Source organism: Pinus tabuliformis, chromosome 1_1, assembly GCF_031772625.1.
Source record: "Pinus tabuliformis cultivar Carrire ecotype Pingquan chromosome 1_1, CPIR1, whole genome shotgun sequence".
Taxonomy (NCBI): domain Eukaryota; kingdom Viridiplantae; phylum Streptophyta; class Pinopsida; order Pinales; family Pinaceae; genus Pinus; species Pinus tabuliformis.
This window is the reverse complement of record NC_142297.1, coordinates 484172502-484244590: the sequence shown is the minus strand read 5'-3', so window position 1 is coordinate 484244590 and position 72089 is coordinate 484172502. Positions and strand designations below refer to the sequence as shown.

Here is a 72089-nt window from a genome sequence, read left to right as displayed (position 1 = left end):
GGTGCTTCTGCGTTGTTCTGGTTGACAGTCAATCGACTCGAAAGTAGGGTGATGGTCCGGCTTTAAGTGAGGAGTCTGGTTGTCAGAACTTCAGCAAAAATGACTAAGTGTGTGAACAGTCGAAAGATGCATAGGTGATCGTATGAACTCACACTCACATGACTTGATGACGAAACGACCAAACCATATAGACACACATATTCAACATGACTGACCAACGGTGCAAGTTACAAGTGCGACACTCATTATTGATCGTTCATGATCGAGATGACGCTTGCATAATAGTGAATGTGACTCTGTGTGTGAGTGCGACAAATGCTTTCATGACAAACACAACAAACACATACGAAGCAAATACTTTGAGCATAACTGGAACATGGTCACAAGCATGATTTAGACATCAACATGCAGAGACTTGAATGCAATAAAAAAGCAAGACAAATGTAAAGACTCACCTGAGCTCATGGAGTGAACCCAACTCTGTGCAAGAATCAAGTGAAACTCTTCAAGGGAGGCTCCAAAATTAGTGCAGGGCAAAAATTTGGAGGGTGGTTGTAGCGGCTGCAATAGATACATTATTGATGAACGGGGGCTACATGTGGATCCAACCATGATCCAAGTCATTCGTGATTGGCTAGCCCCAACCACTCTGACAGAGCTCCGCAGCTTTATGGGTCTTGACAATTTCTACTGCAGGTTCGCGTTGGGATTCTCTCATATCACTTGGACCTTGATTCAAGTCACCAAGGGAGGAGCGAAAGAAAAATTCTTTTTGTCTGAATTTCAACATAAGGCATTCGTAAAGTTGAAACATCGCCTCTGCTTTGAACCAGTGCTCACATTACTAGACTTGAAACATCCATTTGAGATCGAGACAGATGCCTCTGACTATGCTATTGGGGTAGTCCTTTTTCAACAAGGGCATCCAGTGGCATATCACAGTGAGACACTTTCAGACATAGTCTGCAAGTGTCCCACTTATGACAAAGATATGTATTCCATTGTGCAGTCCTGTCGACAATGGAAGCATTACATTTTGGGGAAGGAAACAGTGATCCACACATACCACCAATCCCTACAGTTCATGCAGACGCAAGGGAAGTTGCAGAATGATAGCCATTAGAAGTGGTCCACATACCTGCAACTGTTCCATTTGAATATCAAGTATAAGAAGGGAGGCACCAATAATGTTGCAGAATGCCTCAGCCGACCATCGATTATCGCGTTAACCACCATGCTCAACTCTTATGGGCACGAGACTTCTGATTGGCCACTTCTCCACAAAAGTGACCCAAAATTCGGCCACACATACCAGACGCTCGAGGAGGGTTAGAAAGTTCCATATTTTCACCTCTAGGATGCCTTGTTATACCACCTAGTACACCTTTGTGTTCCTTCAAGCGAGTGTGCCAAGATGATTTTGGAAGCACACTATAGTTGGGTTGCTCGAAATTTCAGGGTCGAGAAAATGGTGGTAGTGCTGTAGAATTATTTCTATTAGTCAAATCTTTGACAGGATGTTGAGAAGTACATCAGATCATGCATTGCCTACGTCATTACCAAACTGACCATCTGGAAGCAAGGCCTCTATAGTCCGTTGCCTTCCCTTAGGCGACCTTGGGAATCCATCTCCATGGATTACATGTCGGGCCTTCCTTCTGCTAAGCATGGAAACGACTGTGTTTTTGTGGTCATTGAAAGATTCTCGAAGATGACCATTATGGCGGTCTGCGAGAAGAATATTACAGTAGAAGCCACTGCTAAAATCTTCTTTGAACGAGTGTGGGTACACTTTGGGATCCCATAATCTATCATTTCATATTGTGATAGTAGGTTCCTTAGTACATTTTGGTCTAGTCTCTAGTCGATGTTGGGCAACAAGCTCACTAGGTCCACAACTTTCCATCCCCAAATTGATGGCTAGACAGAGGTCGTCAACAAGATGATCGTACACATTATGTGCATGTACAACTCAAAGAATCCATGCACATGTGATGTTAGCCTCCCCTATGTCTAGCACAGCTATAACCGGGCTCTCCACAGCTTGACTGGCCACAACCCTTTTCAGGTGGGCTTGGGATTCCAGCCACTATGTCCCATTGATGTGGCCATACCATTTGCAGCTACTAAGGCAGATTCGCCTCATGTCCAAGCCGAAGTTGATAAGGCAAAAAACTTCATTGTGCACATCCAACATATCTGCCATTAGTTCTACGACATTATGGATAAATCAAATGCCAAGTACAAGCAACGACATGATCAACATCGGGTGCCACACAAGTTTCAAGTGGGCGACAAAGTTTGTTTTCATCTGCAGAAGAAACACCTTACCAAAGCCTATTAGAAACTTAGACCACTCAAATATGGTACTTACACCATCACCAAGGCTGTAGGAGATAATTCATTTGACCTCAGCATTCCCCCATTCCTTGGCCTGCACCCGGTGTTTAATGTGGACTTCCTTCGACCATACATCCCACCATTGCTAGACACATCAAGCATTATAGAACAACTCACACCTACATAGTTAAATCCAGATTGCAAGGAATAAGACACAACTAATCGGATCATGGACACATAGATCAAGAACACCCAACAACAAAGGATCCAACTATATCGAGTTGTTAAAGCAGGACAAACCCTTCAACAGGGACCAAGTTTAGCAAAAGTTTCCTCATCTCATGGAGGAACTCAATGCAATGGGGACCATTGCTTCCTAACGGGGGAGGAATGATATAGGTGGATATTGGTGGCCACCTACCTATTCCACTTGGACACCCACCATTGTTTCTTTCAGTTTTATAGTTTCCTTATTTGTAGCACAATTTACTATTTTTGGCAGTTTTTCAGGTCCTGAAATTCCGAAGCCGTTTTGAAGCACTAAATGGCGTTTTTTGGGAAAACTGGGACCAACATGGGTCATAAATCAATGTTTATCATTCAAAAGTTGTATTCCTTGGATATATCTTTCAAACGAGGTATTGTGCGTGTCAAACAGAGATTGTCTGCCAAAGTTACGACCCCAGGAAGTTGATGAACCAATTTACCCAAATGGGGGCCCATAATTTGGCGCTTCATCTCCTAGGGTTAGGTTTTTGGATGTTTAGGTTTTTCCATTGTTTCTCAATAATAAATAGGCCTTTGAGCCTCATTGTAACATAGCTCAGAGGCATGTAGTTGCTCCATCTCTTCTCAGAGATAAGCTACCATCACCCGAGCGAGCCTTATTTCCTTTCTATTTGTAAGCATATTTCAGTATTTGATATTAATGAAATGAAGTGGTATTTCTACTGTATCTTTGTATTTATGGTTATATCTGTAATTTATTGTGTTCCTATTTAAATATGGATCAAGGAGCCTCAGGATGAGCTTTAGGAGGTTGTGGAGTAGCCACATGCAAAGGAGTATACTAGTTGTAGAGTGGAGGCACCCACTCAACCAAAATCTTCCTAAGAGGGGAGAAAGAGAACCATAGAATATGATAGATTGTTGCAAGATGAAAGGGAGAATGTGGGAGGCCCCACATCATAGTGTAGGTAGAGGATTTCACATGACAGGTTCATTGGTTACATGACTCTCATGACAAAGATCATTGAGATAGAGCCTTACTCATTTGAGGAAGCAGTTTCTCAACCTATTTGGGTTGATGCCATGGTGGAAGAAATTGAATCCATCATGAAGAAAATTGTATGCGAGGTGGTGCTAAGACCAAAAGGGAAATAATTAGTTGGCTCCAGATGGATCTACAAAGTGAATAATGCAGATGATGGGAGCATCGAGAAGTACAAGGCCATATTTATGGCCAAAGGGTTCTCTCAGGTAAAGGGAGTGGACTATGAGGAAACTTTTGCACCAGTCGCAAGATATTCCTCAATCAAATCCATTCTAGCATTGGTTGCATAGATGGGGTAAAAAATTCGCCACATGGATGCGAAAACTACCTTTCTCGATGGTTTTGTTGACGACGAAATTTACATAGAGCATCCAAAAGGATTTGAGACATATGATCAAGAGTCACATGTGTGCAAACTCAAGACACAATTGCTATATGGTCTCAAATAAGCACCCTGAGCATGGATGCTCAAATCGATAATTATCTCAATGGATTTGGATTCACCAAAAGTGAAGCAGATGTGAACTTCTATCACATTGTGGTAGATGGAAAGTTTATTATTCTTGTTTTGTATGTTGATGATTTAATATTCACAGGTGTTGACCATCTGATCCACTCTTGCAAAGAGGATCTTGCAAAGGAATTTGAGATGAAAGACATGGGATTAATGCATTACTTCCTCGGGTTGGAAGTATGGAAAGGTGACGATGAATTGTTTGTGTCTCAGGAGAAGTATGCCTCTAAAATACTTCAAATATTTCACATGGATAATGGTAATCCCATGGACACACATCTAGTTACAAACTGGAGGAAGGAGAATGCCACTTCAGGTGAAGAGGTTGATGCTACCATTTATAAGCATCTTGTGGGGTCTTTGATGTATCTTGTGAACACAAGACCCGACATGTCCTATACAGTAAAATAGTTGAGTCAAGTTATTGTGAGCCCTACCAAGTTGTATTGGAAGGTCATAAAGCATATGTTATAGTGCCTCAAAGGCGCTACCGAGTAGGGATTATGATACGGGAGGACAAAGGGAATGAATCTTCAAGGCTTCACCAATGTTGATTGGGTAGGGAGTCCATCAAACAAGAGAGGTACTTCAAGTGCTATCTTCAGTGTTGGGTTCACAGTTATTTCCTGGTACACTAATAAGCAAAGGTCGGTGATGCTTAGCTCAGCAGAGGCTGAATACATGGCCACAAGTCAAGAAACATGTGAGGCCATATGGCTCACGAAAATACTTGTGGGTCTTTTCAGTTAGGAGATGGATCTGACAGTGATATATCAGACAACCAGAGTTTCATTAAGCTCTCTAATAATCTGGTATTTCATGACAAGTCCAAGAACATTGATATCTATATCATAATTTGCGAGATTGTGTGCAAAGGAGAAATATGTTTCTACAATACATTCCAACTGAGGAGCATGTTGAAAATGTAGGAAGAAAAATTTCAATTTCATTTACCTTGGTCAAAGTAGAGAAAATTCAAATTTTCATTTCAACAAACAACTTGGATGAGTTAACTTGAGTGACATGGATTGTGTCACCCAGTTAGATTAGATAATTCGAGTTGGAAGACTTGATTTCAATTAAGCATGAGTGATTTCTAATTTGTAGCAATATAATTCAGTTAAATTGAGTTATTTTTTGTTAAACTAGTTCTAATTGTTAAAGGAACTAGTGGAAGGTCAAGTTATGAAGTGTAACTTTAGTCAAACTCAGTTATCAACCATTTAACTTATAAATCAACCCAAAATAATTGTTGCATGCAGAGAATTCAAGTTACCCAGTTGAGTTGGAGGTTCCAAGGTAGTTTACTATCAGTTGTAGACTATTCAGAGGTGTACAGGTGGTGCATGAAATCAAAGGTCATCCTAAAGGAATTGTGTAACCCAAATGGAGGGAATTTCCTAATTAATAGGTTCCTAATTCCTCAAGGAAAAACGCAAGGAAATAGGAGCTTGGAGGGCTTGAAAATTGGCTAAGTGTTGGCTAGAGTTAGTCAGTCAGGCAGAGGGATAGGCTATACACTGGCAGGTTGTGCTCAGGCTTGAGAAATGATGTGTATTCATCTGTATTATTTGATTAATGCAATACAGATAGGAAGGGGTTTTGAGTAGCTTCATTCCCATAGATAAATCTTTGTGTATGTATGTTATTTCTTGATGCATGTTTATGATATGTGTTCTAGATTGTGAATTAAATTCCATAGAGAAGTAGAGTAAATTTGAGCCATATGATTTAGTAAATTTAATGAGAAAATTCATATCTACATATTAATTTATACATGGTATCAGAGTAGGATTCACAATAGAGTAGAAATTTCGAAGTTGTTATTGCAAGAGAATCAAATTTGCAGGATCAATTCAGAGCTAGAAGGATGGATTTCTATGGACTAAGACTTGAGTATTCCCTTGGGAGCAGCTCAAACTTTGTTGCTTTGAAGGACCGCATGGAGGCAGTGCTGGAAGACAATGGCTTGAAGGACTTTTTCGAGCATGACATTCCAAAACCGGGATTAGTGATGAGCCTAGGTATTGCAACAAGAATGCTGCAACTCCTAGGGCTACCAGCTTTACTTATCAACCCGGGGTTCGTAAGAACTTGGAGGTGACAGTGCTATATGCACAAGTAGAAGTGAAGGTACTGCATGTTATCATTGTTCATCTAGAAAGAGACCCTAGGGGTTCCAAGCCAGACTTCTATAGGGTCAGAAGATGATTGATTTTGATGGAAGAAGAGTAAATCTTATTCTAAGGGAGATATACTTTACTGTAGTAATGAAGAAAACAACATGCAATGTTAACTCACACCATAACCTAATTAACCAATTAAACAGATATGCTAAGAAGAATTGTTAAATCGATCACTAACTTAATGTTGCTATCTAAGTTACATAAGTAAAGGGCATCAAAATATACTAGTGTGTCGGCAGGGAAACTAACTAAGTTTGTTTTCAGGCAGAAGAGCAATCGGAGATCGAAATTGGTGAAAGGAGGACATAAAGAAGCAGCAGTGCATAGGAACCGTTGGATCAATCAACGAACATAAGGTGAACAGCGAAGATCTTATCGTGGGAGTTTAAGTGAATAGATGGATGAACAGGGTTAACAAACATGATGAACGGCAGAGATCTTATCGCGTTGAATTAAGTGAATAGACGGGCGAACATGATGAACAGGAGATGAGCAGTGGAGATCTTATTGTGGGATATGAAGTCAAGAGATGGACAGATAGGATCAATCGAAAGATGGACGACATAGATTGTATCGCGGGAAAAATAAACGTGCGGAAATGATGAAGTGGGTTTCGAAGGCAGTAAGTAGTTTCTCGCGCGCCCTCAATGCTGTAAGCTGTATTCTGAAATTTTACGCAATTAGCCTAAATGGGCGACACGTAGCATGAGAAAACCACTTTCTTGCACGCCCTTAGCCAAATAACGGCCATGCAAGAATCCGCACAATATTGCGCGAAAACCATTAGACCAGGTAGCATTGATCAACGATGGAGATTGGCCAAGCTAGTTGGCGAGTGGGTGGCACAATAGCTGTCGGATCAAACGAGGCAAATTGACGGTGGGGATTTAAAGTGCATGAAGTCAAGCATTGAAAATGAATCGGGGGGTGATTGGTCAGGGTTGCTGTGAAAGGCAATCTACGGGCATAAACTGATTAAAACGTGAATTATTAGCTTTTGGCTAAGCATTTCATGCTGAAGGAGAATGGGCATGTGAGTGAGATCTTGGAAAGAGATCGATGGAAGACGATAACAATGAAACAAACCAAGTACTAAATCCAGATAGAAAACTTCATGAGAAAACTAAAACTCTGTGTTTTTGGGGTTGTTGCAGGGTCTCTTCCTCAAATCATGGTCTCAGAGGGAGGAGGTGAGGCCGAGACACCTGTGGACAACCTTATGGATCTTTTTCTTTGCTAACCTGCTAATTGAATGAAAGCACAAATTAAGGAAAACCAAAACAGAACCGATTGACTCTACACTACTATAAATGGGAATGCAACTACTTAAGAAAATGATAATTAAACCATTAAGCAAATGAACGATTAAACCATGAATCTATGATGTATTGTTGTAATGGAAATGCATCTACTTAAGCAAATGGACAACAAACCAGAAATATATGCTAGCATAACAGTACAAATAAGGAGGAGCTTTGGCTGCTCAGGTTGGGCACTAACCCAAGAGCTTTAGCCCTCTGAGTTAAATCAGTGTTGGCTCAGAAAAAAACTCATCTTCATTATAAAAACCAGGAATTACATCAAAAACTTCCCCAAGTCTTGCAGCTCATAATTACTGTAGAGTTTTACAATCAACTAAATAAAAAAAACCCCGAATCCTCCTAAGGTCCTAAGCCTCTCTACTTATACATCTGAAGTCTCTAACAACTTCCTTAAAACTAGCGAGGCTCTGCTCCCAACTCAAGGTAAACTCGTGCCATTCATTTCACTAGCCCGGCTGCCTTCTAGTAGGGAGGTTCAGCTCCCAACTCAAGATAAACTATTTGTACTTTCACTTGCTTGGTTGCCTTCTAGTAGGGAGGCTCGGCTCCCAACTCAAGATAAATTGTTTGTACTCCGATTGATGGAGGAATATTCGAATAGAAGGGTAGTAAATGAGGAGGATTTACCTCCAATAATTCCTCTCCCTTGTCCCATTTGAGTTTTTACCAAGGTATTTTCCATAGTTCCTTTCTTTTATCCTTTACTCCTGCATTTTTCCTTGATTTTATCCTTTATTCCTACATTAAATGCACATTAGACACAAAGAAAAATATCCATCTCTAACTCATCTCATAAACAAAATATGATCAAAAGTATGCAATAAGTTGTGAGAATAGTTGGTTTGACTAAGATAAGAGGTGAATTCAAGCCCATATAATTACTCAATGATGAGGCTCATCAATTAGTTGATATCAATGATCTAGTAGAATGGAGGATGTGTGTATCCAAGGTGAGGAGAATAATATTAGAGGGCGTAAAGGACCACATTGTCTGAAATATCCATGGGAAAGAAAATATGTATGCAATGTGGAAAACAATGATAGATTTGTTCTAGAATAGTAGCGACCATGAGAAACTGGCCCTCGTGGATAAATTTTGAAATATCAAGATGTACAAGAATGACTCTATTCAACAGTACGTGAGCAGGTTCACACAATGTCGTGATGAAATTGGTGGATTTGGTGTTACTGTTGTAGAAGATGATTTGGTAATCCTAGCCCTTCTAGGCATTCCCAAGAGCTGCATAGCTACCAAGATTTGGTTAACTGGAGTTAGAAACTACCAAACTGGGAATGTTTATGGTCAGATTTGGTACAATATGAAATAAGGCAGAATACCAGATATGGAACTTTATCCAAGGGCAAGGATGAAGAAAATTTTTCCTTGGCTAGAAAGGAAAAGAAGGCGAAAGGGAAATCCCTATCTAAACTAGAGTCCAGTCAAGGGGGCAAGAAGAAAGACTTATCCAAAATTAAATTATTTAATTGTCATGAATTCGAGCATTATGCCATGAAATGTCCACACAAAAAGACAAGCAAGAAGACCTCAAGAAGAGTGGTAGGTGAAGCTTTGGCTTCACAATTCGAGCTTGACTTTACCCTTATCGTATACATGGTGAGAAAAGTGATGGAGAGTGGGTGGTACTTTGACAATGGTGCCTCGTTCCAAATTACAGGGAACAAATATTTTTTCAGTGACTTAGAGGAGAAATATCTCTAGATACACATCAATAAGGGAGATGATGGAAGGTATAACATGACCGTGATTGGTACAGTAACCTTTCAGAGGGATTCAGGCTCCCCTCTCAAACTCAAGGATTCCATGTTTGTTCTGGGCCTAAAGAAAAATTTCATCTTTGTTGCAATTTTGGAAGATCTTGGTTACGATGTGATCGTCAGCAAAGGGAAAGAATTCCTAGGACACATAGCCACGAGACAAGTGAAGCAGATGGGGGTTCATGTGAAGAACCTGTATAAGCTAAATGTGGAAGACTATGTTGCATTAAGCACGAAGGAAGAGAAGGTGCAGAGTCACAATGTCAGTGAACTATGGCATAAAATACTTAGCAATTTGTGTCATGGCACCCTGAATATTATGTAGCTGATAACCATAGTCCTCCCCAAAGGATCACTTTAGAAGCAAGATACATGCAAAGCATGTACTTTGGATAAGTACACAAAATCCTCATTCCATGATTGGGACATCAAAGCACATGTAGTACTTGAAAGGATCCACTATGATGTCTATGGACCTTTCTCAACAGCCTCCACTACCAAGCACATATATTATGTTATATTTATAGATGACTTCTCACGAAAGTGTTGGATATTCTTGATGCGAAAGAAGGATGAGACATTCTCCAAGTTCATAGAATTCAAAGAAATAGTAGAGAAGGAAACTAACAAGAAGGTGTAGTCTCTCAAGAGTGATAATGGAGGCGAGTACGTGCCGAATGATTTTAAAAATTTCTCTGCAAAAGAAGGAATTCGATAGGGGTTGACATCACCCTACAACCCACAACAGAATGGGGTGGTTGAAAGGAATAATTGTAGTTTTGTGGGAGCAGCAAGGGTGATGTTGCGTGACCAAGCCCTACCACTAAATTTATGGGAAAAGGCATGCAACACAACAATATAATTGCATAACCCCAGTCCTCATCAGATTCAAGGATTTACTACACTAGAGGAGGCTTTCTCAGGGAGAAAGTCAGATGTGTCTCACTTCGGGATTTTTTGAGCATCTATTTACTGCCATGTCTCCGAAGATTCTAGGAAGAAGATTGAGCCAACAGTTGAGTTGGGGATATCTGTGGGTTACACAGAAACTCATCACAACTACCGTGTGTACTTACCATCCCTCAGAATGACAGTTGTGAAAAGGGATGTAAAGTTTGATGAGGAGAAAGAAATGAGATTCTCACTTGAGAGGGAGCTTCATTTTCAACAAGATCATGAGATTTTAGCTCCAAAGGAGGAACTTCAGGAAGTTGTGGAGCAGCCACAGATTGAGGAACAAAGAGTGGAGAAAACCACTCAAGCAAAAACATCCAGAGAAGGAACAAAATGAACCAGAGAATTTGCAAGGCTATTGCATGATTCTAGAGAGACTGTGGGAGCACCAAATTCTCAATGCACAAAGAGAATGTCACCATATCGATACGCTGGCTACATGGCTCTAATGACTAAGCCAGTAGAGACTAAGCTATCCTCTTTCGAGGATGCAGTAGAGAAACTTGTATGGTTTGATGCAATGGTAGAGGAATATAATATCATTGTAAAGAACAGTGTTTTGGAAGTCATCCTAAGACTGGCAGATAAATCAGTGGTGGGTTCAACAAGGCTCTTCAAGGTAAAGCATGTGGTAGATGGAAGCATAGAGAAGTATAAGGCGATATTTGTGGCCAGGAGACTCTCTCAAGTTGATGGAATTGAGTATGAGGAAACCTTTGCTTCTGTAGCAAGTTATTCATCCATTAGATCTATACTTTCTTGATCTGCACAAATGGTGTGGAAGGTCCACTAGATGGATCTAAAGAAAGCATTCCTCAATGGAGTTATTGAGGAGGAGGTGTACATTGAGAAACTAGAAGGGTTTGATACCTTTGATCGATATTCACATGGGTGCAGACTCAAGCGAGTGTTGTATGGCCTCATGCAAGCACCTCGTGCTTGGTACACCAAGATCGACAACTATATCATTGGTTTGGGCTTCACCAAAATTGAAGTGGATGCAAACCTTTATCATATCTTGGTAGGAGGTAAATTGTTGATTATTGTCTTATATGTTGATGATTTCATTTTAACAGGTCTGAGGTGATGATAAGTTGATCAGATCTTGCAAGGAGGACCTTGCAAGAGAATTTTAAATGAAGGACATGGGACTCATGCACTACATCTTTGGATTGGAAGTACAGAAAGGAGATGAGGAACTATTTGTCTCTCAAGGAAGGTATGTAAATGATATATTGAAGGATTTCCACATGGAGAGTAGCAAACTCATGGAGAAAACTCTCACAATCAGTTGGAGGAAAGAATGCCACTTCAAGTGAAGTAGTGGAGGATACCATTTATTGGAAGCTAGTGGGTTGACTAATGTATCTCGTGAACACACAACCATATCTGTGCTATGCATTCAACCAACTTAATCAAGCTATATATAGGCCAAGCAAATTTTTTTCGAGGGAAACTAAGTATATTCTAAGGTACCGCAAAGTAACCACCTAGTTTGGACTATGATACACACAGATAGGGGGAGTGAAGATGTGTGGCTTCACATATGCAGATTTTTTGGGGTGTCCTTCAGACCAGAAAAGTTCATCAGGAGGAATTATTGGTGTTAGGTCCGCAATAGTTTCCTGGTACAACAAGAGGCAAAGATCAATGGCACTCAGCTCAGCAGAAGCATAATACGTGGCTGCAATTCAAGCAACATGTGAGGCGATCTGGAAGAGAAAGATTCTTGTGGGACTGTTTGGTCAAATTATGGATCCTACTCTGATATACTATGATAATCAGAGTGGCATCAAGCTCTCTGAAAATACAGTATTTGTTGGGAAGGGGTCCCTAGGGTCAATTTTGTTAATTTTTGAGTCAATTTTGCACTATCTTCTTGTAGTGAATGTAAAGTCTCCACGAAAGGTGGAAAGTGGAGCGTGAAGCTAAGTAGAGTCGAAGGGGATTTAGTCCCTTAGGTGGGTAGGTGATAGAGTTGTTTTGAGACCCACCCATGGTCCGCGGACCATGGTATTGTAAAGAAAATGCTATAAATAGTTGAGTCATAGCGAGTCTAGGGAATAACTTTTGTTGAAGATTCATTGTAAGGGCAAGGTGCTAAGGCAGTGAAGGTATGTTTCCTATACTTAGGCAAAATGGGAAGGCTCCTGCAGCTGAGTGCACAGAGAACTTGGTAAGTCCGATGAGTGCGAAAGGAGAAAGAGTCTATAATTGAACGCTTATTCATAATAAAGACAGTTTTGGGAAAAATATGATGCATCTGAGCCTTGTTATTTACTTCTGTTTAAGTTTATGTATCTTCACTCTGTAATCTGTTTTATGTGAATTAATGCTTACTTACTGCGTGAACTTGGTAGAACTATAATATTTATGCATGATAATTGAAATTAAGTACCTTCTCGAAGATCTTCAAGTTGTTTAGATAGATCTACATTAATTAGTTGTTCGGAAGGATTAGAGTTGTGTGAAGGCAGATCTATGCCTTAAGGGTTGGAAAGACACATCACACTACTCTATGGATGCAGAAACCTAGTTCTATCATCCCCCAATACTAGTTCGAGTGAGAATGTAGCCTGTGCTATGACGGTTGTTGCAAAAAGGGACAACAATGTAGGGTTTTGTTAGGTTGCGTAGATAACCCTGAACTTGGGTCAGGCCCCATCAAGCCAACAAATGGTTCTATTGTTGGGACCAAGATCTATCTTAGGAATGTGTGATGTCGAGTAAGTTGTTTCCTACTAAGAAGGAAATCGAAAAGGGGATCAATCGGAAGTTGCATGCATTCGTAGCTTAGGAGAGTAGAAATCCACGAGTATCCAAGGAACTGTGGTTGGAAAGATACCTGTACACAGACGAGACCGAAGCCTTTTTATTTTTCTTCCCCTGCGAATCGCATGAGTAGCTGTCTAGATTAGTGGATATTCAGGGCACATGGATACTTATGGTCCTATTGTGTGGACTCTAGAGATGGTGAGGCACCTGGAAGCTTCAGAAAATAACATCGTGTGGGTCGTTGATCACATCATAGGAGGATTTGTTACTGAGCTCGTAATTGATACAACCACCAGCTATAGTGAAGCAGAGCGCAGGTTCCTCAAGGGACCTCATGATAAGTACTTAAAATCCCTGAAAACTTGGATTAAGATGTTATTGTGTGAAAAACGGGTTATGCCATTACCTTCATGTTGGGAACTACTTGAAGTGGAAAACCCTTCAGAAGAAACGAAGAATCAGACTCAGAATACAGTTCGTCAAGGTCTTCTGAGGATACCTCTTCCATCCAGTCCGCCTCCACCTCCACCTCCACTGCATACACCTACACCTTCACCTCCACCTCCACACCAACCATTCAACATGGCAAACAAAATGAAGATGTTGATCTTTAGAGGGGTAAGGAGCGAAGACCCCGATTAATTATGGTTCGTTGTAGATGTTGTGTGGACAGCACAACAAATTAGGGATGATAATCTAAATAAATATCAGCTGGTCATAGTGCTGTAGGATAGGGCGTTGACATGGTATATCAAGTTCTGTCAAGATAGACCCGGTGCGACGTTGGAAGAGACTCGGCAGGCGTTGAACAGTGAGTTTAAGAAGCCTAAGTCTTAGGTGCAATCCATAACAGAGTTGAAGGAGATACGGTAATTAGTTGATGAGTCCACGTGGGACTTTGATCAAAGGTTGAAGTGCCTGATCTGACAGGCTAACATGAAGATCATGGATTTGTAGCATAGGGATTGGGACATCGCGTCCCTCCTTCCACATCTAATATTTCCTTTATCGCAGTAGAAGATAGGAATGTAGGCGGAATCTCTAGAGATCATGATGAGGTTGGAGGCTTCACTGGTATAGGATATGAATATGGGAGTACAACAGATTCAGTCACAGTTGAAAAGCCTACATATGGAGTTGCAGAGTTTGAAGACAGGAAAGGATGCTCAAGATGAGGTGCACGTTGAAGAATGGTGTATAAAATGTAAAGGTAAGGGACATGATAAGGATCATTGCCCTGTCTAGCATAATTACCTGATTGGAGGAGGTCATGTGCCTCTGAAACATGAAAACATTGTGGGACCAAGTGCAGGAGTACCATTATGGTGCGTTATCTGCCAGATAATGGGAAAGCATGCTACTGATAATTGTCACCTATTGCAGAGGTTTGTCCAAACACCGCAACAATTGTTTTGTACATTTTGTAAATCAGTGGGGCATGATTAGCAAAATTGTCAAAGTTATGAATTGATGATGGAGTGAACCCTTACATGTCGAATGCATGTGGAGAACTTGTCTCATGATCAAGGCGCAGGTGCAACGCGTGGAAGATTCCAAGGCCATGGAAGAGGAAGAGGGGGCGGGGTTGGCAGAGGTCGAGGACAAATGCTTTGTTATAACTGTGGCGAAGTAGCACATTTTGTGCACGACAATCAAAACCCTACGCATCCTTCTTGTCAATATTGTAGACAATTTGATCATGTAATAGAAGATTGCCCAGTGCTGATTAGTAAGATGCAGGAGAAAAAGATGCCACAGCCTATGCAAAACATCCATATGATGAGGGCAGAGCCTCACGAAGAAGATCATAACATCAATATAGTCATGCAAAGTGGTATGTACACATGAGAAGATAAAGGGAAGCAGCGAGAGACCGAAGGTTGGGTGTGCAAGGCTACCGAAAAGGAAGTCAGATTTGACCTCAACCAGGCCAAAGAGTCGTTTATGGAGGCCGAAAGTATTTTTGCTTAAGTTTCTACGTCCTCAAGTCAGGAGAAAACAACTATACAAGGTGAAGTACAAGATGTGGATCCCTTGTTGTTAGCTACTTTTCTCAAAACTTGTATGAAGATGTTAAGGGATTAGAAGGCAGTAGAAGGGCTCTAGGAGATGACTGACCATTGTACGGAAAAATTAAGATTCCTTCAGAACAACACGTTGTGAGGAAACTGGGTAAACATAAAAAATGGATAGGGCACGAGATGACGCTAACCGCACATATTGGAGAATATGAGATGGATCAAGTCATATTAGATATGGGGTTTGATGCTAATGTATTGCATAATCAGACCTGGAAAGGATGGGAAGACCTCTGCTACAATGGTCTCCTATACAGCTATGCATGGCCAATCAACAGAAAATTATTCCTATGGGACGCCTGTATGGGGTAACAATAGACATTGAAGGAGCAAGCGCATTGGCTGACTTTGAAGTAACTGAAATAGTTGATGACAGAAATCCTTCCCCTACGCTACTAGGAATTGATTGGGCCTTCGACATGGATGCAGTGATTATTATAAAGAAGTGAAGGATGAATTTTGAAAAGAAGGCACTCAAGGTTATCATGCCACTGGACCCTACTGAAGGAGCATGCTACATAGAACCGGTCTGTGACTATGTGCAAGACAATGATCTAGATCATATATACAAGATAATTGCATCCGATGAATATTGGATCAATCCCACTACAGATTAGTGGATCACGTGGGATAGAGACAACTCTTGTATCTCAGATTCAAATGAAGAGCTTGAACACTAGCAGAATAGGTTGCATGAAGTCTCTACGCTATGTTTTAATATGATGACAAAATCATTGCGCTGCATATCTACGGAGGTAAGGAATCTCCCTCATTATGATGGTTTGAATGATGCCAATCTATTTTTGGATGAATTTGAAAGGGAGCTGCCCAAAGAGCATAGATTTCAAACCCTTGAATTGGCACTGCGCTCTACACCTACCCTCTGGTGGGCTACACATAAGGAAAGCTTCGCTGACTGGAGGGAATACAAGTGGATGATGAAGCTAAGTTTTGGATAAGCTAATACTCGGATGACTGATAAGTATAGCGGAAAGGATGATATGCATGAGAATTTGGTGTGGTGGACTAAAGTTTGGGGCAACAAACCACAATAGGAATGGGTGCATATCTTTTGTCACACCTTAGATACTATTCCAATGAATTGGTACTTGGAAACGGAGCTATGCCATGGAACGGCAAAATGGGATGTCTTGAGGGAGAGTTTCGTGTTAACTTTCATCTTTGAGGATGGGTTTGAGTGCATTGATGAAACATTTCAGGAGATTAAGGCCACTATCTTTAGAACGCCTGAACAACCGGTAGAATGGGTTTAATCGGATTGAAGTATATAGCTGCACCATGCGCTGGAATGTTACAATGTGACTACAGAAGAAGAAGAAGAAGATCCAAGAAAAATCAACATTCCAGAGACAGAGGGACAACACGCAGTTGAAGGACCTAGAGTAGAGAACCCTGATATATCAAAAAATTTAAAGACCAGGCAAGTCAATATTATATCCGAGGCGCAACCTAAATTTGAAAATATAGGCGATTACTGGAACGAAGATACAGTTGATAAAGTTGCGGAGCTATTGTGCGAATACCAGGACTTGTTTCCTACCAAGTTCTTGGAAATCAAGGGAATAGTAGGGGGTTTGGGAGTCATGAATATCACTTTAAATCCTGATGCGAAGCCCATGAAATAGAGACCTTACCCGGTGAATCCCAATTATAAGGAAAAGGTGCACAAAGAGCTAGACAAAATATTGGAAGCAGGAATTATTGAGCCAGTAGAAGACTCTAATTGGGTAAGCCCTATGGTGGTTCAAAAAAAGAAGCAACAAGGTGAAATAAGGATATGCTTAGATCTTAGAAAGATTAATGATCCATGCATTCATGACCCATTTCCAACACCATTTACAGATGAAGTTTTTGAGAATGTTGGAGGTCAAGAAGCTTATTCGTTCACTAATGGGTTCTCGGGGTACCATCATATTAAGATCGTGCAAGAGGATCGTAGCAAGACAACCTTTGCGCCAGAGTGGGGTTTCTTCTAGTATACAGTAATGCCATTCGGGTTGAAGAATGCGCCCACAATATTTTCAAGGGTTGTAATTGCAACGTTCAAAGAATGTATCCATAAATTTTTAGAAGTGTATTTTGATGATTGGACTGTGTTTGGATTGGTAAAGCGCCATGTTTCAAGTGTACGCCTCATGTTGGATACTTGTCGCAGATACCACATTGCACTGAACTTGAAGAAATGTATATTATGTGTGTCTTATGGAATACTGTATAATTTAAGGTTCTATAATCCATATCAAGTTTTTTAGAAGATTTTTCGTCAAAAATCACATTATAATACTTTTGTCAACGCGTTTTGAACCAACAAGTGTGGTTCATCGTCAGGAAAAGTTAGATCATGTCATTTGCAAGCAAGTATTGATGGTAGACCCGACGAAGATAGTAATGGTTATCAATTTAGAAGCTCCAAAGAATGTGAAGCAGTGGTGCGCAACATTGGGACACACTGGCTACTATAGAAAAATTCATCAAATGTTATGCACAGATAATCGCGCCGATGGAGAAATTACTAAAGAAGGACGCGAATTTATGCTGGGATGAAGAGTGTCAACGTAGTCTGGATGTATTAAAGGAAAATATGGTGATTGCACCCATTTTGGAGTTTCCAAACTAGAAGAAAGAATTTCATGTACATGTGGATGCCTCTTGTATTGAGTTGGGCGCGGTATTGACCCAACCAAGCGAAGGTGAGATAGATCACCTTATAACCTTCGTAACCAGGAAATTGTCAAAGGTCAAGAAGAACTATTCAACTACAAAGTTTGAAGGCTTGGCGATGGTCTACGTGCTATAGAAATTTTGACATTATTTGTTGGGCGAGGAATTTAAAATGTATACAGATCACTCCACTATCAAATACCTATTCAAAAAGCCTGTGTTGGGGGGGAAGATCTATAGGTGGTTATTGTTGTTTCAAGACTATGATTTTGAAGTTATTGTAAACCCTAGATAGTTGAATGTGGGACGAGATCATTTATCCAGGATTAAGACAAGCAAAGAACCAACTAGGTTGGAAGAAGGGTTGTTGGATGCACATCTATTTGTTGTGTGGGTCACAAATGACCACTTTATTGATATAATTTAGTTTCTAACTACTGGAATGACTCCTGAAGGATATTATACTCAAAAGAAAAAGGAATTGGTGGTCTGTGCCACTGACGTTTTTGTGATAGCGGGACACTTGTATAAGATGGGTAATGATGAAATACTCCACTGATACATCTCGAAGTTTGAATGATCTAGTATCCTTGCCCAAGAACATGGAGGAGTGGCGGGAGGACACTATGCAGGAAGAGAGACCGCGCAGAATATTCTACGTGCAGGGTTATAATGGCCAATGATGCACAAGGATTCTAAGGCGTATTGCAAGGCATGTGATGCTTGTTAGAGGATGGGGAAGCCAACGCGAAGGGATGAATTACCCTTAAATCCTCAGGTTTCATTACAGGTGTTTGATAAATGGGAAATTAACTTTGTAGGTCCGATACAGCCACTTAGGAAAAACATGGGCGCATAGTACATTATTACTTCGACAAAGTATTTGACAAGATGGGCAGAAGCACAACCGGTGAAGGATTGTACCGCTGCTACGGTCGTGACGTTCTTGTTTTAGTATGTCTTAAAAAGGTTTGGGTGCCCTAAGATACTGATGACTGATAGGGGTATGCACTTTCTGAATGAAACTATTTCTGCAATGCCCAAATAATTTCAGGTGTATTATTAAAAGAGTACACCCTATCATCCTTAGGCAAACAGAATGGTGGAAGCATTAAATAAAATCTTAGAAAATGCATTGAAAAATGTCTGCAATTTGCAAATGAACGATTGGGATGTGTGCATACCAGCGGTCCTATGGGCATATAGGACGACGTGTAAGAAGTTGATAGGACAAACCCCGTTCAGGTTGGTCTATGAGATAGACGTTGTGATGCCCATCGATTATATTGTGCTGAGTTTGTGAATTGCAACATTAAACGATATGGCAAAATGCGAGACTATGGAGGAGTGCCTTGCGCAGTTGATGGAATTAGAAGAAGATCGATTTCTAGCAAGATTTCACCAATAGGTGCAAAAGGAGCGCGAGAAGGCTTGGCATGATCGATATATTAAGTTGTGCACCTTAAAAGTGAATGAGTTAGTGCTACTATATGATAGCAAGTTCACAAAATTTCTAGGAAAGTTTAAAATGCACTGGTTGGGGCCCTATGTAGTCAAGGAAATTATAGATGGTGTCACAGTTCAGCTCACAAAGCTGAATGGGGAACCATTTCCAGGAAGAGTTAATGGAAGTAGATTGAAACTATATCAATGGAATCATGTCCCTATGCGATGACTACATGACAGCAAGATAGACTTAGTGTTGAGTCTTGAAAATGTCATTCATTTCCATTACACTTTCACTATTATGTCCATTATATCACCTCCATTTCACTACTATGTTACCACATTCATCCCACTTTCATTATCATTGGGCCACATTTATGTTTTTCCAATCTTTATTAATTCTAAGCCTTTTAAGTGAATTTGTGGTTAAAAATTAGAAAATAATGTGCATATGCTTATACCTAACAAATGGGTTGAGATTGTTGACATGTGTAGGTTGAAAGGAGGCTTCTAGAAGACCCTTATGTGGCACTCTAAGGCCAAATTCGAATTTGAGTGGAAAGAATCATGGGATCATGAGGATATGTGTCACATCTCCTAATTGTATTGTAACTCTAAGAAGACATGTGTCTTATCAGTTCCTATTTTGATTAGGACTCTAGAGGTAGAGGGAGAGATTCATGGACTCTCATTAATGAGATGGCTTCTCATCTTTTTGTATAAATAGGAGATCTCTCTCCTTCATTTGCTAGCTTAGAGTTTGAAGTTCTTAAGTCTTTTTAGCTTGTGAGTTTGTAGTTCTTCCTTGATGGCTTTTGAAAGCTTTGGAGAGCTTTGTTGTACTTTGTAATTTTGAAGAATTTGAATAAAGCTTTGATGTTCTCAACATGGAAGGAGATGTGAAGTAGATGTCATGGAGCATATTATAATGTAAGGTAGAGTAGATTTCATTTTGTAAATTTTGCTTTGATTTCATTATGTTATTTGATTGCTTTCAAGTTTGATAGATTAGATTTTTCATTCATGCAATTTTAATTCATGCAAGTGTGTTCAACTGGTTGATTGTAGATTAGTAATGCACATAGCTTTTCAATGACTAATGACATGATGGAATCATCTTGTCCTTCTGCTGATTTATTTTCTGAGTTCTAATTCCAGCATTGTTATTTCTTTCAGTTTTGTTTTGCTCATTTACTTTCATGCAAATTTAGATATCATATTACTCCATTTGTTTATGATTACCTTCCTATAGCCAAGCAACTCAAACAGTGAGGAATCAGAATATTATTTGATGTAGTATGATTTAGTTTCATTTTATGCAATTTCATTTCATGCAATTTAGATATCATATTACTCCATTTGTTTATGGTTACCTTCCTATAGCCAAGCGACTCAAATAGTGAGGAATCAGAATATTATTTGATGTAATATGATTTAGTTTACTTTTCTGCAAGTTAGTGATTAGAATACTCATGTCATTTTCGGTTACCTCCTATAGCCAGAGCGAGTCGAAAGGTGAGGGATTGAAGTATGAATGCGTAGTTTGATCTTAGTTTCATTTTATGCAATTTAGATATCAGATTACTCAATTTGTTTATGATTGCCTCCTATAGCCAGAGCGAGTCGAAAGGTGAGGGGTCAGAATATGGGTTGATGTAATATAATTTAGTTTACTTTGCTTACAGCTTTTGAATTGCTTTAAGTTCAGTTTTCTTTTTATACAGCAGCAAGGATACTGGGTTTCATAGTCACTAGCTCATTGATTGGTTGTTGCATTCTATTTTGATTAAAGTAGGTGCATATTTACACTTTTGTTTAAGTACTAACTCCATCAATAACATGTTTTAAGATCTTTTGAAGTGCTAAGTTTTGGAAGTTACCATTAGGGACATAGGCCTTGTCTTGAAATCTCTATCCATACTTATCATTTAAAAGTATTATTAAGACCTTAGAATAGGATTTCCATTTGCATTACACTTTAGGAAACCAACAAAAACAAAACCCCAAAACAAAATAAAATCTATAAAACAACGAAGTAAGAAAAAGGTTAACTAAGCACATATGGTGCACCACACTTCATCAGTTTACGATACCCGGATTGATAATTTATGTAGAGCAATTTAAGACATTAAATTGACTAGACACTTAGTACTCCATGCAGCTGCAAGGAAGTACGGAACTATAAAATACACTACCCAGAGACTGGGAAAACGAAGTAATAGGGTTGCGGGAGGGAAGTGAGAAGTTCGTCAGGGGGAGCTGCACCAAGATAGTTACGCCACGAAGGATGGTGCCATGCAGAGGAGTCCAAAAATAATCGTTGGATGCACTGTATCTGATTGGATGGTGAAAATCCTGTTAAGAGGAGTGCGCAGGCGAAATTTATGGCGCAATTCTTTGGAAATTTTCCGCCAAAGATGAATTTATGACAGTATTTTGGATGGAACGGTTGGATTTGAATTCAAATTCACCTATAAATATGACATGTTGGCCTGCAGTAGAACACTTTTCCTTCTAAAAGTCATTTTTGGGCTCTGTTGTCTTAAGCCTATGAACCAAGAAGATTAGGAGGAACTTCTTTTTTGACAGGAGTTTGCAAATTTTCCTGAGTGGAACCGTGAACTTATCTTTGAGAAAATGTCCGTAGAAGCTGCAAGTTCCGAAGCCAATGTCTCTCAAGCCACAACCCCTAAAATTACGTCGATGGAAGCTACGCCCACTGTGCCTAGGGCACTGAGGTCGCCTAGGCTGAAGCCATCTACTGCTAAGGAAAAACAAAAGAAGCCCCAAGCTGTTACAGTGAGGTAGTCATTGAGGAAGAACCCTACGTAGATTAGGTAGAAAGGGAAGATGAACAAATCCAAGAAGCCGCATGAACCCTTGGATTTAGACGAACAAGCGCTTCATGACAAGGTGGAAGAATTAGATGCTAAGGAGGGCAAGCCTATCACTAGGCTCTCGAAGTATATCCCTCTGCAGAAAGGGAAAGCGTAGGTGCCAAAGGATCCCAATAATGCGAAGTTCACAGTGTCTACACTACTATTGTCGGAGAAGGTTCCATTTGAAGGTGCACATCCCTGCACTGAAAATGGAGGATTGGGATCTAGCTCATCATGAGAAATTTCCACATTTGGCCAAAAACAAATACATGACCAAAATCTAATATGAAGAGACTGGAGTCACGAGGTTGGAACCTATGAATTGGGCCGCGGGAGTTATGTAGGTCGGGTTGTTTCATATGTTGTGCATGCCACACTTCAGTAGAACTACTATCAACACAGTATGCGTACACCAGTTTCTCACACTGGTTCATGATGGGTGTCTCTGACTGGGAGAACCCATCCCCATAATAGACATGTTGATCCACCAAATTACAAGATTTCACTATCAAGAGGTGGATCCAGCTGAGGAGTTCAGAGGAAAGAGTAAGGAGAAGCAACTCATGGATAGAATGAAGAATGAGTTTGGCTTGGTTAAGAAGTTGTGCAGATACTCTATCTGCTCCATCACAGATAAGGAAGTAAAGTTCATTGCTCAGATCTTGGCCTGCAAGGTCATGAGAAAGTGTCACGCAGACAAGGTTCTAGGACCAGTTATTTCATTGGCTGCACAATGCGCGAAGGGGGTGCAGTACAACTATGTGTAGTACCTCTGCAAGGAGTTCCTATTAAATTGTCGTGAAGCACAAGACGATGGCAAGGCATTTCACTATGTCTAGCTCTTATTATTGATTTCCCTCATCATGTGGAGGCTCTCATAGGACAGTTAGTTCCCTCCATAGGACGATGATTTACTGGAAGCCACGAAGTTTGCTTCGTTGTGGGCAACGAGGGACACAGAGAGGGTCATGGAGACGAAGGTATTCTGGGTGCTGGTAGAAATGGATCTCTTCACCGTGATAACCCAGAGGCCAAGGTTGTCACCAACCTTGTTTGAGCAGTTGTAGGCCTACAATAAATTCAAAGCCGATTTTCATAACGTATCCATCTACGGGAGGTGAGACCCTAAAAAGGTATGGTATAGATTGGCATACTTAGTTACTGAAGCAGATGTATAGGAAGTTGTGGGAACATGGCCAAGGGACTGCCTACACCCCACAGATCTTGGCGCAGGTACCAGTAAAGGCGGAGAAAGATCCTCTGCGCAGATGACAACTACCCAGAAACAAAAAGAGGTAGAGCAAGTAACAGCACAAGAAAAGGCCACCCAAAAGAAGAAATAGGTTGTTGCCAAGTCAGCTGCTGAAAAGGAGCGCACTGAGAAAGAAGACACAGTGGAAGTTTAGGAGTCTGCTTATCAACATGCTATAGAGAAGGAAGGGTCCGAGGAGGAAGGAGGTAGTGACGAAGAACAGAGCACCCCTTTCAGGATTACCAAGCGGCAGAAGGAGACAACTACTGAGCCCAGGAAGACGCAGAAGTCGGGAAAACATGCACATGTCAATCCCATGGTCCTCACAAAGGGGGACTTGAATGAAATCGACAACAAGGTTTGTGATACAACCACGGAGATGTGGACGTAATTTGAACAACAATATCAGCAAGAACTAGGCAATGTGCAGAAGGATCTGCACGACTTGCACATTCAGACAAGTCGACTACAGGTGAGCGTGGGTCAAGCAACATGGATTCAAGCCTATCAGGGAGAGTATGGCCACATTGGATGCAGCAGTCACAGACTGCATGTTGATCTTCAAACAAGCCATGGAACTATGGAAAAATCTACAGGAGGACCCGAACCTCCAGAAAATGGGCACAAATATCTGGGAGATGCAACACAAGTTTGATGAGCTTAGGGCGAATGCGCACACTTTGGCGCCAATCCAATGTTTTTCTAAGTTCACCGAAGGAAAACGGAATCAATCATAGATTGAAGAGCTACAAAGGAAGGAGGTCGTCTTAAAGGTCAAAATTCAGCCATGGACAGAGGAAGCAAGCCAGCTTACTCTTTCAGTCCAGGAAAAGTTAGAGACACTCCAATAGACATAAAGAATGATGCGCCTTGCGATGGAAGGCCTGACTACAGAAAAGATGGTGGAGGAAGTGCAACAAGCCGCGGTGCAGAGTTCTGTTGACATATCAACATTGAAGGTAGAGTACAACGACCTCTATAACAAGATCGAGGCGCTAGCTGAGTGACTCAAGGGCGAGTCACCCAATTTGTGTTGGGGGCCTATTGAGAAGGCGTCCCTGGGGTCAATTTTGTTAAGTTTTGAGTCAATTTTTCAATATCTTCTTGTAACAAATATAAAGTCTCCACAAAAGGTGGAAAGTGGAATGTGAATCTAAGTAGAGTCAAAAGGGGCTTTAGTCCCTTAAGTGGGTAGGTGATATAGTTGTTAAATTAAGATTCACAAAGAAAATGCTATAAATAATTGAGTCATAGCGAGTCTACGGAATATTTTTTGTTGAAGAATCATCGTAAAGACAAGGTGATAAGGCAGGAAAGGTCTGTTTCTTATACATAGGTGAAAGGGGAAAGCTTTTGTAACTGAGTGCGTGGAGACCTTGGTAAGTTCGCCAGCTGAGTGCGCAAGCCCCCGCAGTTGAGTGCATAGGGAGAAAGAGTATGTAATTGAACACTTATTCATAATAAAGATTGTTTTGGGACAAATCTAATGCATATGAGCCTTGTTATTTACTTCTGTTTAATTTTATGTATCTTTGCTTTATAATCTATTTTATGTGAATTAATTCTTATTTATTGTGTGAACATGGTATACCTGTAATATCTATTCATGACAAGTACAATTAAGTATCTTCGCGAAGATCTGGAGGTAGTTTAGATAGATCTGCGGTCGTTAGATGCTCAAAACGATTAGAGCTATGCGAAGGAATATCTAGGCCTTAAGGGTTGAAAGACACATCACACTGCCCTCTGGATGCAGAAACCTAGTTCTGCCATCCCCCAATACTGTTTTGAGTGAGACTACAGCTTGAGCTACGTGGGTCTTTACCAAAAGGGCCAGTAGTGTAGGGTTTTGCTGGTTGGTGCAGATAATGTTGAACCTGAGTCAAGCCCCATCAAGCCAACAGTCTTTCACAATTGATCCAAGCATATAGATATCTGGTATCACCATCTATGCGATTGTGTGCAGAGGCAGATCATGTTGCTTTATTACAATCCAACAAAGAAACAAGATGCATATATTTTAACAAAGGCATTTTCAAAGGGAAATTCAAGTTCCATAGAGACAGGATCGGGGTATCTGATAATCCCTTTCTTACTGAGAGGGGGTGTTGAAAATGCAGCAAGAAAATTCTCAGTTTGATTTCCCTTGGTCAAACTAGAGAAAATTTGAATTTCCATTTCAGCAGACAACTTGGATGAGTTAACTTCAGTAAAATGGATTGTGTCACCTAGTTAGATTAAATAATTTGAGTTGAAAGACTCAAGTTCAGTGAAGCATGAGTGATTTCTAACTTGTAGAAATCTAATACAGTTAAATTGAGTTATTGTTAGTTAAACTAGTTCTAACTCTTAGAAAAACTAGTGGAAGGTCAAGTTGTGCAGTGTAACTTTAGTCACACTCAGTGATCAACCACTTAACTAATCAATCAACCCAAAATAATTATTGCATGTAGAGAATTCGAGTTGCCCAGTTGAGGTGGAGGTTCCAAGGCATTGTACTATCATTTGTATACTATTCTGAGGTGTACAGGTGGTGCATGCAATCGAATATCAACCTAAAAAAATTATGCAATCAAAATTGAGGGAATTTCCTAATTAATAGGGGCCTAATTCCTCAAGGAACAATGCAAGGAAATAAGATCTTGGGGGGATTTAAAATTGACTTAGTGTTGGCCAAAGTCAGTCAGTCAAGTAGAGGGATAAACTATACACTTGCAGGTTGTGCTCAGGCTTGAGCAAGCATATGTATTCATCTATATTCTTTGATTAATGCAATACAGATAGGAAGGGGTTTTGAGAAGTTGCTTTCCCCTAGATAAATCTCTGTGTATGTGTGTTATTTCTTGATGCATGTTTATGATATGTGTTCTAGATTGTGAATTGAATTCCACAGAGCAGTAGAGTAGATTTGAGTCTTATGATTTAGTAAATTTCATGAGCAGTTTCAGATCTACACATTAATTTCTACAAAGAAAGATGCTTACATCTTGAAAAAGCCATTTTCAAGAGGTAAATTCGAATTCCATAAGTGCAGGACAGGTGAAAATTCCATTTCTTGCTAAGAGGGAGTGTTGAAAAAATGTAACAAGAAAGGCTCAATTTGACTTTAGGCATAGTCAAATTGAGTAAATCGGATTTCCACATCAGCAAGACAACTTGGAAGTAGTTAACTAGTGTGACATGGCACTTTTCAGTTAGTTAGCTCAGTAAATTTGAGTTAGTGAGCTTAGAGTTTAGTTATGCAGGTGTGATTGCTAAATTTTAGTAATCAAAATCAATTATTTTTAGTTGTATTCAGTTAACTGAGCTCTAACTATTGATAGAGTCAGTTGAAGGTCAATTGTGCAGTGAGTCAATAGTATAACTCAGAGATCTGTCAGTTAATTGATCATACAACCCAAAAGAGCTAATGCATGCATGGAATTCGAGTTCCTCAGTTGAAGTGGAGATGACAAGGTAGTGTAACATGAGTTGTATACTAGTTTGAGTTTACAATTGTTGCATGAGGTCAGAAGATCAATCCTTGGGAATTTCATAATCAATTAGGAGGCTAGGTGAACAAATAATTGGTTATGTGTTGGCTAGCATTTCTCATTTAGCAGAGAACAATCATCCTTTTGCAGGTTGTGTTCAGAGCTGGAGTAGAGAATTGTAGTAGTTTCTCTATTCAACTTATTAATGCAAAGAGGCTTAAGGGGTTTTTCCCAGTTGGTTTCCCCTAGAAATCATTGTGTACTTGTGGTTTTTCTTGTTTCATGTCTATGCATGTTGTTCTAAATTTTGGTTTCCATTCTAAAGATCAGTAGAGTAGAATTTTGTCTTTTTTTTTTAATTTGAAATCTTGAGCAATTGCAATTTCTATCAAATTTCTACATTTGGGAATAGACCAACACCTCATTTCACTTCCAAACTCATGAGAATTAGTTCTTATCTTTGCAATATTCATTTTCTTCTTAGCATTAATCAAGACATACAGATAATTTTGGCTAGCAAGAGTGGGGTTGATTACCTCCTCATAATACCTTAGCTTCATTTTTCCCTCTAGCTCCTTATTATCCCACAACTTATCCTTAAATTTGGAGGTAATAGTATTTTTAATATTATCCTTATTCTCCAAGATGATCTCCTTCTTTATCCACAAATGGTCGAGCCAAGACTGGGCATCTTTATGCCATCCTTGCTTGAGTCGGTGGTGGGGGTTTTGGCTAAAGTTAGAAAAAAAATTGGGGAACCTCTTGGCTTCCATGTTGTAAAAATTCTTCTTATACATCTAATACCTAAACATAGTTATACTTTCAATGGGGGAAAGACTAGATTCAATTAAGAGGATAAAATAGAGAGTATTTCGTTTAATTTTGAGGTTGTACATTAGAAATTGTTTTTGGATCATCTCAATCTTCCTCCACTATTCTCTAAATATATTGCAGCCCCAAATCTCACATCCATATAAAATAACAGAGGTGATGAGAGTCTCAAAGAAGAACTTTTTTTTACTCCAAATCAAAAATTAATTGACTTACAATTGTTTTCAAGCTCATAATAAGTTTTCCAACCCCCAATAATCATTTTTTCAATGCTATAATTCCAACTGAGCTGATGATGAATATCAACATTTAAATATTTGTATGAAGAAACCTACTCTAAGTAATTGTTATCATAGATGAGATTATCATGGTTGAGTTTTTTGGATTTAATTATCATGACTTTAGTATTATAGTATCAACAATCATACCCATCTTGGAATAGTAATCATGAAGTATCTTAAGTTGGTTTTGGCTTCTAGCTAGACGAACATATTATTAGCATAAAGGAGAAGAATAATGACCATACTTGTAAGCTTGGGACATTCCTCTAGCTTATTAATGTAAATGCCAAAAATATTAAAAGATATAAAACACCCTTACTTACCTCTAATATTACACTTAATTTTAATAGACCAACATTCATGACCTTATTGCTCGTATATATTAATTTTCGATTTTTTTTAGTATATTGACTTTATACATAATTTTTTTTTTAAATTTAGTTATAAGACTTTTTGTCAAACTTGAAATCTTCAAAGTCCAACACGAGCCAACAAATCACAAAGAAAAGTGGCATCCCATATCTGGGGCACCAATATGGTGAGGGTCTTACGAATACCGGAGATCTAGGCCATCGACCACATTTTTCATTGATGGTGCAGTGTGCAGTGGGAATCTGTGGTAGAGAGACATGTGGTAAAGAGGAATGGGCACTTGATTATACAACGCAAAGGGTCCTATTGGATCCAAAGTAAAAGAGCACTGTTGGGATCAATGAAAGAAATGACGCACAACATAGAGTTGAAGTTCTAGGAGGTTTTATCATAGTAAATTTGGCACCGTTTATTGGTTCAAACTTATAACTCGTACATCTCAATTTGAAATTTTAAGTGGGAGGCTATTTTTATTCTCATGGGGAATATCTTATCAGAGAATGCATACATAGAATTGAACACAAACACACAATCTTAAACTTTACATTGACATCAAATGTCTTTTATACATGATGAAGTTTCTAGATTCTAGTTGTTGTTTACTTTTTAAGGAAGTTATTTGAAGTTTCTAGAAGCCTCAAGACAATCTCCTAAATTCTCTAGAAGAAACTAGACACAACTCATTTAATGCATGTGGTTGGAATTTATGTTTTCCAACACTCCCCCTTAATTCCAACCATAAGATAAGCGCACAAAATATCATATAGCACAATTCATAAGACACAAACATGCTCTTACTTGACATGCCTGCTAGTCTAAGTCTCAACCAGGCTTACAACATAATTTGAATTTTCTACAACACATGATTTGTTAACACATTTTTTGTATTCAATATTGTTGCACGTTCTTGGGAGTTATGCTTGTCCTTAATGCTTGCAATTTCTTCTTTTATTTCTTCTTATTGGCTGCCAATATCTGCACACTTAAAAGAAATGTTAGATTTATATAAAAGATCATAAAAAGAACCATTGTCATCCTACTCTTTTAAGAGAGCTTTGCTTCTTTCATCTTTCTTTGTTGACATAGTTGGTTGATTCATGTCTTCAACCTCTTCAATCAACTTTTTTTGTTGCAAACATGTTGTCCTGCATTTGATTTGTGTATGGAGGTAGATAACGCTTCTCACCAAACAAAAACTCATCAATAATATGCTTTTCTTGCATGATATTGAACCACTCTTCATGGGATACATAATTCTCATAAAATTTCACTTCATACCTCTCCGCATCATAGAGAGTTTCCTCACTATCACATGCCACTATATTGTCAACTAGAGACATACTTTTACTTTTGATCCCAATCATGATGCTTTCAACACAATCATCATTTTTAAAAACATCACTTTCATCATCTTCAACTTTCTCACTCTCCTCCATACTATACTTCATTTCAAAAACATCACATAATATTTTTGCATTATGTATTTCACCAAATTCATGCAAAATACTAGACAAAATGTTTTCATCTAACGCTGATATAATGGAAAGTAATACTATGCACTTCTACACTTATCATCAAAATTCATAGAAGTTTCTTGGACAAATTTCCATAAATCTATTGAACCAAGCAATCCTTCCATTTTAAGTGCCCAAAGCTTAAAACTTTTACCTGAGAAAGTAGGCAAAACTAGTATTAATCGCTTCAATATTAAATATGTGTTTTCAAATACTTCATTCTAATTTATATCTTCATTAGGCATGAATTCAATAACAAGAAACATTTCAAATCCTTCTGCAGTGTTTGCCATTCCACATACCAAACACAGTTTCCAAAAAAATAATTGGCATCAAACCCCAACATCAGGGGTTGTTGCACTCACAACTCACACTACCCAAAGCTAAACCCTATATACTTTTCTCAACATATTCAAAAACCATAATAACAAATTCAAATTACCACATAACACTAGTAGCCCAAACAACAATCATGCCTTGATATTCTCAATTTAAACCATGAGATCTTGACAATAAACAAATCCAATATACTTTTTTAAAGGGATAACATAAATATTTCCCTATATCAACGAACATTTTTTTAACAAACACACTTAAAAGCATTCCACTCAAAAGTATACAAAATAATATTTTTACGCAAGGTGCTTTCACAACTTCAATGACAGCGTAAATGTATTAAATTATTTCACTCATTTGAATCGACCCTCAGATACCTCACTCCAAATAACTTGTGGCTGGAGGCTTGTCTACATGGTCCATCGCAGAAATCTTTCTCTGATTGTTGAAAAGATTCAAGACACCACGCTTCTAAATATTTTCTGACGAATCCTCCAGCAGCTACGCTGCAAGCACTTCAACTCGATGGCAACAATTACAGCGACCCATCCGACACTCACAATAACACGCAGCGGCCCTAGTGTTCATGATTGAATAAACAACCAAACAAGACTGTTTATCCAGAGGCACCGTCAATCCTTCTCCAGAGCACAGAGCCCTTCTCCGGATGAGCAGCCACCGTCACACTCGTATCTAGTCACCCCACCACAGACTTAGCAGCAACAAACAAAACACTCCGCTGCAGTCTTCAGTTCTTCATCCCAGTGGACCAATCTGACCGTTAGCAAGCACAAAACAGCCTCACCAATCTTCACACACCAGAAGTTGACCAATCTAACGGTCAGCGAGCACAAAACAACCTCACCAATCTTCACACACACCAGACACTTTCGGCACTCTGACTAAACTTTCACAACCTCAGCCACTACGCACATCTCACCTCAGCGCTGATACCATATCAGAGAACGTAGACATAGAATTGAACACAAACACACGAGCTTAAACTTTGCATTGAGATCAAATGACCTTTATACACGATGAAATTTCTAGATTCTAGACTCTAGTTGTCGGTGACTTTTTAGGGAAGCTATCCGAAGTTTCTAGAAACATCAGACAATCTAATTCTAGAGAAAAAACTAAACACAACACATTTAGTATAGGCGGTTGGAATTAATGTTTCCCCATATTTTAGAATACTATGGATAGCAGTGAAATTAATTGTTCAACTGCTTCTTATCCGTCCAGATATTCCGATCCGCTAAATCCAACATCAAATCAAATTAAATACATTTATGAAAAAGTACTTTATTCCTATAAAGTAAAGAAAATGAAAAGGCGGTTGGAATTAATATTTTCCCACGTATCTTAGAATCCTATGGATAGCAGTGAAGTTAATTGTTTGAACTACTTGTTATCCCTCCAGATATTCCGATCCGCTAAATTCAACCGCAAATCAAATTATATACATTTATGAAAAAGTGCTTTATTCCTATAAAGTAAAGAAAATGAAAATAAAAGATGGAAAAATATATTCATGCTAAAGGGCAATTACGTATATAAAATAAAGAAAATGAAAGGAAAGATGGAGAAAGCTGCACCCACTCTCCACACCATTTCCGGTGAGATAAAAAGTTATACTTGCAAGATTAAACTGACATGTTATTTCTGCTTCTTTTGAATAAGCAGTTTTGATGAAAAAAAGTAAGATGTCTCACGGTAGTGATAAACTGGTTTGGTACCCTCTGAAATGGTATCGGACCTAAAGAGAGGCATTTTGGAACTTGAATATCCAACTGTCAATCAGGTATTCCTGTACGTCAGAAAATTTCGGTTAGTAAGAATGTGTTCGGATCATATTATAGGTTTGATTGGGACTCAAATTTCAGTTGTAAGATTGTTGTTGAGTTGGTAATTTTTATCTTCAACAAATACAGCGGACTCATGGTTAAATTTGACGGGTCCCCATACCCATCAGAAGAAAAATTTTCAGTGACGGTTTTACTTTTAAATTGCACTTTATATGACTTTTAGTATTTATTTTTACCTTGCACAATATTTTTCATATAAAACATAAACATAATCAATAAAAAACATCATTTTTATTTAACACTTAATTTAATAATAGCGAACAGTGAAATTTTCAATAAACAATCAAACACTCAATTTTATATATAAACAATCAAACACTCAATTTTATATATACAGGGGGCATTTTGTTTAGTATTGGCAGCAATTTTACAGTAACATAAATATATTGAAATTCAAAAACATTTATTAAGATATAAGTTAACATAGATTGGTAGAAATCCAAAATTAAAAGCAAAAATCAATTATATCTATCATAAGAGCGTCTTGGCAGATTGTTGTGTCTGATTCATAAATGTTTAATTTTTTCTTGCCAATAAAATTATCTACAAGGAAATTTCTTAAAACAATTTGACAAAGATTTTTAATACTAATCTGTTTTCATTGCTATTGATTTCGGAGGACAAATTAACTTCTACATTGATTTATTATAATTGATTTCTTAAAGCATCTTTCTAAGGATGAAGTAACTTCTACATTTATGTATTATAATTGATTTCTTAAAGCATCTTTTCTTACCAATAAAATTATCTACAACGAAATTTCTTAAAGCAACTTGAGAAACACTTTTGATACTAATCTGTTTTCTATACCATGGATTTCCGAGAATGAAGTAAAATTTACATTTTTTATTATAATTGATTTCTTAAAACATTTTGACAAAAACTTTTAATATTAATTTGTTTTCTCTGCCATGGATTTCTGAGGTTGAAGTAAACTCTACATTTATTTATTATAATTGATTATTGCAAAGTGGATTGATTAACACAATACTTCATGTTAAACAGTAATCATTGGTATTCACATCTATTTAAGATTTGTGAGACTTCACCTTGGCAATCATCAACTCTATGTATTGGTGTGTCAGTTAAGACAATCGTGTAATTAAAGGTGAAATTCAGGATTAAAAACGCCATATTGATGTTTAAATGTGGCAATTGATTTTATGGTAAGAGAAATATACTATTCAACAAGTAAAACAATTGAAAGAAAATGATTTAATACAACGACCATATCTTTGACTCCACGCATAGAACACCAATTAGAGCTTCAATTGTTAATTAAATGCAAAATTTCTGAAACAAATACATGAACTAAAGGGTTGTGTACTGTTTGATGCAAAACGTGAGTAATTTGGGACATAGAGAATGAACTTTGAAATGAATTCCCACCACGAGTTTTAGTTGTCTAATTAAATGCAAAATTCCTAGTGACAAAATCAAGTAAAAGAGTCTAGGCTTGTTCGTCCAAAAAAGAGTAGAGTCATTTAATTCACCAATAAATCAAGTTTGGCATTGTTGTAGAAAAATAGACGTGAGTTTGAGTACTTCAGAATTACTTGTTTCTCGCTTCTGCTAATTTGATTTTAATTACTTCGAATCTTAGGACACTTTCTCTTTTATATTAATTTATCTATTAATTCAAAAACAAAAAGTTTATGAATTTCCAATTAAATTGACAAATTAAATTAATTTTCACAATAAGACATAATGCACATAATACCATCACAAACCAAAGTAACATATATATATATATATATATATATTAACTGGAAAAAAAATAAACCAATTCAAACAATAAGAATCTTTAACTATTAGTCAACTAACTCAGTTCAACCCTACAATACCAAGCTACCCCTTCAATTCAATAAGATCATTGAAACAACAAGATTTCAAACTAAAAAGGAAAGCAATCTAAATGTACTAACCAGCGTTCCATTTGGACCCTTTGAGTTTGTCCTGAGGTCAAAAGTCCAGCACGCACTGCCTCCAGATGAATTGAACTTCATGTACATTAACAAAAGATAAGCACTCTACTCTCAACAATGTAACCCTCTAACAAACCTCAACCTTTCCTTCTCCGCTATGCCCAACATCTAAAAGAAAGTGATTCAAGCCTCCAAATTCATATTATAGGCAGACCCGACACTTTAAGTCAAGTTATTTTTGTCTCCTCCATTCAAATAAAGCAAGGAGAAAAAGTTTAATGTAACCCTCTAACAAACCTCAACCTTTCCTTCTCCGCTATGCCCAACATCTAAAAGAAAGTGATTCATGCCTCCAGATTCATATTATAGGCAAACCCGACACTTTAAGTCAAGTTATTTCTGTCTCCATTCAAATAAAGCAAGGAGAAAAATAAAACTTTTATAAAGCTTTCTGGTCAGGGTACATGATGAAACCAAGGGGAATGCCCCTTAAATACTTTCGTTGTTCATACTGAGGCTGCCTTGGTCATGAAGCCTCTACATTTTACAACCCACAAAAAAAAGAGCTAGAAACACATCAATGAATTCTGTGGATTTCATAGCAACAACATACAAACCAACAGGGGCTCACAATTTACAAACACCAATGACTCTATCTAAAAAATCAACGCCCACACCAGATCCATTCATTGATCATAGTCACTAGAAGAACATCCCTCCTTTATGCTTACAGGGTGCTATAGACCGTTGAACCCACTGACACCATTTTTCATGCTCCAAGGTTTTGTATCACACTTGAGTTTCTTCAACCATTGAACCCTGTAAGCGTGAATAAGGAAGCACTTCAACTATTTGTACGCTTCTGTTCAGGGTCTTTAGCTGGCTTGCGACGCCAAGCATTTATAACTCGTCTTGGTTCTTGTTGCATTTCATATGAGGGCTATATTTTGATGTATCGACTATGGCTATTAGCTTCTGGGTATTGGCTTCGGTTGTAAGTATTGGTGGTGGTTGTTAATTTGAATTTACCTATTTCACAATATGGGTTCGTGTCTTCATTGATGGCATTGATCATTCCAGATCTTACCATTTATGGCATTGATCATCTCAGATCTTACCATTTATGTGGTACTTTATTAAATTTAGCCCTGGTTTTCTGGTGTCTGATGGTTTTATTGAAGATCTTGAAGCTTTCATCTTGCCACTCCACATATCCCAATATCAACTTGATATATATATATAATTCTCGAAACTTCTTAATTTTTAACATGCCCGTCATTTGACATTTTTAAAAATTATATGCAAGTTACTCTTGATGTGGTTATATGAGAATTCACTGTATTTTACGGGTAAAAACCCAGAAAACTGGTAAACGGGCGTCAATTTTAAAGCCTGAGCAGCCTATAAAAATGAGTTTTTGCTTGAAAATGACTTTACAAGGAGATAGAAAAGCGCATCCACTCAACTGAAAACAAAGTGTGTCCGGAGGGAGAGGGAAGAATGGATTAAATATTCCATATTAAAGTATCACGTGGACTCTTATGTTTTCCATAAACATTTGTATTTGTTGTTAGATAGTTGTGTAAATTGTCCCTGAGATAGTTTTGTAAATTTCAAACTTCCTAGAAATTGGCTAGATATTAAGAGATTTCTAAATAAATAAGCAATAATTCTAAAACATTTGTTTTCGATATAAAAACTTCAAAGATATGAAAAGCAAGTAACAATTAAATTGGAAACAAAGTGTCTTAAAGTAGAGGAAAGTGGGTTAAAAATTTCGCATTAAATTGTTATGAGGATTCTCTGGCCACAAGCATTTGTATGTGTTAAGAAAATAGTTTGGTCAATTTTACTCTACTTCAATCTTTACAAATTGATATGACATTAAAATATTTTTTCAATACTCTAAACAAATAATCAATAAATGGAAAAAATACTGCCTTACACATTGACATGATATTAAAATATTTTTTCAATACTCTAAAGAAGTAAGCAATGGATGGAATACAAACTTCTTAATCAAAATTTATTTTGCTTAATTTTTTTCCTCAGAGAACCACTGCAAGGTATTACTTCAAGTTTTTCAATGGATTAATGTGTTAGAATTATAAGAGTAGTTTATTATTACAGTCTAAATGGGAATTAGGAAGTTAGTTACAACGCAAGCCACAAAAATAGTTGAAGTATTTTTTTGAATTTTATTAAGCCTGATTTAGTGTCAATTTGTTAGAGAAAAAGTTATAAATAACAAAATTGGTAAAAAAATATTAATAAGAAAGTAATAAAATGTATTTATAAATTTGTTTATTAAAATTTTATATTTAATCAATTTTAAAATTACATATCACTTAATCCAATATAATCAATTTTAAATAATTTATAAATTACAACGTTAAAACTATAATTCTATTTCTTCCACTGAAATTATGTTTATGAAATAAAATAATAAAAACACTAAAAAAATATCATTTTGTTTTCTCTTTCGACTCTATAGTAATATTTGGAGTTGTCTTTAGTGCTAAAATTTTGAGGTGAAATCTTGATTTGTGTTATTTAAACTGATTTTTTGACTATATATATGGATTCACCATGAAAAACCCGTAGGGCACTTCACTTCCATTGCGCAAGGGTTACCCATGAAACTTGTAATTTCAATAAATTCCTGCGAGATTTTAGAAAAATTAGACCAAAAAACCTACCAAAAATTCAAAAAATCAAGCTAAAAACAACTAAAAAAATATTTCATTCAAATAATAAAATATACATATAAATAAAAAAAAAATATAAAATACAAACATGCTATCTCTTGCATATGATTATTCGGCATACAACTATACTCCATGTAATATAAATTCTGGTCTCAGAAAGGTACCCATCTTCCACCAATTGCACTTCCTATAGCAAGTCTGGAGTAAATAGAAGTTTTATCGACGAGAAGAACAACTTTCTTAAAGGAGCATCTTACTATTTTCTTCTTATACCTGACACAGATTCGATCAGCTAGTTGAAATCAATATTGCATATTCAACTTAGTGATTTAGGAATACCAAATTGATTTTTTTTCACTACTAAAAAAATTTGGACCATTTCTAGATTTGTGGGTGCCATCCTTGGGCAAGGGCCATACTAATCTTCTCTATATCATTCCGATAATTTTATCGGATGTATGTCTCCGAAGAGATGAAGCAATACCAAATTGGTGTTATATTAAATGACTAAGATAATAATAAAGAAATTGGATTCAATATTGAGCACCGCTCCAAACATAAATATGCAAACTACTGGAAGAGTGGTATAGTATTGAATAAATAATTTAAATAAACTTTATCATACAATATATTAAAATGTATTTTTTTAATATTATTTCTTAATTTTAATATGGATAAAATTTTAATGGAGTTAAAAAAACATTTACAATAAACCTGTAAAATGATATTATCTTCAAATATAACAATATTGCTGACCAATGAACACGTACAGTGAAATGATTCCTAAATAAAAAATTTAGGAAATATGAACAATAAGAAACTCAAGGCACATCACCAAATTCTTCCCGGAAGAACTCATTAGACCTTGAGTTCTCTGATATTAGGACTCTCCTATTTCAAAGGACTCCACACAGTCCAGAGTTTTTCTGTTAAGAATCCCATAAGAGGTAGTACCATTCTTCTTATATAGCTCCTCTCCGACCCAACCGTATTAAAACATTCTTTCAGCTGAGGCCTACTCTTCTCCTCTTTGCCAACATAATCAGAGCTCTGATAAGACTTGCCCGTTATCAACTTCTCCTCTCTTCCAACGCCAGAAATCTCTCGACCCAAATCACTGTTTGATCCCAGCCATGTTATGAGCTCCTTTGCATGCAATTTCTCTTCCTTGGCTTTCATTTTCTTCCCATTTCTTCTGCTCTCAGAGGCAGTTCCAATCCCAGCCATATGATCTTCAAAAATCTCGATGCCCTTGTGAATGAGATCTCTGTTTGGAGAACCATTCCAACGACCCCAAAAGCCCACATAACACTCAAAGCAACTGCAATCAAAGGAATGCCCATGACAGCTATGGTTATTCCTACCCTTCCTGTTGTTCTTGCCTTGATTGTCCTCCATGGAAAGGGCCTTCAGAGAGCAAGCAATGAGATAAAATAACACTTCCTGGTCCTCGTGAGGGAGCGTGATACTGAGCGTGATTACGGTCTCAGGAAGAAACTTCGGCACTGAAACATTCTCCAACTTCTTCTGGGCGCCCATGGCGTCTGAAACTCTGGATCTCATGTATTCTCAGATAAGTTCAGATCATGCTTAGCAAATTTGTTTATGGTAGGCAAATAAATGATGATCATCAACACCCTGTAATAAACTTAAACTTGTGATTACGACAGATTTTTGTTCAATTTTGTATAAATTCAATTTGTAAAGGTAAATTTAACTGGAAAATATGTAAAAAAGACTCCTAAATTTATAAATATAATAAGACTCTAAATATAATAAGACTCTGGGTACCTTAAAAAATTAACAAATCTTGTGATTCCAACAGATACCTATCAAATTCGGAACAAATCGAAGAAAAAACTATACCACGAAAACTCTATAACATAGAGCAGGTAGAGTACAGCGTAACATACTAGCGCTTGAACAGATCCGTCAACTCTGTTGCAGAGATAGATTAGGTCGCACAGTCCCAGATTGCTTCGTCGCCAAGGTATTGTGCATGAAGGGCAATGCTATATAATAATGGCTCTCTGCCGTTATATTTGACTGCTTCCGAAGTTCTCTACTCTCATACGTTTTCTTCGGAATTTTTATGTTTGCCGACACTTTTTCCTGTACACCGTATGCAGCTGAAATACATGCGTTGAAAATGTTTCGCTCGAAGATTCCAAAGGAGCCGCCGGCATGTCGATTGGAGGTATACGGTTCTTGAAAAATCAACGGGGTTGTGTCGTTTGACATCTCTGGATGAGTTTTTTCGATTCAGCGTTATTTAATTAAGATGAATAGAGTTATCACCTTAAAAGGAATAGTTTGTTAATAGTTTGCAAGGTAAACATTAACTACTGTATGGCTGTTTGGCAGGGTATTTGGAAATTTGTTTTATTAATGAGTAATTTTTAAGGAATAGTTTTTCATGTGATTTTTTGGATTTTTTGGTGTTCGCCGAAAATTTCTAGGTAAATCTTGATTTGTAATATTTAAATTGGTTTTTTTACTATTTATACGAATTCAGCGAGGTGGAAAACCTCATAGGGTACTTCGCAGGGGTTACTCATCAAACTTGTGATTGCAAAAATTCGTATCTGATTTAGAGAAATTAGACCAGAAAAACCCACCAAAAAACTTTCAAAAAATCACACTAAAAACAACTCCAATTTTTAATTAAAAAAATAGATAAGTTTGAATTTCTTTTAATAACATACGGATGGGTATTAATATTTTTTGTGTAAGTTTTTTTAAATGCGGATAGATAGGGCTGGATATTAATAGCATATGTTTGTGTAGTTTTTTTATTATTAAAATTTATGAAAATTGTATTTTTATGTTTTTATTGGAATATGCTGTATTTTTTTTTTAAATAAAAGTATATGTTTTTAATTATTATATAGTAACTCGTATTTATCTTGTATAGATATAGAATTTATTTCTATCTTAATTTATTTATTTTTGAAGAAAATGAGTTTTTAGTACGAGTAATAAGAAAATAAACACTAGTATGGGTAGTCTAATTTATAGAGGAAATGGTTTTTTTCAGCATATATTTTCTGGTTAGTTTTAATCAAAATTACTGGGAGATTTTTAAAACCCTGAGTTTGAAATGTTTAATCTGCAAATTTGAGTGCCTCTGGGTTTTTCAGGATGCTAAATCCATATATGCATTCAAAAATGTATTTTAAACAACAAAAAATTCTTGAAATTGTATTCCTAGATTTTGGTGAATTATGGTTCGTCTACGAGTTAGACTACGCCATATAAATTTAATCACTATAAACATTGATTAATGTCAAAACACTTGTCTCATAAATACTAGTATAGTTATATAAATTAAATCACTATAAATGTTGATTAATGTCAAAACACTTGTCTCATAAGACATTGCAGACATTTCACATTGCAGGGATTAAAACAAATCATAAAATTTATCTAAATTATAATTTTATTCTTATTATTATAAAAAAATTAATAATGAGTTAAACATAGATACATTTAAAGCGGTGGTAGGAGGGGGAGGGATTTTAATCAATTTTGATGGAATAACTAAAGTAATCTTTCCATGGGGCCTAGGAAGAAGATCTAACAATCAAGCCGAGATGTATGGGCTCTTGCAATGTTTATTCATCACCAAAGACAAGGGTGTGGAAGAATTAATCATCTTAGGAGACTCTTTAATTACAATTCAATATCTTAATAGTGAAAAGAATCCAAAAGATAACTCTCTTGCTAGGATTCTCCATAAAATTAGAAGTTTAATGACATCTCTTCACTCTAGGAATTCTTATCATATTCTCATAATCAATAACATGGAAGTTGATATGAATCTGACCTCGAGATCAATGAGCAAAGGTTAAGATGTTTGATTCCCTAATTGCACAAATGTCTCTAAAAGAATGGATCCTCCTTAGGCCTTGTTTCAATTGGAATATGGTTATTGCAATAATTAATATGAAATATTTTCCCCTTCCCATATATTCCCATTCCCCTGCTCCATGTAATAATGATTCTCAATCCATTTAAGCATTCTTGAGGATTAATATTGTCACGGTCTCTCTTCAAAGCATGTCAAGTTACATAATCTATCATCATGCAAGGGAATTTCTTCCCGCCTCGCATACTCGAGACATCAAAGCTCACCTGCTTAAGCATTGGAATTATCCTTCACTCAGTTTAATGATGAACCTTCTTAAACGATGCACAGGGAAATTTAATGTTATGGAGATGGAATTCGTGTGGAACGACAAGGAATGTAGAGTTAAATTGGCAAGATGCCTCTCTTCAACGTCATTCCATTTTGTGCTCTTCCTTCCAAGTGTGTTGTCTCCCCAGACAACTGTGAATTTGGTCTTGGTTTGACTCCCAGTCTCAATTGTGGCATTAAGACAGTTTCCCTTTTAGCATCTCTGTGAAGAGCTCCAATTCAGGCTTCAATTGTTCAACTGGATAGTGTCGGGGTGGGTGAGGCATTTGTGCTCATAGGAATTTTGTCACTCTAAGCTAGATGGTTTGAAGGCCAACCTAAGATATTCAAGACAGTCATGCCCTGCGAATCTCAGCCTGTCGCAAACCTCTTTGAAGGAAGGTACTTTTGATTTTCTTTTTTTTAGCTCTGTATTCCGCATAAATTTGGGTCTAGATGGAATTTCTAGGGAATTAGGCTCCTTCCTTGGTTACAGGGTCGTTTATGGGATTATGTTAAAGTTTTTTTTGGTTTCTCCTATGAGTTTGCCAAAAGTATATGGAAATTGTATCAACTCTTTGGTCCAAATTCCTATTTCAAAGCTTGCAGTTGAACATTCACCTCTCCATGTCATAAGTTGGGAAGGTATTAGAAGATTATTGGTGTCGATGCCTTCTCTCTCCCTTATGGGTTAGGTTTCTACTCAAAGAAGTTAAATGAACATTGATTCAAATTTTGAGCCCTCATTTGCAAACAATCCATGCTCTCATTTCTTGTCCTCCCATGAAGCACTCCACAGGGCAGATTACGATGCTTGCTAAGCTCTGCCAGATGTTTCATGCCCAGATTGAGCTTAATGATAATATTCTGACTCTCCAATTCTAGTTCTCTCATTTGGTTGATGAATTCGATGCCCTCGAGAATATTGTTATGGACCTAAAGCTCAATAAAGAAGCACAGACAAATGAGAGATCGATCTCAACAGGCCAACTACAGATAGTAACTAATATCTCCTGCAAGCTCGACATGTGGATTTTTAGCTTTTTGTAATCATGCAGATGTGAGACTATCTAGTCTTTTTTTGGATATGGTCTTTTGATTTGTGTAATCATGTAGACATAATATTAGTCTGTCCTATGCTAGTTGTTTTGGGTATTTTTATGTAATCATGCAACCATGTTAAGATTCTACCCTTTGTTAGTATTTCTAGGTCTTTATGTGTAGAAGTTTAATGTTAATAACTTACAAACATATCTAAATATTGAAGATATAACCCTCATGTAGTTTGTTGCGACCATGCACAAATTTATATCAATATTACTCGATTTTGTTTAAAAAAAACATATATACATTTATAAACATATGCAACGAGACTCTTGACCATGGAGATTCATCTTCACTTCATCATAGAGATTCTTAACCTATAAATATGCTTTGTTACAATACCATGGCTTACTAATACCACATGCCTAAAAATCATAACTCATATTCATATGACACATGTTCATATGACAATTTTTCTTAATTAATCAATTTAACTGAAAGGTTGAAAGGGCATAACTACTTTTGAGATATTTCTCATAGATGTAGAACTATTACTATGATTATTTTAGAATATTATATGGAAACTAAATCCCTACCATCCATCCAATAATTATTGATAGTTAAATTAAAATTGTAGAAGCTCTATTCCAAAATAGACATGTTTATTAGCTTAATCACTTATAATTATTGAGACTGTTTTCAGAATAATTATATATTTTTTTACGTTTATAGCGAGGTATTTTACAAATTAGTATGAGAGGTCCATTTTAGACCCGTATTTATCAAGCAATTAGAGAGATCATATTTTTTGATATGTAAATTTTATTATCATTGGGTTGTTAGCCTAGTATAGATGAGATGTTGTAATGTCCTATCATGTTGAACATTTTGACTCACTCAAATTACAAAAAGAAAAAATTAAAACATATATAATATGATTAAAAAATATAATTAAAAATTAAAATTAAATTGACGTAAAATAGTCAATTTATTGTTGTCATTTTTTAGGCTTTAGGTTTTGACAATCCATGGTTTTGTCAATGATATATATATATATATATATATATATATATATATAGATATATATATATATATATATATATATATATATATCCATCTTAACTTTGAATTTAGATCAATCAAGAAATTTAAACTTTTTTGAAAGTAAAAACAAACGGCCAAACCTCTGTAGCGCAACCAAGTTATGGATATTCCACTAGATATCCCTCCTTTTCCAGATTGGTCATAGATGCTCTACTAGACTCTTCAACCATTCAAAGAGTACCAACAGATTTCTACCCAGAATATTTCATAGCTATCATGTTTATCATGCACCCATCGAGGTTGATTATCCTTAATATGTGGTTTCTCAAAGCAATCAATTTGTTGGAACCACCAATCTTCTACATATTTTTGGGTTAGCTCATCATTCATGCTACTAAAATGTCATACACAGTAAATGGTCCCGATAATGGAACCTCTTGTTTGCTCAAACTCAAACCAGGGTTTGCATAGGTGTCTAACAAAGTGGGTCTTGCGCCTTAGTTGGTATAACCTAACTAAAGGGAGGGAATTGAGGGAAGAAAATGGTGGTTGGAAGAGTCCTTTCAGTCAGGTAGGTATTGAGTGGAAGCTCACCCTTATAGTTCTACCCTTCTAGTTGTAACAGTAAGTATATAAATTAGGATTTTTTATTATTTTTATAATATAGTTGTTTTGCTTTATAATATATGAAAAGATAAAATTAAACAAAATTATATAATTTATTATAAATTAAGAATTAGATAAATGGTAGAAAAATAAAACATTTTAATTAAATTAATGTAAATGTCATTTTAGCTTTGAAGATTTGGGAGAAAATATGGAACTTTAATAGTCTTCCAAAAATAAACATTTTATGCCCTATTGCAAAAGAGAGATATTTTAGGACCCTCATGGTGGGCCTTATATAAGAAAATCCAAGAATTTATTGGGCAGTTTTTTCTTGAATGCCTCTTTTCATCAGTATTTTGGCGTAATGTTCTCTATCATATCCACCCAAGAATAATTTGGCCCAGTGCTATACATGATCTGTTGGGAAAGTGGGAGAAATGTTATTAGGGTTTCTTTACTAGAAAAAATTTATGAAAAGAATTTGTGATGCAACTCCTAAATTTGTTTGTTGGACATTATAGTTGAATATAAACCAAGTTGTGTTTCAAAATGATATTGGGAATAGTGTCAAATCAGTGGATTTTAATGTAGAAATATTATTCCACGATTGTGTGTGTGTCCTAGATTAGAGTTAGTTCCTATTTTCTAGGAGATGGTTTTGATCTCCCTAAATTGAATGTAAACTTATATATTTCTGATTTTATGATTAATGGAATAGAGTGTACTACTTGGGCAGTCTCTAGGTGTAGCTTGCTCACCTATGATTTGCTAGATTTCAGTGTGTAAGTTTCATTCTAGTTTGGTCTTTCCATTTTTAACATGGTATCAGAGCACAAAGAGTTGGGTCTCTGGTGAGAGAGCCTTGGTGGCTAGATTGAGAGCCTTGGTGGTTCAGTTAAGCCTTGGTGGCTAGTTCAATTGCCTTTGTGACAGAGCGCTGAAATTTTGAGGAAGCCTGATCAGCGCTGGTTTTAGGGGTCAAACCCATGTTGATCAGCACTAACTTTGCACTGTGAAATAGTGTTGATCAGCGCGACCTGTTGTACGGTGAAAGGGCATTGGTGTTTTTTTCTCGTTGGAGGTGGCCTAAGACTAAAATTGATTGAGTTGGTGGTCTTGTCCAACTTTTTTTTAAGGCCATCTGTCTGGAGTTGGATCCATAGCACTTGAATCTGGAATTGTTGAAGGATGTGGAGTTTGATCCGTAGATCGCCTGTTGGAGGATCGAGAGTTTGATCTGTAGATTGACTGTTGGAGGATCTGGAGTTCGATTCATAGATTGACTGTTGGAGGATCTGGTGTTCGATCCGTAGATCAAGTGTTGGATAACTGGATCTGGAGACTGGACCAATGGATCTGTTAGTGGAGTCATGTTTTTTTCACAATGAATAATCACATTGTAGAGATGTCGTACCTGAATGAGAGAAATAAGCTCGACGGGACAAATTACGCCAACTGGAAGTTCAAGATGCAAACACTGCTCGAGGGTTCTAGTGCGTGGACAATTGCAAGCAGAGATGAAGTAAAGCTGACTACAGATGGTGGTATCACAACCGCATCGGTTCAGGATTGGGAGAAGAGGGAAAATAAATCGAAGGTGTTGTTGAAGATGTCGGTAAAGGACAACATAATCCCTCATATCCGAGAATGCAAAACTGCCAATGACATTTAGGTGACACTCAAGGATTTGTATGAAACCAAAAATAAAAATTGCTTGTTGTTTCTAAAGAGTAAAATTGTCTCCATCGAAATGGAGGAGAATGAATCCGTTGTTTCATTCATCTCATGGAGGAGAATGAATATGTTGCTACATTCATCTCACAGATCAAAGAACTGAGAGACAATTTGAGCGACATAGGGGAGAAAGTGTCCAATATAGATCTTGTCACAATTACCTTAAATGGTAAGATAGAGTATTATCAAATGTTCATTACAGGGCTTGCAACGAGGGAGAAAGGTCCCACCTTTGAAGTTTTGATGGGGATCTTGATGCATGAAGAAGAGAGATGATGAATCTAAAGCCTCAGAATGCAAATCTGGAGTTGGTGGCAAAAAAAAAAAAATCAAAGGGAAACAAGGAGAAGGATAGAAAAGTGGTGGTCCATCCTAGAAAAATCCATTTCAAGGTATGTAATTAGCTAGAAATGATTTAGGAATTAAGTTTTTTTACTGTGGCAGAACTAGTTATATTGCTAGAGATTGTTATAAAAACAAGACTAATGAAGCCAGACATAGACATAAGGGGCATACAGGGAATTTTGCTGGCGAAGATCAAAATCATGATCTTAAATTATTTGTGTCTGATGTTGCTCTTGTTGTTGAGACCGATGAGGTAGAAACTTGGTTTTTGGATTCCGGAGCATCCACTCATATGACAGGTAATAAACACTAGTATGAAAATTTAAAGGAGATTAGCAATGGTGTGAACATCTACCAGGGAGATGACAGAGCATATCAAATTAGAGGGTATGGAGATATTCCTGTGATATTTCCTAATGGTAATATCAAGCACATCCAAAATATAATGTATGCACCTGGTATTAAAAAGAATTTGATCATTGTCTCCATGATTGCAGATCAGAATTTAAAGATAGAATTTTTCAAAACTTACTGTGTTATAAAGGATTTTCTAGATCATCAGAAGTTAGTCGGATCAGAAGTATGATTTGGAGGTCTATATAGGTTGAATGTTATAATACCACATCAAGCTTTAACTTCAACGACTATGATAACAGAGAATCTTTGACATCAAATGTTTGGTCACATCAACCTTCATGACTTATTTCTGCTACAGAAACAAGGTATGGTTGATGGACTTCATGTTTTAAAGAATGAACATATTGATTGTGAAGGTTGTGCACTTGGGAAACTACACAGGGATGAATTTCCATCTAGCTTAAATAGGAGAAAGAAAGATATACTCAAACTTGTGCATACTAATATATGTGGGCCCATGTGGACAAGGTCCTTGGGTGGAGCTTATTATTTCTTGTTATTTGTTGCTGACTGCACAAGATATTCTTGGGTATACTTTCTTAGAAGGAAAGGTCATTCTTTCGATTATTTTAAATAGTTTAGAAATATGGTTGAAAAGAAGACAAGGAAAGTCATCAAAATTCTTCGCTCAGATCAAGGGGGAGAATACAGGCTTGGAAACTTCATCAAATATTGCAAATATCATGGGATAGCACAACAGTTTACAGTACCCCACACTCCACAATAGAATGGGGTTGCAGAGAGGAAGAACAAAACTCTGGTGGAGTGTGCACGCAGCATGATAAAAGGTAAGAACCTATCCAATGGTTTTTGGGTAGAAGCAATTATTATTGCAGTTTACTTAAAGCATAGAAGGCCAACTAGGTTTCTTGATCTCAAGACTCCATTTGAGCCTTTGTATGGTTTTAAAATTGCAGTCCATCACTTGAGAGTATTTGGCTCTAAATCTTTTGCACACATTCCTAAGGAAGATAGGAATAAATTGGATGTTAAAGCTATAAAGTGCATATTTGTAGGGTATTGTTCTAATTTCAAAGCATATAAGATGTTTAATCCATCTACTCACAAGGTGTTTGTGAGTAGAGATGTTATCTTTCATGAACATGTTGATGAAGGGAATAAGGACAAAATTTATGAGGAGTGGCACATGTAGTTACTGATTGATGACATTAATGATGAAGCCAAAGACAGACATTTACAGTAGCAACAACAAAAAGAGGAACCTCATCATGTGGATACATTCAGCAGTTGAATTACATTCAGAGGTGAGCAAGAAATCACACAGGATAGAATTGAGGCAAGTTTGTTACCAAGGAGATAAGGTAGGCATACTCACTTACCTGCAAGGTACAAAGATTATGCTCTTGTGACAAGTATTTTAAATGTTGTTGAGCCCATGAATTATAATGAAGCAAATCAGTGTGATGAATGGAGGTCAGCTATGAAAGAAGAGTATGAGTCCATAATTAAAAATAAAACATGGGAATTGTTGAACTGCCAAAAGGAAAAGAGCACATATGTTATAAATGGTTATTTAAACCTAAGTTCAAAGCATATGGTAGTGTAGACAAGTATAAAGCTAGGCTGGTGGCCAAAGGGTACTCACAGAAAGAAGGAATTGATTATGAGGAGACTTTTTCTCCTGTAGCTAAGTTAAACACCATTAGAATGTTAATAGCTCTAGCTACTAAGTACCATTGGATCTTACACCAACTAGATGTGAAATCTTCTTTTTTAAATGGAGAGTTGAAAGAAGAGGTATATTTAACACAACCAGAAGGGTTTATTAAAAAGGGGTAGGAACACTTTGTCTGTAAATTAAAGAAGGCATTGTATGGATTGAAACAGGCTCCTAGATCTTGGTATGAAAATATAGACTTTTTCTTCTTACATCATAGTTATAAGAGAAGTAAAAATGACCCAAATATGTATACCATATTTGATTCAAAGCGGCATATTGTCTTGATTTCATTATATGTTGATGATTTGATTGTTACTGGAAATTCTAATGAATTAGTTGAAGAAATTAAAGTGTAGATGTCACAGGTATTCAAAATGAAAGACCTTGGACAATTGCATTACTTTTTGGGTCTTGAAGTCTGGAGAGATTCTGACCAAAATTTTGTTACTCAAGGGAATTGTGTCAAGGAACTATTGAAGAAATTAAAAATGTATCAATGTAAATCTACTTTGGTACCTATATAATAGAATTTTAAATTTCATAATGATGATGGTTCTAAAGTGGTGGATGTTACATTATACAGACAATTGGTTGGAAGTTTGATTTATTTCACTACAACCAGACCTGACTTAGCATATTTAGTTAGTGTGTTGAGTCACTTCATGACAAAACCTCTTGAAAATCATTGGGTGGCAGCAAAAGGTGTGCTGAGGTATCTTCAAGGAACTATAAATTTTGGCATTAAATATACTGATTCTTTTGATGTTAAATTGATAGGCTATTTAGATTCAAATTGGGCTAGAGATCTGAATGATAGAAGATCTATAACAGGGTATGCTTTCAATATTGGGTCCGGGGTCATTTCTTGGAGCAGTAAAAAGCAGAGTATTGTATCTTTATCATCAACAGAAGCAAAGTATCAAGTTGTATGTGCAGCCACTTGTGAAGCAATTTGGTTGAGAAGACTTCTTCATGATGCACGAGAAGAACAAAAGGATGTTGCGGTGATTAAATGCGACAACCAAAGTTCAATTAAGTTGGGAAATAATCCTTTTTTTCATAAAAGCACAAAACATATAGATACTCAGTTTCATTTTGTTAGATAAAAGGTTCAATCCAAAGATATTTTTCTTGAATATTGTAACACCTATGAAAATGCAGCTGATATCTTCACCAAGCTTATTGCAAAGATTAAATTTGAATTGTTTAGGGAGATGTTAGGTGTGCAAGTGAATCCTTTCTCCGTTAAGGGGGGGAGTTGAATTTAATGTAGAAAGTTTGTTTCATAGTTTTGTGTGTGTCCTAGATTAGAGTTAGTTCCTATTTCCTAGGAGATGGTTTTGATCTCCCTAAATTGAATGTAAACTTATATATTTCAGATTTTATGATTAAGGGAATAGAGTGTACTACTTGGGAAGTATTTAGGTGTATATTTCTCACCTGTGAACTGCTATTTTTCAATGTGTAAGTTTCATTCCAGTTTGGTATTTCCATTTTTTAACAAAATATGCAGCGAAAGTAATTGGGCTTTTGGGTGAAGCCCTTCAAGCTAAGGGAATAATAGATGAGGACCAACAATTAGGTGTGAATGAATTTTCATGGGTTAAAGGTTTTAATATTAAATCTTATCCTAAGGAACAAAAAGGTGAAAAGGAGAAATGGAAACTAAGGATCTCCAAGGAAGAATTCCAAGACTGGCTCATTCAACAAAACCAGTGCATATTATGCTTTGATGGTGCAGCCAAACAAAACCCAAAGGAATCAAGAGAAGGGGGTGATTTTTCATCTTGAGAAACAATGAGAATATAGTTTTGCTTGGGGACTCAGAAGTACTTCTAATAATGTTTATGAAGCATATGCCCTTCTCCAAGGATTAATTTAGCTTATTAAATTGGGGATACATGACATGATTATCATTGGATACATGTTAAATATAATATCTCATTTAATCGATGGATCCCTTCCCCTTGATATGAAGCTCTCCTATATTTTTAGGAGTATACATAATTGTTACATTCTATCTCAAGGAGACAATATTTCCACATCTTAAGAAGTAACAACTCCAATGTTGATAAGCTAGCTAATTTGGGATCAACTCTTCCCAAAGATGAATTAATTTTCTAAGGGGAATCATCTGAATCCTATATCCCTTAAGGCTTAGCCAAATGATTCATAAAATGTTTTTATAAATTTGTTTAATGGGAAAGGGGTAAGGGCACCACATGGTATGCATGTTGGAGCTACCTTCTATGAATTTAATTCAAGAAGGGTGAGGTTATAGTGGCATCATCCAAGTGAGAATGGAAGGTTACATGAAAGGTGACAATGTCTAGTTGTTGGGGATTTAAATGGCTTATGGAGTGATGATGATGGCGACAGGGGCTGGGATCTTAATCCAACTTGTTGTGCGGATCAATCACAAGTGTTGAAGGGGCATGCCTTGGATGCAAGAAGTATGCCTTATGATTAATCCATAGATAATATTTACCCGATATTGTTTAGAGGTTGGATTGTTGTATAAAAGGCCTTATAATGGGAGAGATTGTATTTTTGGTTTTATGGTTCTGCGTGATGTCTTAGGGACAACTCAAGACAATGGAGGCACCAATGTTCACTATATCCCTTGGGACGGAGGAAAATAAATTGAGGGGGCTCTGTCAGGTGTGGGTCTTTTATTATATGGGGTTACAATTCAGATCTTAGTGTTGGTTGAGTTTATCTCATGGGTAATCTTTGTTTAACTTCCTGAATTTGGATGAAGTTTGGATTATGGGTGGCACATTTGTGTTGGGTTTTTGGGGTCTTCCTTCTTATTCTTTTCCTAGCCTTCTCCCCCAAGTAGTCTTGAGGACACTCGATCCACTCTGTTTAGTGGATTAACATTTGGTGGGAAGGGGTATTATTGACTTTGTATGTTCAGATTGGTTTTCTGACCCTTAGCTTGTTGTGCGCTTCTATAACTTGTGCTACAAAGGGGACAAGGGGCAAAGGTTTTGGTGTTTAGTTGTTATATCTGTTTGGAGGATGAAATATTATAGTTAAGGGGTCAAGTGTAAACTCAATGCCATGGATCATCTAGGGCCTCTCATCTTCCTTTTGACGCCCTCACCTATTCCCAGTGAATTAGGGGGTAATTGCGTATCTGTGTGTACTCTAGCACTTATCGAGCCAGTGTATACTAGATGGGCTTTTAGTGTATTTTGGATGTTTGTTAGGCTTGCTAATTAATTGGTTGGGAAACTTGAACTTGGGTTGTCGTCAACAAATTCTACTTTGGTTCCAAAGTGTCGACGATTGTAACAGTTAGTAGTGTTGTTATTCTCTTGATATGCTTTCTAACTTTGGGAACCCGTGGCAATGAAAAGGTAATTATCATTACGTTTGAAGCCATCTAGAAATATCAGCTTTCCATCTTTTGAGACTATGCCTGTGCAGGAGAGTGGGAAGTTTATAATTCATGGCTCAAGGTGGAAGTAGTACTTGGTTGGAATCCACGCTTCACAGATGCACCAGGAAATCACTGGGATAATGGAAAATATGCAATGTCTTAAGTCTCATCTTCAAAGGATTGAAGATTAATTGGATTATCTAAGATCTCAGCTAGAGTAGATCATGAATAGATGGAAGATAGAGAAAGGGTAGCTCTCTACTAACAAAAGCAATGGAGAAGAGATGTCTACCTATACTTAAAAATTGTTTGTTATGTCTTGTCAATTTTGTCTTTTGCTAGATAATTTTTGTAGAATTTACAACTAGAATAATAAGAATTATTGTTGTGATGTGTTTTTATGTTCGCTAACACTTATATCAATGAGCTAAGATATTGAATCCCATTTTGATATGTTAATTATTCATATATGTGTTAATGTTTAAATAACATTAAATTATAATTAATTGTGAAAAAATATATGTTAATTAATAATCCAAGATTATGGATATGAAACCATTAGGACAGTCTTTTAAAAAATATATTAATGGATACGATCATGGGTAGCTAGTTAAGCCAAGAGATTATTGAATTTTAACAAGGAAAATATCAGTATTCATTCATGCGAATATTTCTCAACTTCTTCATATTCAGACATGGATAAATTAGCATTTTCCTTTGATTCAAGGAACACTGGTATGTGATATTTCATAGTAAATTACATTTTGGAAAAAAAAAATCTCATAAAAATTAAATGATTTATTTTAGTTCTAAGGAGGACATCTCTAAGTCATTTCTAATTTGGGTCTATCTCTCACGTTATTTGTTTATCTTATTTTTTCCAAAAAAAAAAATAGCATGTAGTAAAGAGAAAATATATACATATATTGTCAACTTGTCATAACTGCATGGCACATCAAGATCCATAGAATGTAGAAGAAAAAAGCCCTTACAAATTGATAGATCAAAACCCTCATTACATTCTTAAAAAATAACAATAGCAAAAAACCCGACTCCACATTATAAGTCTAAACAACAAGACAAATTAGCCAAAAGAGAAAAAGGAACTAGAATGAGACATTTATCTCCATGGACTTGGTCTCAACCTAAGTCACTTGGTAACAAAATTAATTAAATTTGAGGTTCCCTAAATTTCATTGTTGGGTGAATTTATTTGATGAGGTTTGTAAATATCAAGTCAAACACAAGCACAAATAATTACATGAAATTTGTTTAAAATTATATTGAAAATTGTTTCAAGTTTATTATTCAGAGGGGCTTATAATAAAAAATAAAAAACCAATAAAACTCTAAAGTCTAAAATAAATCTACTCACTTTAAAAAAAATGTTGTGAATGTCAAATTTGAAAACTAGGGAAAGACTAATATGGATTAAGTTAGCTTCAGGAGCATGTTCAGGGTCATGTTGTTAATTTACATAGAGCAATACTTTAATAGAAATGTAATATTTCAAAAAAAAAAAAAAAAAAAAAACATATGTAAGTTAAAAAAAAAAAAAAAAAAACTTCTGTTATATATATATAGATATATATATATATATATATATATATATATATATATATATCCCACACACTTAAATGATATGAATTTACAATTAAAAAGAGTTATAATAAAAGTGTAATATTATTTCAAAAAAATATAAAAGTTAAATATATAAAAATATATATATAAATTAAAAAAATAAAAATAAAAATAAATAAATAAAAATTATTTTAATTTTTTAATTTTTTTTTCATTTATTATTTTTGAATAAATATATGTACTCATTTTTTATTTATAATGTATACATTTAAACTATATAAATTTACATATTTATAAACAGTGATAGTAGAAGTGTAATATCTCAATAAAATATAAAAGTTAAATATATAAAAGAAGCCTATGTAAATGAAAATAATATTTTAAATTTTAAATTTTGTTATCATTTTTTAAGAGTATGTACATTTCCACAACCCATAGTCATAGTAATGTTATTTTTGGAGATTTTTACTATGTGTATGGTGAGATGATTATGTCCAAATTTTTGGGTGGACTTGTTTACAGTGCTAGACCCGCCAACATTCAGGGGATCTCCTTGATATGAAGTCTTAATCAGACCTCACACTGTTTGGTGTAGGAGTCACATCCGGTATAAAGGTCTAGTTGCCAAATAGTTAAAGATTTACCTCGGCTCTGTTAGCAAAAGAGAGTGATGCAATGGTATCTTCGAAAAGCAAGGTGAGTGTGCCTGGTGAGTGTGCAACGCAGCTATGTCTAGGTTATCTTAATACAAAAGGGAGGAGAAAAGTGAGCCTCTAAGTGAGAGGTAATAGTACCACCTAGAAAGAGACACACATGAACCAGAAATATCTATCCAACTTCCAACAAAACAGTCCACAATGGATGTGACGGTCGTTATAACTGGTAAGCAAGGAAAGGTCTATCTAGTATCTTGTAGAATAGCCCACAAGGATGAGGCAGCAGCAATAACCATTACAACGCATTCCCAACAAGATAAGCACTAAAATAACTGAAATAGTTCAACTATCTTAGTTCATGTGAAAGAAAACATGAAATACAAACGTTCACAAAATAGTCTTACAGACATTCATAAGTCATGGATGAAAACATATTGGCCTAAAAAGGCTTTTGTAATTAAGAAAAAGTTCCAAGACACATATTTATATTGTACATCACTAGCCCTAGTAGTGGGACATTGGAGCCACTCCTTGCTCCTCAAAGAACTAACCGATCTCTCTAATGCTTTGTGGGAGGATCTGAGGAGAAAAGTATTTTGCTCATATAATGAGGGGGTATATCTAACCAAGGGGAGATGCTTACCCCATGTGACTTTTTGACTACCCTCATGACTGTTCAACTTCCTATGACATTTTAACTTACATGACTCTTCATATTCATTTGTGTCCATTGGACTTCCACTTTAAAATACATTTGATTTAAAATATACATGGGCCACAATAGTGATGTGGCATATGATAACTCATGACACGACTTGACATGAAATTTTTGACATGGATTGGCTTAATGATCTGGCGATGTTAATCCGCTATTTTTGGTGAGCGATAGATGTGTTCTTTGACATGATTTCTCTTCTCCTCTGTATAGCTTGATGATGCGGGGTCTTCAATGATATTTGGTCTTGGAAGGTGGTTGCACACTTGTGCTCCTTTTATTTTCTCTTGGTAGGTCCACTCGTCTGTTCAACTACAAGTGAGTCTTTAGGCATGCTTCCTATTTCTTCTCCTTATTTATCATCTTGCCATGACTTGATAGTGTGCCTGTTCCTGTAATTCACCTATGATAGGACGACATCAATATAAGAATTCCCTAGTCTAATATGATGTATTAGTATCCACGAACTGATCCCAAGACCAGTGACTGACTGGGAGACACAGTCCAGTAACTACGCGTAGTTCTAGGTGACAGGGAGAGGGGTTGATCACTGAGAATGCGCAGATCACAGGTTAGGCTTGAATGAGGAACTTCTAATCACGGTCCTCACTAAGGATAAAAAGTGTACAGTGGCCACTAAGAGTCAGGATTGTGCAGTTCAAGCAGACAGTGGCTAGGATGAGATTTTGGGAGAAAAATCTACGTAGTTTTCAGAGGCAAGGAGGATTCGGCAACAAAGATACCTAGAGGAAAAATCTACACAATTCTTAAGGTCAGTGAGCTCTATCTGAGGGAGGACATTGGGGACACCTCTTCGTAGTTTAGAGGCCAAGGGAGGTTGGGTTCTGACTGCGTTGCGGGGTTCCAACAGGCAAGGGGAGGAGCTTGAGGAATACGAGTGTGAAGTGCGCAGCTCAAGTCAGACTGGGAGGAACTACTACACAATTCTGGGGGTTAAGGAAGGTTCCTGGGATTTGGAATTGTGTAGTCCAACTGCCCTGGAGGATAGTCACTGCACACTGCACAGTTCCAGGCAACAAGGTCAGAATACCAAGGGCTGAGACTCTGCAATGTGTAGTTTAGTTAGGGTTCATCGCAGCTGAGTTTCCCGATCGGGAATATTTTTGAAAAAGTGGCTAAGTGCGGGATGAAGATAGACTTGTAATGAACTTGAACTTGTGATCACACACTTAGCATACTTCGACGACATGACAACATAGACCACCGAAGCAAAAAGAAATCATTTCCCTCTTTGTGATTGTTTGATAACCAGAAGCAACAAGTGCGACACTTGAGATAGACTTTAGGATGACAGTGATGACACATATGCGATAGTGCTCGAAGCTTTGTGTATGGGTGTGATGGGTGTTTACATGGCTAGGATTACTTGTATACATGAATACCAACCTTCGGAACCACCAGAAAAGGTCCATAAGTATGGAAAAATAGTTAAACATGTCAAAAGACGACAACTGATCCAACAAGCAAAAGGTGTCAAAGGACTTTAGGAAAGGTCCTGAAATGAGCTTAAGTGTTTGCAACAATCAAGGGAAAGACCAAGGAAGGTTTTGAAATTTGAGCTCAAGCCAAAATTTTGGAAGGTGTTGCGGTCGCTACAACACTTGGCGACACACTAGTTGAATTTTGTCTTCTCTATCTTGGTTAGTTTCATGTATGCAGGGCCTTGGTCCTTCAGGGAGTATTGATTCATCGTGTAGATTACTTTAGCTTCCCCACTTACCCCATGGGAATACATGGTCCCCTCTATAGCTTCTCAGTTGAAAACAACATAATATTCAGCATAATCACAATGTTTCAAATTAGGAAGGGTAGTTTAGCTCGTAAGATTAAGATTTTCAATGTATAGCTTTTTATCTCTGGTGTTGCTCCATGTAGGTTTTAACCCCATATAGAAATTACCTACATACAAATTATAAAAACAGAAAATCAACAATGGTGAGAGCATAACACATAAAACACATATACACAGAGATTTTCCCCTGGATCCCAAAACCGGGACTACCATATTGATTTTTCATTATGTTCCTTTCAATGTTACAATACATATATATATATACATGCTAAAGCATCCATAACCCCAATCCATTAACCCTGGATTAGAACATAACCATAGTTCCCTTGATCGGATCTACAAAATACCATGGACTGAAAACCATCACGTCCAAAACCATGTGTGAAAACCATGCACAAAACCATAGGTAGGTTCTCCCACATAATATAGGGGCCAAAAAAAATTTCCAAGGGCATTGCCCTGGACCCCGTAGAGGGGGGCTACTGCCCCCCTCTAACCCCCAATTAAACTAGTGGAGTTAGTCATGGAAATAATATAACACAACCCAACACTCCACTGTCAGTAGGCCTAGACAGTACCCCCGTGGAGTTACGCAGGAATACAAGCATTTCTTCACTGCTAGCGAGCCTAGACAATACCCGACTAGATTTTCTTGCTTCACCTCCCTGCGCAGGAAGCCTTTCTCTTCTTTCGCCTTTATTTATTTATTTAAAGTGAACTATGCATCGACACTTATTTATTTTTGGAAAGAAGATGGATCCCGACTTATGAAGAGAAGGAGAGGTTGTTCCTTCAGATAATCATATAAATACCTCTTATTTAAGCTTGTTCATTTAGATTTTCCCCTTCTCCATTTATACTAGTTGGATGAGCTTGCAAACGTCAAAGCCGAAAATTGAGTATAGGTATGAATTTTCCAGATTGGACACATGTTCATGGTTTGACCAAAACTCTCCTTACAAACAGATCGTATTTTCTGTTAGAACTTCATCGGCCAAAAGATACAACCAACATAAGGAAGACAGACAAAGGGATGGCCAAGCACTGTAGTGTCACAAGACTCTTTTAACTTCAGCCACACACATATCTGGAATCTATAACACAGTAAGGCACAACACTTATTTACATAACAAACAACACAAACTGAAGCAAAACGTAAACAACAACAACAAAAATAAAAGACTATGTACATAGTGTGTGGCGCAACCCTAGATATTCATTGAAAATATTGCTTTAAGTCTTGGCCATTGACAGGGAGAGAGTCAATCTTCCCGTCAAGTGATTAAAGATGATACGTGTGTTGGCCAAGCTTTTTGTGGACTATGTAAGGACCAATCCACAGGGACTGAAACTTAGTATGTTTTCCTTTGTCCTCATGGGTTTTTTCCCACTTCAAGACTAAGTCACCCACACTAAATCCATTCTTCCCCATAGACTTTCTATCGAACCGTCTCTTGATACGACTTTGGTGATATGAAATTTTTTTCTTTCAACCTTCTTCCTATATCTTGTGCAAAGTGTCCACCCTATGCTAAACTAAAAGACATGACTTGCCTTGGGATTCTTGGGACAATTGGATAGCGGGAAAGTAGATGTTTAGCGGGAGGATGGGATTCTTGGGACAATTGGAGAGTGGGAAAGTAGATGTTTAGAGGGAGGATGGATTCTTTTTCGTACACCAATAAGTAAGGGGAAGTATTCAGAGAAGGCTTATGTGTGACTTGGTCAGCCCATAAGGGATTCACTAAAGCAAAGTGTCAGTTTCGTTGTTCAGATAATATGGATTTTTTTTATGATACGGATGAGGTTCTTATTTGTGGATTCAACGAGACCATTCCCCCATAGATAGTAATAGCAGAATGTTTCAAGATGATATTGTTTACCAATGCAAAATCATAAAGCTTTAAAGAGGAAAAATATGTTGCATTGTCACAAACAAGTGACTTAGGAACATCGAACCTAGATATGATATTCTGTTGTAGAAAGTTGATGACTTTGTGATCGTTTACTTGTTTTAGCAGAACTGCCTTTGGCCACCGTGTAAAATAATCTGTAATATTTAAGATATAGTAGTTTTTCTTCGATGAATGAGGGAAATTCTCCCCAAATATATCCAATCCCCATTCTTGAAAAGGTTCTTCTACTGCAACGAGCTATAGCGAGGCTGCTAACCTCTTATTTCTGTCGGCATACCTTTGATAGACCGGACACTTGCAGGCATAAGCATGAGAATCCTTGAATAATGTAGGATAATAGAAGTCAACCCACATGACCTTATGTGTTGTAGTGTTGCCTGCAAAGTGTCCCTCGGTTGGTCCGTCATGGAGATCACATAACACCTTTTGTGAATCATGTGCCTCCAAACACCTGAGAAAACTCCCATTGTGGTGCTTCCTGTATAGCACCCCATGCACCAACTGATATGAAAGTGATTTGAATTGGAGTGCCCTCTTTTGTCGTATAGAGAATTGAGAGGTCATGGTGTCGTGCTCAAGGTATTGGCACATATTTGTGTACCAAGAGTTTATACTTAAAGTGAGGGAGTCTCGCTCAATGTTGTACATTTCGATCTCTTGCTCCCATCCTGTGAGCTTTTCTTCTTCCTCTTTTGCATTGATTTCTTCTACTACTAACTTGAAAAGACCATGACCCTTGATGGTGTGAACTGGCTTGATGTCAATATCATATTCCTATAATCTGGTCATCTAGTTCACCCTTCTTTCACCCAGCTCTTGCTGAACAAGCAGTGACCTAACTGCTGGGTGTGGAACAAAGATAATACAATGGTTTTTCAACAAATAGGGTCTGAAGTGTTTTACTGCCTTGTACACTGCATAAGATTGTTTTTCCATTGTGGGGTAATTGAGCTCTAGTCCCTACAAGCTCGCACTCATGAAGGAGATAGGTCGTTCATTTTTCAACTCATCCGTTTGAGTGAGCACAGTAGCAAGAGAGGTGCCAAAAGAAAAAGTGTAGAGAAAAAAGTCTTTGTTGAAGTCTAGATTGTACAACGCGGGTGATTCTTCTATATCTTGCTTAATATGGGTAAATGCATCCTTTTCCCTTTTATCCCAATTATAGGTTTCTTCTTTCTTGATCATCTCCTGTATTGGTTTAACAATTTGAGCATAGTCAGAGATGAACTTTCTAAGGAAGTTAATCTTCCCCAAGAAACACTGCTTGGCTTTCTTGTTCATTGGGTGGGGAATATGCGTGATGATCTGAACCCTATCTGGATCTACCTTGATCCCACTTTTAGAAATGATGTGTCCAAGAAGTTTACACTCAGAAACTACAAAGATACTCTTCTTAGCATTCAAGGATATCCCATATTTTCGGCATCACTCAAAAATATTTTTCAAAAGGCGTAGGTGGTCTGACCTCTGTTTGAAAAATATCGTCACATCATCGAGGTAGACCACTATGCTTTGTCCAATAAGTCCATAGAAGGCAATGTTCATTGTACATTGGAACGTTGCACTAGCATTGACCAACCCAAATGACATTAGTTGAAATGTGAACGTGCCCCGCTTCGGCCCCACATATTGTTTTCATTATTTGCTCCACGGACGACAGTGGGTAATTGTCCTTTTCTGAGGCACGGTTGAGATTGCGAAAATCTATGCACAAGTGGATCTTCTTGGACTTATTTCACACTAGGACTAAGTATGATACCTACGTTCAATGTTTCACCTTGTAAATGGTCCGAGCATCCAACAGGTTTCTTAATTCCTTTTGTATGAGGGGCTCAAGCGTTGGCTGAATTTTCTTAATTTTTGTTGAAATGGCTTGGCCCCTTCCTTAATTGGTATCACATGTTAGATTATTCAAATGTCATATGTCTTGAGATCATCGTACATCCCTGCAAAGACATCACGATACTTCTTGAACAAGTAGATGAAGGCTTGTCGCTCTTGTGGTGTGGAGCAAGTACCGAGATTGACATACTTCGATTTTTTCTCAATCCCTAAATTGATTATCTCATGCGATAATGTAGAAATTCAAAGGTCCCTGGAAGTGGTTCTGCAGATCATACAACTTTTCCAATGATACCACACCCTTAGGGATGAGGTTGCATTTGCTTGCACTGGCTATGTCCTGCAGTGTCTTCTTGTGCTCGTCCTCATCAATCATTGTGTCTTTGAATACGTCAGCGTTGGCCATAAAGTACAGTATCTGTTGGTCATCATAAAAAACACATAAGTTAGTTATGTTATCTGAGATGGATGGTTTATACAAAATTTTAACAGAAAAGTCATCTTGTAAAGGTAAAATCATACCAACTGCATTTTCCAAGGCATTTGTAGTTGTGTTACGCATTCTTGGTACTAAAATAATATTAAAATATTGGAATTGAGAGATGAGTCGCGATACCCCTTTTTGATAACTCTTAAGAAGGTGACACACAATGTATAATGTAATGTACCTAACGCACCACGATTTTGAAGTCACGTACCACTTTCAAGACCATAGCATTGAGCTTAATGGCTTTCTGTAAGCCGAAGATGAGTGCTTCATAATTTGTAGTGTTGTTTGTGCACTTAGATTCCAATCAACTAGAGATTAAATTTTTCCTTTGCAGTGGGTCTATTATAACAAAAACAGCTTCAGAGCCCTCCTGTGTCTTGGATTCGTCAAATTACATTGCCACATATCATATGTACAAGGACTGCTTACTTCACTAGTACTACTACTGCTACTACTATTATTGTTAATTGTACAAAGTTCATTATAGCTAGTTGGAAATGGAAGGAGTTCCAACTATGTGTTTGGTGGAACTGGGGATGGCTCTACAAGGTAGCACCCCAACTATGTTTCTAGAAAACAAATGCCAAAAACAAGTTATGTGAGATCCAACAACTCATTATGTCCATTCAAGGGAGTCACCATGTGCTTCATGTATCTCTCTGACTTTACCCAAATATGATTATTCCTGCCTTTGTATAGAATCCATAAGTGTGACCATTCTATGGAAAATTATACTTGCATCTTTCTTGACCAGTGTTTGCTCAGTAATACCCTCTATGCTTCTAGAATGTCCACAATTACAGTGTTGATGCATTAATGAACTCGTCTGTCAGTTGATAACCGAATGATGACATCCCTGCATTCACTAATTGCTAGAACATGAGTTCTATCCAGATCAATGATCTATGCATCTTTCCTATCCCATTGAGAATTTATCTTCTTGGCCACGGATAGTGGCATGACATTTACTGATGCACCGGAATCAACCAAGCAATTGTGTACGTTGAGGTTGAATATTTCAAATGTTAACAAGAATGGTGGGTTGAGTGTGTTTGCCTCTAGACGGAGTGCATTAAGCATATATGCAAGAGTGACATGAGACTTACTAGATCCCTTGTCTGAAGAGGAATCATTATCGATAGAAGTTTGTCCAAGTGCTCGTAGAAGGATGTCCCGTTGGGTCATGATCTTGGTAAGTTCAAAGAGGGAGATGTTTGCACGAACATTCTTCATATCGTCTACAATATTGTAATCTACAATGAGAAGACTGATCGAGGTTTCCAAGGATAGAACTGGGTTTATGGTTTCTGGTGGAATGGTTCTATCTTTGTTGCTGGTGGAAACATTTTTTCTTGGAACTATTTTCCCAGACTTGCTCTGAGTGTTCTACACTGAGTTAGATGGAGGACTTATTTTTCTTAAAAAAATATTTGAATTTTTGTTTCGGCACCTCAATCACAGTGGTCAACCCTTGACTTCTCAAATTGTATCGGTTACTCTACTTCTAGGCCAGATGATCACTCGGATGTTCCTTATCGATAGTACTTTTCCGGTTTGTGAGAACACAATGATCTACATGCCCAGTACCTAAAGCTTCATTAGCTGTAGCAACTTCTTCCTCCTCTTGATCGGGCTCAAACTATTCCTCAACCATGACTATATCCAAAACCTACGCATCTATTTTTCTTACAAGTTGATTCCACTATGGGCACATTTTTTCTGAATGATGCTCATTACAAAATGAGTTGTATGAGTCCGTGCCAATTTTTTCAATGTTTAGCACCACATTGGAACTCTATGCAGATTTTTTTGGTTGATTGTTGTTGCTGCCAGAAGCTACATTCCTTCTAGTCATGAACACAAGAGGCTTGCTACTCACGGTAGTCTTGCTTGTCCTTTGTTTAAGTTCAACCATTTTGGTGGTCAGGGACTTAACGAGACGAGCATGGCTTTCAAGATCATTCAGTTCCTTTTCCTTAGCCTTGCTCACAGAGGCCTGAGACTTCTTACATATGTCTTTAGAGTCCTTTGTGGGTTCATCATCTATGATGACTCTAATAGCACTCAGGTCCTTCTCTACAAAAATAGCCTCTTCATAGTTTTCTATTAAAGGTGGTATCATAGTTCTCTTTAAAAACTACGCAATACTTGTTGGCAAGGAAAAAGCATAATAGTTGATGGTGATGGAGTCATGAGGCTTTGTGTCATCTGAAAAGTTGTTCAACATGCGATTTAACCTCTGATTGAAATCTTTAACCTTTTCCTTTGGCTCCATCTTGAGACTACCCAACTCCTTTAATAACATGTCAGGAATCTTATCTTCAAAAAATTTCTCAAGGAAGATTCTTTTCAATGCCCTCCAATTCTGGATGGAGTTTGGAGGAAGGTTGTGGTACCATACAATTTCTCTACCATCCAAGATACAGGAGAAAATTTTGCATGCAACATCATCGTAACGTACCTCAAGTGTTTTTAGGTGTAGGTAAAAGTTGTCTAAGTGATCTTCAGCCTTCACTATGTTGTCATGGTCATATTTTGTCAAGATCTTCTCCATGGGTCTCAACATCTTGTGTAGGACACCCGGAAGTGCCAATGGAACCTGATTCATCAAATCGAGATTCTACTCTTTAATGTATTCTTCTTCGTTGTCCTTCTCTTCCTCTTCTGAACCTGATAGTTCCTCGTCCTCTTCTTCTACATTTCTTCCTCTCCACCTCCCCAGCAAGAATTTGAACCTAAGAGTAAAGGGTTTCCTCGTTTCTTCTTCCCTTTCCATGGCTTCTGCTAGTCCTTCAAGAGTAGCGAGAATTTCTTCTTCAACAGATGAGACCACTACTCATGTGGGGGTGGTCTTGTTCTTCTTTTGAAAATATGGAAGAGCAATTACTCCTGAAATCAGTCCAACAACTTTTTCAAATTAACATGTGATGGAGTGGACAACCCGAAGTTGATGGTACAACATTTCATGTTAAGGCCTGGGCTATAAAGACTTACCAACTTTAGAATTACGAGTAGGAGAGAGGGAGTGAATGTTACCACCTTGACCAAAGGATGGATTAGTGGGATCGGTGGGACAATCAACCATAAAATATTGGTTGCCCTCCTTCTAGTACCAAAAATTTTCATGGTGTTGGACCCGCCAACATTCAGGGGATCTCCTCGATATGAAGTCTCAATCAGACCTTGCACCGTTTGGTGTAGGAGTCCCATCTAGTATAAAGGCTCGATTGCCAAATACTTAAAGGTTTGCCTCAGCTCTAGCTATCATCACAAGAGAGTGATGAAGTGGTATCTTCGAAAAGGAAGGTGATTGTGCATAGTGAGTGTGCAGCGCAACTGTGTCTAGGTTCTCTTACTGCAAAAGGGGGGAGAAAAGTGAGTCTCTAAGTCAGAGGTAATAGTACCACCTAGGAAGAGACACACATGAAACAGAAATACCTATCCAACATCCAGCGGAATAGTCCACAACGGATGTGATAGTGGTTATAACCGATAAGCAAGGAATGGTCTATCTAGTATCCCGTGGAATAGTCCACAAGGATGAGATAACATTGACACCCATTACAACACATTCCCAACAAGATAAGCACTAAAATAACCAAAATAGTTCAACTATTGTAGTACATGTGAAAGCAAACATGAAATACAAACATTCACAGAATAGTGTTACAAACATTCATAGGTCATGCATGAAAATGTGTTGGCCTGAAAAGGATCTTGTAACTAAGCAAAATTTCAAGACACGTATTTACATTGTACATCATTATCCCTTGAAGTGGTATATTGGAGCCACTCCTTGCTTCTCAAAGAACTAACTTATCTCTCTAATGCTTTGCAAGAGGAGCCAAGGTGAAAAGTCTTTTGCTCATACAATGAGGGGGTATATATAACTAGGGGGTGATGCTTACCCTATGTGACTCTTTGACTACCCTCTTGATTGTTCAACTTCCTATGACTTTTCAACTTACATGACTCTTCATATTCATGTGTGTCCATTGGACTTCCACTTTACAATACATTCGATTTAAAATATACATGGCCCACAATAGTGATGTGGCATATGACAACACATGACATGACTTGACATGACACTGTTGACATTGATTGGCTGGATGATGTGGTGATGTCAAGCCACTATTGCTGCTGAGTGATAGATGTGTTCTTGGATATGCTTCTCTTCTCCTCCGCATAACTTGATGATGTGGGGTCTTCAATGATCTTTGGTCTTGGAAGGTGGTTGCACACTTGTGCTCCTTTTGATTTCTCTTGGTACGTCCACTCATCCGTTCAGCTACAAGTGAGTCTTTAGGCATGCTTCCTCTTTCTTCTCCTTGTTTATCATCTTGACATGACTTGATAGTGTACTTGTTCCTGCAATTCACTCATGACGGGACGCCATTAATCCGAAAACTCCCTAGTATAAGATGATGCATTATTATCCACAAACTAAGCCCAAGGCCAGTGACAGGCGGGGAGAGAGCACCCAATAACTGTGCATTATGTAGTTCCAAGTGACAGGGAGAGGGTTTGATCATTGAGACTGCACAGAGTGCAACTTAGGCATGACTGAAGAACTACTTAGCACAATCCTCATTGAGGAGAAAAATTGTGTAGCGGCCACTGGGAGTTAGGATTGCATAGTTCAGGTAGACAATGGTTGATGCAGGATGGGATCATGGGAGACAGATCTGCGCAGTTTTCAAAGGCAAGGAGGACTAGGCAGTAGAGATACCTGGAGGACAAATCTGCGTAGTTCTTGAGGTCAGTGAGCTATAGTTGAGGGAGGACATTGGGGACTCCTCTATGTAGTTTTGGAGGCTAAGGGAGGATGGGCTCTCTATGCATTGTGGGGTTCCAATAGGCAAGGGGAAGAGCGCTACGATTGGAAGTGCGAAGTGCACAATTCAAGTCAGACTGGGAGGAACTACTACGCAATTTTGGGGGTCAAGGAAGGTTGTTGGGCTCTGGAATTCTGCAGTAAAACTTCCCTGGAGGATAGTGACTATGCACTGCACATTTCCAGGAATCAAGGTCATAACATTGAGTGTTGAGACTGTGCAATGCATAGTTCATTCAGGGTTTGATGCAGCTGAGTTACCTGGTCGAGAAGATTTTCATAAAAGTAGCTAAGTGCGGGAGGAAGATAAACTTGTGATTAACTTGAACTTGTGATCACACACTTAGCATACTTCGACAACACGACAACATAGACCACTAGAGCAACAAGAAAGAATTTCCCTCTATGTGACTGTCTTGTAACCAAAAGTGACAAGTGCAACACTTAAGACAGACTTTAGGAAAACCGTGTCGACACTTGTGCAACAGTGCTCAAAGCTTTGTGTATGAGTGCAGTAGGTGTTTACATAGCTAGGACTACTCGTATACATAAAGAAAAACCTTTGAAACCACCAAAAAAGGTCCACAAGCATGGAAAAATAGTCAAACATGCCAAAAGATGACAACTGATCCAACAAGCAAAAGGGTTCAAGGAACTTTAGGACAGCTCCTGAAATGAGCTTAAGTGTTTGCAAAAATCAAGGTAAATACCAAGGAAGGCTCAGAAATTTGAGCGCAAGCCAAAATTTTGGAGGGTGTTGCAGATACTACAACAGGACATTACGCCCATCCTCGGGGACCAAAAGAAGTAGAAATGAGTTTAGCCTAGGTGGTTATGTGGAATAGTTGTTATTTATCCTCTCCACCTAGGTTCAAGTCTCATAAGTTGACATGTTTACTCTTTGGAATAGAGTAACTATGTTTCCCCCTTAAGTGAGTGTATATTGAGGGCATGCCTAATAATATGTTTCCCTCTTAAGTGAGTGTATACCAAGGGTAGGCTTAATAGCAACAAGCCTTCAGGTTAAGAGCAAGGTTGAATTTCTTCCTTGGGTCATACCTAATGTAACACACCTCGATAAAAGTTGTAAATGTTTCGTTTTGTCGCAAAACACTTAGTAAAAATTGTGGGCCAAGTAGAGGCTTAGGTGGACGGTAAAACATAAATTTATTTTATTTAATTGAATTTATTTTTATAAATAATACAAGCTATGGACAACCATAAAATTACAGGAAAAGTGCTAAAAGAGGGTCTCATTTACCAGACAGTTAAGACAATCATTCCTCTCCCTAGAGATAAATAATCTCAATTGGGACAAGGGAGCCAAGAGGGTGAGAGGGAAGAAGGGTTGAGTCAACTTTGGAGACTTGGTATCTTGCTAGAGGAGGTCTAATAAAGGAATTGAAGCTTTCATATTTTGAACGCAAAATAGGATGACGTTGAAGGTAAGGCAGGATGCTACCAGTAGGGTATTCTTGAGTTGGTCAGTGGAAGCCCTAGGAAATACTTGTGAGTCTATGAGTTCTTTGGCTTGACTAGTACAATTTTGATGCCTTTGAACATACCTTGTTATGTCTATGTCAAACAACTGTCTGGAAAGAAACTGGCTCGGGGGGGTTCTTGTTGTGCAGACATAATACTCATTGGTTCGGTGGAGCACCTCCTTTCCTATACATTTTATGGTTGTACAAAATCGTTAAAGAAAAGATAAGTGTTCTGATCTATTATATGTAATGTATTGTCTTTCTTCTATTCGGAAATGGTTTCTGGTTGTATTATAGTGTGACAACATTAAGAAAATGAAGGCTCTATTACATTATTACCAGATATAATTATAAATAAGGCAACCCAAAAATTGAGACCCAGGTTAGCTACCAAGCCAAGTTGGTCACTGAGCAGCCAAGAGAATTGTCCTGGGTCTAGTAAAAAACAATTTTCTATGTTTGGGAAGGTCTTGAGGAGTGGTACCACTCAGAATTGACAAACTTTCTCTTAAAATAAAAAAGAGACCTTTAGAGTTGTAAGAAGCAGTAGCATAACTTAATTCTTGAATAAGAAAATTACTGTCGTAGTAGTTAGTTATAAACTAGAATTATTGAAATAATAATATGCTTAAGAACTTCTTCCACAATGGCAACAAGAGATAGTCATAAATTTTTCAGATAAGTAATGGCTATGAATCTTATTGTGAAACCAGAAAGATTATTCAAACTGATACAAGAACTGTATATAGAAAGATATTGGAAAAAAAAAACAAAAAAAGTAATCTAGGTTTTCTTAAAACCCTAGATATTATGCTATCATAATAACCCTATTAATAACATAAAATTCGCTACTAGAATTTGGTGTCTATTAGAAACTAGAATTATGATACGACTATAGAGAAATGATAAGACCTTGGTATAGGCCTTTTCTTTGTTTACAAAAGAATATATATATATATATATATATATATATATATATATATATAAAGTATACATTGTGGTAAGAAGTAGTGGAGAAACAATGAATACGACTAGAAGCCATTGAAAAATACAAAAATGGGTTTCTTTCCTTCATTGCTTAACAAAACTCCAAAATTAGACTCCGACAAATAGCCATATAGACACTATGATCATAATTAATTAAAAATGGAAATTCTAGTTGCAAACCAGCCATGATGGCACCACCATAACACACACATAGATTATGTCCACAACAAGACATAAAGCAATTTTAATTAAGCAATTATTAAAATCTCTGATAGACCATGTCCAATAGGGTAGAATACCCTTGTATAACATATGTTAACAAAAATCTAAAGAATGAAAATTGCAGGTTGTGGTAACTAACCACTGAATTATTTATGAGTTGAAAGGGAGTAAAACCATGTGGATAAGATATTTCATCTGATTCAATGGTCTGTACCAGTGGACAAAACAAAAAACAAAAAAAGGATAAAAAATTGGAATAGTTTTGGCAAGATTGTATGGAATCCTTACAGAATTGAATAGAAGTCACACCTATCAAAACACCAACGAATCATTAAATATCATACGACTACATATGCAAACCAATGATAACAAGACGACGGGTTAAATTCTAAAACAAACAATGTCTTTGTGAGATGAAAAATTCACTACAAACTTTGTCTAGGTAGTTACCTGTAACAACCTCTATGGAGTCCTTTACCCAGACTGGAACTTTGCCAGAACGTGGGTTTGATTGGAAGGAAAGTCATGAAAAAAATATATATTCAAACTATTTGAATTCAGTTAGACCCCAGGCTGCTCAATTACCTTGGGAATTTCGATGTGAGCTACGACACTACTTGAAAAATGAAAATACGATAGTCGTGTTCACTGCAATGCACCTGTTGTACAGGAAAAGAAATTAGTATTAAAAAAAACTGTTATGAGAAACTTGAATCAATGAACGAAATAGAAATTACCATATTCAAGCCCAAAATCCAATTGCTCGTCCACAGTAATCTATTGTCACAAATTTTCAGAGAAGAAACCCTAACTAGAAAAGTTAAAAATGACCGAAAGAGGTGTCATAGTGATGAGGCGGTGGTTACTCTAACCATATTCTCGCTCTCCTTGCTAAACAGCTATGGGTTCCAGTACCTAAGGGATCTGACTCGTAGTAAGCCAGGTGTAAAGTAAATAGCTCATATGTCCTTACAGCGTATATAAACTTGGAAAGAGCTAACCAGCCATATATTGGGTATTTAATGCCCTCAGAGCAGCACGCGACTTAACGCGATAACACGGGAGCGGGCAAATTCGGCATTAAATAATATTTGCCCGCTCCCGTGTTATCGGGCTAAGTGGCGTGCTGCTCTGAGGGCATTAAATACCCAATATATGGTTGGTTAGCTCCAGCCATATAAACTTGGTCTCTATATTATAACCTTTTAATGAAACGATAACATGACAACAGAACTTATATAAATATGATGACAAGAACTAGGTTAGATAACCTTATTACTATGCTCACAAATAGTAATAGTTCAAGAATTACTATGCACAAGTTTTTACATAAATGCATAATATTTTTTTATGAGGTAATGTGTGTTGTTGGGGATGTTACGCCTAATTCCCTATATATATGTTAGTTTTTTATTTATACCATACACACTTAAATTATAAAAATTTATATATTTATAAACAATTATAGTAGAAGCGTAATATTTCAATAAAAAAAAATAAAAAAATAAAAAAATATTTATTATTATTGCTTAGAAGCAAAGCATAAGAAACCACAGGGTACTTCCCCACATTTTGTGGATGGTAAATTAGGTAAATCATCTTCCCTGGTTACGGGACCACCCCCAAGGGAATCGAAGAAAGTTGTATACAAATATAAAAGTTAAATATATAAAAGGAACACACACACTGACAATCTAAAAACACATTTATATCTTCACAATATATATAAAAAAAGCTACAACAATTCTTAGCATATATATATATATATATATATATATATATTATTTTTCAAATTAGTTAGTATGTCAAATTTAATACGGACTTTATTTTCAAAATTTTAACTATCTATTTTTTGTCGAACTTTAAAGTTATTGATTTTGAGTACGGACATGAAACAGGTGAATTAAGGTCCCCCAACACATCATCAAACTCAAAGTACTCAATAGTACTAATGAGCAAGGAAAAGGCTTCTTTAAACAGACCATTAACTTCCATGTTAATATTGTGAAGAATGTGGCAGAAGGTAATGGTTTTGAAGGACCCTACAATGTCCTTGTTTCTGATAACAAAGTCTCCATACCAAGAGTGTTTACTTTAGCCCTCTTCATAGCCCAATCGATTACATGTTTGGAGTCTCCCAAACCCTATAAGGATGAGAGGTATTTCTTTATAACCAACTCTAGTAGAAACTATAGTGCTGCAAATTCTTCTTCATTATTGGAGCATCTAACCAAGGAATGAAGAAAATAGATGAAATGTGAGTGGCTAAGATATAATACCACCCCTACGTCACATCATGGAGTATCTCCTTGACTAACCCCATGAAAGTAACCACAAGGAGTACCATAATCTATTTTAAGCATAATTGGGATTCTGGGTTTACTTGGATTCATATTTCATCTATATTCCTAAGCTAAAGCTAACACATTTGTTGCACATACCTCTAGTAGGGTGACCTCATCCTAAAACAATAGATTCCAAGCCAACCAAATTCTTACTACCAATAAACATGGAAGGGCATTGAAAGGGATAACTTGCTTGTCTAGCCACCAAAACATGAAAGCATCACTTATGAGGCTCTAGAACACCTTATTTTAGATTAAAAGTTTGCCATAAAATTGCGTATAACTGAGTGACATAGATGGATTGTAAGAAAAAATGGTTATAATATTCTTCATAAGACCTGTAAACAGGAAATTGATTTGACCCATACCATCCCCATTGGGAGAGCTTATCCAATGTAAGTAGTTTAGAAATTATCACCAACCATGCCATCAACTTAGCTTTTAAAGGAGCATAGATACCCTAAAAACCCTTCCACCACCAAACCTTTTGCATTGAGGACCTATCTTCGAACCATGCCTTATATCTGAGTTTGGCAGTAAATGAACCAAAATGGGTATTCTTTGACTAACATATCATGTCTGGCCTCGAATATCTAAGAGACACAAAATTTTCTAAAAATAAACATATTTATTTCTCCCATTCTACTTCCACTTCACCGATTAGCCCCAATTCCTTGGCCGACTTCCACCTAGTACAACCTATGCATTGAGGTTCCTTATATTTTGCATATGATAGGTACTAAATATTCAATCATCCAAGCTCATCTAAAAAAGGGCCTAGAAACTTGTACTCATTACCTACTTTGAACCAGGGTTCTAGACCTAATCAGACTTGGCATCCATCCCACAAATGCTAAGAACCCAATTTTCTCACTAGGGAATAAGCCTGAACCATAGCTTTCCACATTATAGATCGTTGGGAAGATGCTTTAGGGACCTTGAACTACTTAATTAGAGATATACTTGAAAAGTATTTGGCTTGAACTACGCTATACCAAAGTGAGTTTCATTGTGTCATACACCACAAATATTTTCCATCTAGAGCTTGACCAAAGAAGACAGATTCATTTAAACCCAAACCCCAAAGCTCCTTTGGGGATGTTAACCGAGACCATTTGACTAGAGGAATATATTTGAATGAATTGGATCTAGACCAATGAAAGTGAAAGCTAGCCTTGCTAATCAACTTGACAATGCCTTTTGGAACTACTGTAATAGAATTCCAATAAAAGGGATACTTTCTAAGATTGATTTAAACAACATCATACAACCACCTCTAGAAGGAAAACGATGTGACTAAATTCAACTTTGTGGATTATCCACATCCAATCTGGGATATAATCTTTATTTGGATCTATGAAAAAATCCCAGATATTTAAACCCCTCTTCCAAAGACTTAATAGTAAAAGGGAAGTATTCTCTTACTAATGGAATTGTTACCTTTTAAATGCCCCTAAAGATCATGCATTATTGTGTTGGCATTTATCTCCATTCCTGTATCCCTACAAAACAATTCCAAGGAACCTTTTAGGCATGAAAAACACTCTTTGGTATCCCCTTATCCAAATGGGAATATAGTTAGCAAATAAAAGGTGAGTAACCTCCATGACTTTTGAAATTTTAATTCCATGAATGAGACCCCCTAATTTGAGCTCACTAATTAACCTGATAAAAGCATAAATAATAATCAAGAATAGAAGAGGCAATAAGGGGTATCCCTAATAAAGTCCCCTCGATGCTTGAAAGAAGTCTAAGGGAACTTCATTGATCAAAATTGTGAAGGAGGAAGAATGGGAAAATTCCATAATCCAATTTACAACCTAAAGAGAAAACCCCATCTGAATAAGAGCAAGGCAAAGAAAGGTCCAATTAACCGTGTCATATTCCTTTGATAGATCCAACTTAAGAATAGCCAATTAAACTTTAGAGTCTTCATTATGTAAAAAAACTCATGAGCTATAGCCACGACATCATGAA

The 72089-nt window shown here is 37.1% G+C and overlaps 1 protein-coding gene and 1 pseudogene across 4 annotated transcripts; both read right to left on the bottom strand.

The window, feature by feature from the left end:
- Nucleotides 1-37149: 37149 nt before the first annotated feature.
- Nucleotides 37150-37259, bottom strand: LOC149213881 (U6 spliceosomal RNA; annotated as a pseudogene).
- A 229-nt stretch (nucleotides 37260-37488) lies between these two features.
- LOC149213880 (uncharacterized) lies at nucleotides 37489-38792 on the bottom strand. Of its 4 annotated transcripts, none has more exons than XM_089390823.1 (2): nucleotides 38577-38792; nucleotides 37489-38423 (listed from the first exon to the last, which is right to left on the bottom strand). In XM_089390823.1, the coding sequence occupies exon 2, from the start codon at nucleotides 38346-38348 to the stop codon at nucleotides 37677-37679; it is 672 nt and encodes a 223-aa protein (XP_089246949.1). In that variant the 5' UTR covers nucleotides 38349-38423; nucleotides 38577-38792; the 3' UTR covers nucleotides 37489-37676. The 4 variants fall into 4 exon arrangements, with proteins under 4 accessions (XP_089246949.1, XP_089246948.1, XP_089246951.1 ...); XM_089390822.1 differs by having other exon boundaries at nucleotides 38615-38792; XM_089390825.1 differs by having other exon boundaries at nucleotides 38699-38786.
- Nucleotides 38793-72089: the final 33297 nt, after the last annotated feature.

What these genes read in the sequence shown, in the direction of transcription:
- LOC149213880 (XM_089390823.1), bottom strand. Translation starts at nt 38,348, where the DNA reads ATGAGATCCAGAGTTTCAGACGCCATGGGCGCCCAGAAGAAGTTGGAG.